Source organism: Rattus rattus, chromosome 1 (genome assembly GCF_011064425.1).
Source record: "Rattus rattus isolate New Zealand chromosome 1, Rrattus_CSIRO_v1, whole genome shotgun sequence".
Lineage (NCBI taxonomy): Eukaryota > Metazoa > Chordata > Mammalia > Rodentia > Muridae > Rattus > Rattus rattus.
Genome location: NC_046154.1, coordinates 41,414,633 through 41,473,796, shown reverse-complemented (window position 1 = coordinate 41,473,796; position 59,164 = coordinate 41,414,633). Strand labels below are relative to the sequence as shown.

Sequence of the window (59,164 nt, the reverse complement as noted above, 5' to 3'; positions counted from 1 at the left end):
AAGACAAAGGCAGAGAGATAGAGAGACAGAGCCTGAGAAACTGAGAGACAAAGACAGATACAGACAGCCACACAGAGAGAATATACCGTAGCTGGCAACTATGTGCCCAGCTAAGAATTCTATTTCATGTAGGAGTGGACAAAGGTTGTGGGAGGGATGCTGAGTCATCTCTGCTATAAACAGAGTGTGATGTAAATGTGGATTGTGATGGATCCTTTAAGACAGAAACAGTATCTGGGGCAGTGCTGATCACATGCTATCACAGCTTGTAGAACTTAGTAATCAAAACCACCCAACTTTCCACCAGGCTACAGGTTAGCCTGTAAAAGCAGCCTCTGGAATCTTCACTACTGTAAGTTAGGGAGTGACTCCGGCACTCATGGCCATAGTTGGTGTGATAAGTGAAGCTTTTCTTGGCTAAGTACCAATTACACAGTGAAGCAAGACGATCGTTCCCCAGGTGTGCATAGCAGTGGGAGACTTGGTATTATTACATTTGACGCCATACATTTCTTTATCTCTACATATATTATTGGTAAGATATGGCTTTTTTAATCCTGAGATGGTATAATTTCTGTTTGATGAAGGGAATTTTTGGCTCCACATGTCATCCCTCCTTGCACTAGGCTGACATGTTTATTAGCATCTTTGGCTAATAAACATAATTTCCCATAATTAAAATTTCCAAAAAAAAAAAAAAAAAAGAAGGACTGATGGACACCCGGTGAGAGGAGGCTGGTTCTCTGAAGTCTTCCTGTAATTGGACAGGATGACCGTGGTCAGTTTCTCAAATCCTAAATTCTGCCTCTTCGTTTACACTTCTAGGCAACCCACAAGTTCTCTTTACTCTCTTAAATGTCATCAAAGTCACTTCCACATTCATTTCCCCTGCAGTCCATGGCCACCCTCCATGCCAAGCACCTCTACTTTTTTTCCTGTTAATTCAGAGGAGAACATGAACATAATCCCCAACTACAAGTCAAGTTTCCTACATTTGGGGAAGTCTCAAGGGTCAGCAATGGATGAGCCTTGTCCTGGGAAAGACACCTTCATGATCATGGTCTCCTTTCTGCCAGCTAAGTACACAGCATCTACTCTTCTCTGTGACCTAGCATTCTGATCGTGTACATTTCTTCTAGTTTCTCCTTTTGCCCCCCTCTGTCCTGTCAATAATTTGTTCATTATCCATGCAACAGATGCAACACATGCACACGCACACGCACACGCACACCTTTCCCTGTAGTCCAGGCTTGTCTTGAACTTATGATTCTTTTGCCTAAGCCTCTCAAGTGCTGTGGTTATAGGAATGCATCACTATGCCCAGAAAAACTTTCCCAAAGTGCAGTTCACTCTAGTTTTATCTCTGGCTGAAAGCCCATTAAAAGGCTCCCTCTATATTTAAAAACCAATCTAATTTCTGATTAGGTTCCAACGAGTGATGAACTTAGTTCCCATTTAGGCTTCATAAGAGTAGTTAGCACCAGAAATGTAAGTACAATATTATTGTAATAGTCCAAATTTATACTTTCTTATTCAACATTTAAAACCAAGAAACCACAACAGATAGAGGCCTTATATCCAAAATATACAAAGAACTCAAAAAGTTAGACCGCAGGGAGACAAATAACCCTATTAAAAAATGGGGTTCAGAGCTAAACAAAGAATTCACAGCTGAGGAATGCCGAATGGCTGAGAAACACCTAAAGAAATGTTCAACATCTTTAGTCATCAGGGAAATGCAAATCAAAACAACCCTGAGATTTCACCTCACACCAGTGAGAATGGCTAAGATCAAAAACTCAGGTGACAGCAAATGCTGGCGAGGATGCGGAGAAAGAGGAACACTCCTCCATTGTTGGTGGGGTTGCAGACTGGTACAACCATTCTGGAAATCAGTCTGGAGGTTCCTCAGAAAATTGGACATTGAACTGCCTGAGGATCCAGCTATACCTCTCTTGGGCATATACCCAAAAGATGCCCCAACATATAAAAAAGACACGTGCTCCACTATGTTCATCGCAGCCTTATTTATAATAGCCAGAAGCTGGAAAGAACCCAGATGCCCTTCACAGAGGAATGGATACAGAAAATGTGGTACATCTACACAATGGAATATTACTCAGCTATCAAAAACAACGACTTTATGAAATTAGAGGCAAATGGTTGGAACTGGAAAATATCATCCTGAGTGAGCTAACCCAATCACAGAAAGACATACATGGTATGCACTCACTGATAAGTGGCTATTAGCCCAAATGCCTGAATTACCCTAGATGCCTAGAACAAATGAAACTCAAGACGGATGATCAAAATGTGAATGCTTCACTCCTTCTTTAAAAGGGGAACAAGAATACCCTTGGCAGGGAAGAGAGAGGCAAAGATTAAAACAGAGACTGAAGGAACACCCATTCAGAGCCTGCCCCACATGTGGCCCATACATATACAGCCACCCAATTAGACAAGATGGATGAAGCAAAGAAGTGCAGACTGACAGGAACACGATGTAGATCGATCCTGAGAGACACAGCCAGAATACAGCAAATACAGAGGCGAATGCCAGCAGCAAACCACTGAACTGAGAACAGGACCCCCGTTGAAGGAATCAGAGAAAGAACTGGAAGAGCTTGAAGGGGCTTGAGACCCCATATGTACAACAATGCCAAGCAACCAGAGCTTCCAGGGACTAAGCCACTACCTAAAGACTATACATGGACTGACCCTGGACTCTGACCTCATAGGTAGCAATGAATATCCTAGTAAGAGCACCAGTGGAAGGGGAAGCCCTGGGTCCTGCTAAGACTGAACCCCCAGTGAACTAGACTGTTGGGGGAGGGCGGCAATGGGGGAGGGTGAGGAGGGAACACCCATAAGGAAGGGGGGGAGGGAAGGGGATGTTTGCCCGGAAACCGGGAAAGGGAATAACACTCGAAATGTACATAAGAAATACTCAAGTTAATAAAAAAAAATAAAAAAAAATAAAAAAAAAACCATAAAGAAAAGTAAAATCTTGCTATGTGGGGGGAGGGTGGGAGGAACACCCATAAGGAAGGGAGGGGAGGGATGTTTGCCCGAAACCGGAAAGGGAATAACACTCGAAATGTATATAAAAATACTCAAGTTAATTAAAAAAAAAACTTGCTATGCAAGCCTGAGGACTTGAGTTCAATCACCAGAACCCATGTGGAAACAGTGAGGCATAGGTGGCACGTGCTTGCAATCCCAGAGCTAGGGAGGTAGAGACAGGCAGGTCATGGGGCTCAGTAGCTTTGGACATGTGTGCTTTGGGACAGTAAGAGATCCTGTCTAAAAAAGCATGGTGGATGAAACCTGGAAAATGATACCTGAAGCTTATCTCTGGCCTCTATACGCATGTGCACACAAGTGAATACACACCTGGATACACATGTGTACCTGAATACACACACACACACACACACACACACACACAGAGAGAGAGAGAGAGAGAGAGAGAGACAGAGAGACAGAGAGACAGAGAGACAGAGAGAGACAGAGAGATGAACAGAGAAAGGTCAATGGATACATTTAAAAATTATAACTGATTTAATTTTCCAATAGCAGAAAAACATTTAAAAAATCATGCAACACTCATATATCACAACCTTGTTATAAAGATTAAGGTGAATTTTTTATTAAGTGAGGAAAAGCAAGAACAATACAAATATGATCATGTGTCTAAGAACATGCACAAACATTATTTATGAAATATGCAGGACAGAGGAAGAATGTATACCAGTTCTGTTTTAAGGAACGCAGTAGACTCTGTCAGGGTAGTGGCCCGGGGAAGGTGGGATTTTATGTACACTCATAATACTGGAAACATTTTTCATTCAGCACAAATCCTGTTACTTGTATAATTCCAAAGATAATTAAAACAAAAAATGCATAGGCGTCACCCGTGATAGGTGTTAGCTTAGATTTTTCAGAGTCTATTTAATAAAAGTTCTTAATTTTTCAACCTCCCTTATATCCTACTGACCAAAGGTGGGGGGGTGGAGATGGTTAATAGGACAAGGGGGTGTGGACATGTTTGGAAATAATTCTTGGAGGTGATTCCAATCTTCATTGTCGGCAGTCCCGTTCACTAGCAAAACACCAGACGTGAATCGGCAGCGGTTTGATCCAGTAGAACCTGGAATGAGTCCACTGACGCGGCAAGAAGCAGCTGGAACACCACCACAAGCTCTTTGGCGAGTTTCTCTCTACAGAGTCACAACAAGCGAAGATCAGTGAAGAAAGCAAGGTGAACCAATGCCAGAGTGTTGTCCACAGTCTGCTGAGTTAAACTCTGTCCATCACGTACCCTCTCAAGCATCCCATCCAGCAAAACGTCACATGCATTTTCACCAGACAGCCTCCAGAAAAGCACCAGGTGCCTGCTTCAGCAAAACGACCTCTCATAAGACAGCTTCCAGAAAAGCATCACTTGGCATAACCGAGTCTCTGGTGAAACCAGAAATTCCCACTTCAGATAAGCTTAGAAAAGAATTTGACAATCTCTCCGTGTTATACACAGCCAGGGTCACATGTGTTACTGGAAAATGTCTTTGGGTAATGCGCGGCTGTAGAAATGCCCCAACCCAACTGGAAAATATCATCCTGAGTGAGCTAACCCAATCACAGAAAGACATACATGGTATGCACTCATTGATAAGTGGCTATTAGCCCAAATGCCTGAATTACCCTAGATGCCTAGAACAAATGAAACTCAAGACGGATGATCAAAATGTGAATGCTTCGCTCCTTCTTTAAAAGGGGAACAAGAATACCCTTGGCAGGGAAGAGAGAGGCAAAGATTAAAACAGAGACTGAAGGGACACCCATTCAGAGCCTGCCCCACATGTGGCCCATATATATACAGCCACCCAATTAGATAAGATGGATGAAGCAAAGAAGTGCAGAAGTGTAGATCGCTCCTGAGAGACACAGCCAGAATACAGCAAATACAGAGGCGAATGCCAGCAGCAAACCACTGAACTGAGAACGGGACCCCCGTGGAAGGAATCAGAGAATGAACTGGAAGAGCTTGAAGGGGCTTGAGACCCCATATGTACAACAATGCCAAGCAACCAGAGCTTCCAGGGACTAAGCCACTACCTAAAGACTATACATGGACTGAACCTGGACTCTGACCTCATAGGTAGCAATGAATATCCTAGTAAGAGCACCAGTGGAAGGGGAAGCCCTGGGTCCTGCTAAGACTGAACCCCAGTGAACTAGACAGTTGGGGGGGTGGCAATAGGGGGAGGGTGGGAGGGAACACCCATAAGGAAGGGGAGGGGAGGGGATGTTTGCCGAAACCAGGAAAAGGAATAACACTTTCGAAATGTATATAAGAAATATTCAAGTTAATAAAAAAAAAAAAAGAAAAGAAAAACAAAAAAAAGAAATGCCCCAACCCACAGTCCTCCAACTCTCCAATCAGTCTTAGAGTCTTCACCATCTGCCTGGACCATCGGCTGTAAATTTAACTTAACACACAGAAATCTAGTCACTCCCCCTGGTACCTAACATTCAGGGAGTTTCTTCAGGTGCAAATAGATTCCATGCTTGGGTCTGAGCACAGTGTGGCTGGAGAAGGCAGGAGGCCTGGTGAGGTCTGCAGCTACTTGGAAGCGGAGCAGAGTCAAGGCAATGGCCACCTTTAACTCCAGCATGGCAAACTGCTGCCCGATGCAATTCCTGTGGAGACGGAGGGGGGGAGAGAGGGGTAAGTCTCTAGCATAATAAGTCTGGAGTTGGGCTGGAGAGATGGCTCAGAGGTTAAGAGCACTGGTTGCTCTTCCAGAGGTCTTGAGTTCAATTCCTAGCAACCACATGGTGGCTCACAACCATCTGTAATGGGATCTGATGCCCTCTTCTGGTGTGTCTGAAGACAGCTACAGTGTACTCATATAAATAATAAATCTTTTTAAAAAAATAAGTCTGGAGTCCACAGCTGCTTAGCAGTTTCCTCTGATTGAAGCATTCTCTGCAGGAAGGAGGGAAGGGACTCATGAAACTCCAGAGGTGAACAGATTTCATGTAAGGACAAGGAGGTTCATGAGGGACCTTCCCAGAGTTATAGAAGCAGTAAAGAGCTGCTGGGAAGGAGACTGACCTGCTGTGCTAACTAGAGTCCCCTCAGACTTGTCCAAATGCCTGCAAGTTGTGCAGAGAGCTCCAGGGTGGCAGCTTTGGAGAACAGTCGCTTGTGCTGGCTTGGGCTTTTGGGTGGTGCAGTTTGTGGTGGTTTGAAAGAGAATGCCCCCAATAGGCTCTTATGTCTGCATATTTGGTCTACAGTTGATGGAACAGTATGGGAAGGATTGGGGGTGTGTCTTGTTGAAGGATGTGTGTGTCTCTCTGGGAGGTGGGCCTTGATGTTCCAAAAGCCTAGTCATTCCCAGTTAGCTAGCTCTTCTCTCTCTCTCTCTCTCTCTCTCTCTCTCTCTCTCTCTCTCTCTCTCTCTCTCCCTTCCTCCTCCCTCTCCCTCCCTTGACCTCCTCCTCCTCCTCCCCTCCTCCTCCTCCCCTCCCTCCCCTCCTCCCTCCCTCCCCTCCTCCCTCCCCCTCCTCCCCCCCTCCTCCTCCCTCTCCCTCTCTGCCTGGTGCTTGTGGATCAGATTTTAGCCCTCAGCTACTACTGCTCCAGTGCCACACCTGCATGCCTGCTGCCTGGCTTTCCTTCAGAATAGCCATGGATTCACCCTCTGACTCTGTAAGCCCCCACTAAACTCTTCTACAACTTGTCTTGGCCATGGTGTTTCACTAAATTAGACTCTCACCATTCTTTACTTTGGTCTGTGGGGGTAATCTTTCTGGGGTGAGTAGATGTGTTTGTGTTATTTCTTCCTAGGAAAAAAGGTCTCTTATACCATGCCACAGTAAAGCAGAGTTTTCACACCAAATATCATTGAAACTATTGGGATCTATGTTTATGACATTCCCTGCAAGAATGTAGACCTGGAGGATCTGATGTGATGTCCTCCCTGGAGAAATTGGCAGTTGGAGTCACCCACAACATATTTCTCCAGTAAGGGGAGGTGACATTGAGCCCAATGAGCAATATTTACACTGCGGGATTGCTTCCTGAGGCTTGACTCACACGGGCTGTGACAGAAAGAGGCATTGTTCTTTGTGAAGAGATGGGTTCTGGGGAGGAACTTATGGAGCGGAGGGCCTGATATGTGTAAATAGGTTTTTGATGCAAAATTTCCACAGCTTTAAGTTCACCTTACCTTGGACCACTGGAGAATGGTAGGAAGGCGCAGGGGTGTCTCTGTTCAGAATTCTCCTTAGTGAATCTCAAAGGGTCAAAGACCTGAAATGAGAGGACAACCCCGTCTTGCCAACAGCACACTTTTCAGGTGCTACTTACTGCTGAACAACGACGCACACCACAGAAGCAATTTAAAACACTCTACTGGCCACACGCCAAAAAGACTTTACGTTCTGTTTTCGTTCTTTTGTGTTTTCTCCCAGAGAGGGTTTCTCTGTGTGGCCCTGGCTGTCCTGGAACTTGCTCTTGTAGATCAGGCTGACTTCAAACTCACAGAGACATACCTACCTCTGTCTCCCAAATGCTGGGACTAAAGGTGTGCACCTGGCTTTTTCTTGCACAACATTAATTTTAATAATAGATTTTATTGAACAAAAGTCTATCATGTATTCTGCATAAATATTTAGGGAAAATCTCACTTTTGAAAGATGTACACATTTCTCCGTTTCAAAAATATTTCAGTTTGAGAGAAGACACTGTTGCTTTCAAACTCTACGTTGCAATTCCAATTAGCCAAGTTACTCAGTGGTCACATAAATAATGACTCTAGAGTCCTGGAGGGCTTATCTGGTGCTTGTTTGACTTGTCTGCTAGCCGGTCTAAGAGTCTAAGAGTTCACACACTCAGAAGCCAACTCAGATGAGACATAAAGGTCCAGCTTCCTATTCCACAGAGTAGATCTAAAGCCCCAATGGTCTACCTAGAAGAAAACACTAGTACTCGTGTTTTGAATTTGAAGAATATTAAATCGAGTCAGGCTTGCTACACATCTCCTTGCCTGTCCTTGTCCTCCTTTCTCTTCTGAGACTGTTGTGGGACCCAGGCAGCTGACCTATGTGGTTTCCAACTGGATTCTGATAATATAAGGCATTGGTGGGGATCTGTAGAGTAGTTGTAGAGAGTTTGGGGTGTTGAATGTTCATTTGCTCCTTCCCGCTGACCATCTTAGGTTGGCATTATCTACTGCATGGACTTATCTGGTGTTTCCTCCTCAGCTCCTAACTCTTTTGCCCCAGGTTCTGTAACCCTCCCTTCTGGAGATAAAGATAAATGATTATGAAAGCTATCCCTTCTCATTTGCTTTCCCTAAACTCTGCCCATATCTTCACAAATAGTTTCTTTATGAAGTGCTGGTGCTGAGTAAGTTGAATATGACATCAGTACCACCAGGTTCTCGATTGCTTCATACGATAAGAGAGAGGCTAAGCTGCTCAATTTACTCCCTTGACCAGCCAAAGTCCTGCTGTGTCAACCCCCCTGCAGGTGTTTGGAAGAGCTTGTCAGGTGAGGGAGTGAGACAGAGACAGTGACAGTTGGGAGCAGATTGTGGGACTAAAGTCTTTCAGATCGCAATAAAGATAAAGGACATGAGGTGAGGATGAGATCATTAGTGGGCGAGTTTTACACACTTCTGACTTTTATGTTTGTTTGCCTAGGGTTGTTTACTTTCACAGTACATGATTAGCTGTGGACACATGACTCACTCAAGCATCACTCTCTGAAACACGTCCCCTGAAGACACTCTTACCTTTGGGTCTTTCCAGACAGCAGGATTGTGGTGGAGACCCCAAATACTAAGGACCACAGTCATTCCTGAGGCAGAAGGGAAACAGAGCATAGGCTGCTGTAGTGTGTTCTCTGCCAAGACTTTTCTTCCAGGAAAAATGTGCTAGCTCCCGCTGAGCTGTGCACCAATTCTCCACCAGGGAAGGACAAGGGGGAAGGAAGATGGGCTTGGGTTTAAACCTCAGTTTTCAAAGCAGTTATTTATTTAATTCATGATTTTATCCTAGGAAGCTGTCAGTGTCCCTCCAAAGCACTAAACTGTGCTTAAGTTTTCTGCTTTGTTTGGAAATTACTTAAGTGTTTGTTAACAGTTAGCACTTCATAGAGACAGTTCTGTTATTCTACCTGTGGCTAATTTCTCTTGGCACTGGTTATTCATAAAAGGTGGAGATGGGGCAAACATTGATATGGTTGGTAGTTAAAAAAAAGACAAAGGAGAGGGAATTTGAGTATCATTTTCTTATCCACAATAATTCTGGTTTTGTCAACAAGATCACAGAGGTTGAAGGGTTGACCTCCGTTCTCCTGCTGACTTGTTGATACTAAAGCACAGTGAAAGAGTGTCCCATGAGATCCCACTGCCCCCATGTGCCCCACCTAGACATGTGCACTTCAAGTATAGGGTCTTTATGAGTTCTAGCTTTGCTTTGTATCTATTAACCTTCTGTGAATATATGGAATCCCCAGTGGTTTTTTTGAGACGTTAAAATACTGTAGAAATGCTTGTAAACTGTGGAATATTGACCACACATCTGTTAAGATCACATTCCAAGGGGGAAAATGCGACTTATTATTCCCTCATAAGGTTGATATGGTGATAAAGACTCCCCTCACATTAACATAATGATGCTCATGTCCTGTGGCTCTCACAAATATTATCATAGAGACAGTGTTCCATAATGGACGAAACCCTTGCCTGGGGTTCTCAAAGTGAGGCTGGAACCTAACAGCTCTCCAATTGGCTATGTGGCTTAAGAAGGTCACTGAAGCTCACGTATGATTGAGGAATTATCCTCTGAGCTTTCAGTAGCTGCCTAATTCTAACTAGAGGTTCCCCAAAGCTCCAAATCCTACGAATCATCATCACTGTGACCTTCATGATCTCATGCTTAGGAGGAGAACGTGAAGACCTGCAGGCAGCGAGTGTCCATCTGGGAGGGTAAGGGGTTTGCTGAGTTCCCTGGAGATGGATGGGACGGGAGGAATCAAGCGGAGTGTCTCCTTGATGCACATTGTAGTGTATGGCATCTCATCCAGCTGTTCCCTGTGAGGACAAAGGAGGGAGGAAGTGACTTAGACTTCAAATCCACTTTGTAGTGGTCTCTATTTGAGTTATTTTCCTGTAAGCATTACTATTGGGGTAAAGAGATTTTTCTCTAGTTTTATATAGCACAATGTTAAAGTATAACCTTTTCTGTTTCCATGTCAACTGAAGTTCCAAAGGTGACAGACACACAGATGTGACATGCCAACAAGATTTCTGAAAAGCAGTGTTACAACCCTTAGCTCTTCAAGTAAAGCAAGAATGTACAAGGAATAGCTAAAAGCTGAAGAAGAGATAAATGAAGTTTAAGAGAGAAAAAATTATTTAAAGAGAATTGCTGAAATGTTGAAGTACCTTGGAAAATGGAGTGGGGTGGTACTCATCTTAAACAAAGGAGACTTACTTTGGGTCACTTAGAGGATCTGACATGTGCTCCTTGGAGTTTGGGAGTGCAGAATGAATGACAAGTGACTCAGAGCAGATAGACTGGCAGAGGGGAGTAGCAGAAGCAAGGTAGGGATGCACAGGATGTCTGGTGGATGAGCGAACTGAACTGACTGGAGGAGGGAGAGTTGCAGACCAGCTGGAGAAAAGCACTATGTCCAGAGCTTCCCTGCCCCATGAGTCACCACTAGAAAGTTCCAGGAAGAGAGCCTTCAATACGCTTGCAGATGTAACAGTTGAGAGAAAGGAGGAACACAAATATTTGCCAAACCTTTGGCATGACCATGGTATTTCCAGCTGTTTTCCCTTTTATACTGGATTTGATCATTTCTGACAGGGTCAGTACCTCATGATAGGGAGAAGCTGTTCAAGATGACAAGTCAACAACAAACTCTTCTCATTCTACTGGCTTCCTGGACCAGGGTGGGATGGACAGAGAGGCTCCAAGCGGATAAACATGTGGATGATGATTTGATATGCCCTGGGCTAAACTGGCATGAGAGTGAGTGGCTTGTGGTTTAAGTAGACGGGCTCTATGAGACTCCTTAAGATTTTGCCTTCGGGATGAAAAGAAGTCTTCCCACAGAAGTCCAAAGTGAGAGCAGGAGAAGATGAAAAGGTTTGTTTGTATACTAACAAGTCAAATGAGATCAAGAAATGACTGCATGTGTTTGGTCATTTTGCCTAATCTCATTTCTAGTTCCTTTTCTGATGAATTACTTTAATATAAGGTGTTGACCTTGTAAAAATGTAAAATTTAAGTTTTGTATTCTTTCCCCACCAAGGCCAGGAAATAAAAGAGCAATTGTGTCTACTCTGGGACTTACATAATTAAGAAAAGCAATTTTTCTCATATCAACTCAAAAGAAAAGAAGAATTTTGGTTGTTGTTTTTTGGTTTGAGACAGTCTCACTATGTAATCCTCAATGGCCTGGAACTCTGAGTAGACCTGTCTGGCTCCAAATTTACATAAATCTTCCTGAGAAAAGAACTTTAAACCAACATAGAAGTTGCCTGACAAGGACCCAAAGAGAGAAATTGTTTAAGATTTTCTGAATGCCACATGTGAAGCTCATTAGTGAGAACAGTAGGTATGTTATAGAGTTTTTAAACAAATGTGTTCTGAGACTGGAGTTGGCTCATCAGTTAAGACTGCTTGCTGCTCTTACAAAGGACTTGCGTCCAGTTTCCAGCACCCATGCCGGATGACTCACAACCACTCCAGCTCCAGAGGATCTGACACCCTCTTCTGGATTCTATGGCACCTGCGCTCATGTGCATAAACCCCTACACAGACACACGCATTCACATAATTATAGAAGAATAAATCTTTGAATATGTGTTTTTTGTAGTATATTCCCTTTCTTTTCTTAAAAGAGAGATAGTTAATATCATCTGGACTTTTGTTCCCCCACCTGGCCAGGATTCAATGGCTGCTTTCAAATTTAGACCAATCAAGACTAAGAAAAGTCAATGCTGTTTCTTCCTCTTTCTTTTCTTTTTCTCTTTTGTTGTTTGAGACAGGGTCTCACTATGTAGCTCTGGCTGTCCTAGCACTCACTATGTGCCATAGTGTCTCATACTCACAAAGATCTGCCTACCCTGCTGGAGTTAAAGGTATGTAGTACTGTACCCAGCCTTATTCATCTCTTAAGTAATTACAACAGAATAGATCAAGCATTGAATTCATGCTGGAAACAGACATACCAGTCTTCCAAGTTTAGTGAATAAATAAAAACAGACTAGTCAGTGAGATGATGGGACAGGAGGCTCCCCAATTGGACTCCCCTCTCCCCAGCAACAATGATTTCACAGACAAAAGTTCCTTTGTGTGAGACAATGCTTGATCTACTATGAAGCTGTAGTAATAAAAAAGCAAATGGAATAGGTGGAAAGGCTGGAACTCTACACCTACACCTGTACCTGCACCTGCACCTGCACCTGCACCTGCACCTGCACCTGCACCTGCACCTGCACCTGGATCTACACCTACACATGCACCTGCACCTGCACCTGGATCTACATCTGCACCTGCACCTGCACCTGCACCCGCACCTGCACCTACACATAAACTTATGGACAATGAATCTTCAGCAAAGGTTCCAAGAACACACAATGAGGAAGATAGTTCAGTGACTATGTTGAGGAAGCTAGACATACACATCAAGAATAAAATGAGATTCTTATCCTATATACAAAACTCAACTCAGAATTGAATAAAGACTTAAAAATACTATCTGATTGTAAAACTACTAGAGAAACCAATGGCTGAGAGATGCTTGTTGACATGGGTCATTGCAAAGATATTTTGAGTTTTTCTCTTGAACAAAAATCAACAAAAACAAAAAAGAGGATGAGTTTACAATAAGTGAAAAATTTCTTATTATGACAAAGAAAATAACAGAATGATGACTTACAAAACAGGGAAATCATTTGCAAACAACACATATAATAAGGAATTAATACTCAAAATATATGAAGACCTCAATAACTCAAGAAAACATGTAAACTGATTAAAATACACGGAAAGGACCTATATAGAAAATCTGTCAAAAACTGACTTACAAACACTTGACGGGCGTGTGGAAAATTCATGTTAGAGAGAAGAGAGATAAATGTTCGTGAGGATTTGGAGGACATTCCATGCACACTGTCAGTGTTAATGTGGATCAATGCAGCCAAATGGAAAGCAGTGTGGAAGTGTCTAAAATAATTACAAAAAGAAGTGGCATGCGCTCCAGGAATTCCATTCATCCATATACATTTAGAGGCAATGAAGGTACTGTGTCAACTTCAGCTTTCTTCACAACGGTCCAAATAAGAAACAGCCTGAGGGAAATTATCTGAGGAGTGAATAAAGAACACGTGTGCACACACAACACAATGCTGTGTACCCGTGAAAAGAAAGCAAACACCTTGATGGCTGAAAAGGAGTCTTAGGAGGAGAGAGTAGGGTAGCTCAGTCAAGCATGTGACCGACAAGAGGCACAGAATTTCAGTTAGATATGGAGGGGCTACGTTGTTGTAGTTGTTGTTAATAATTTGTTGTATATTTAAAAATTAAATTTATAATTTAAATGTCCTCACCACAAAAATAACTGCAGAGTTAATGGAGATGCCTATTGGTTTAGTTATTTCAAAAATGCATAAATGGGTTCAAACAGCATATTGTAAACTATAAATTTATACATACAAACAAACATGCACACTTTTTATCAGTAAAAAGCCATTACTTAACATCGTATTTTATTCTGTAGAGATGGCTTTGTGTGTGTGTGTGTGTGTGTGTGTGTGTGTGTGTGTGTAGTACACACGCCATGGCACACATGGGAAGTTTGGAGGCAACTTTGTGGAGTCAGTTCTCTATCTCTGGATTCTGGGGATTGGATCCAGAACAGGATTCTATAGCCGAGTCATCTTGCTGGCCCTCTGCCCCTGCCTTTTTTTCTTAAATGTGTATGCTGGGGATCGAACTCAGGTCCTCATGCTTGTGCCCCAAGTGCTTTAATGACTGAGCATCTTCCCAGATGAAGGAGATTCTGCTCTCCTCAGATGAAGCTTTGAACTTACAGTAGGAAATAACTCTAGGTTTCTTACTTTTAAAGTGAAATCTCATCTACCTTTAGAACTTCAAGTTTTGTTTTCTGAGCCAATTTGTACCTGTGAGATGCGGCTCAGTGGTCTTTAGTGTGTTTATCATCTGTATGCACCTTTTGGCTAGTGTGGTTGGAATGACTTACCAGGGACACAGTGTTTCTTTCAGACAGCATGTCTGAGGGGCATGCCCATCATGTAAAGTTTATTGACAGCAAGATAAATTAAGTCTGGTGAAGCAGAGTTGAGACTTTCTCCTGATTTACTCTCCTAGACATGTCAGATGCTCAAGGGGCTCTCATCCTTGACCCGGGTAGGAATCTGTCTTCTAAATCTGGTGATCAGCAAATCTCTGCCATTGCCCTTACCACGAGTACTTTAATTTACAGGGTGACGGTCTCCCTCATGCCTTAGACTGCAGATCACCGAGGACAGGATCTGTACCAAATCTTAGTCATCATTTTAGTGTCTCAGTTTTTAAAGTGTCCTCAGTCTACCTTTTCTCTCTTCGACCTCAAGACAGGGTTTCTCTGTGTAACAGCTCTGGCTGTCCTAGAATTTGCTTTGTAGACCAGGCTGACCTCGAACTCACAGGGATACCCCTGCCTCTGCTTCCCAAGTGCTGGGACTAAAGCACACACCACCTTGCCTGGCAGTCTACATTTTCCCAAACTCAATAACTAAGTGTACTCTTTAATATCGTGTTCAAAGGCCAACGTCTGCCCTCTCCTGAAGTGTGACACTAGTGACCTGGTGGGTGATGGGCTAGAGTATTGATAGCCATCTGACTGCTGAGCCTACTTCTTCAGCTTTCTCAGCACAGGAGTCCATGTGGAGTCTTGTCTTTGAAGATAAATGCAAGCCTCAGGGCAGTTCCTCACTTCAAATGTGCCCAAGCTTGGGTGAAAGAAACAAATGCAACATTGTGTAGAAAAAACAGTGATGGATGTTTTCTGGATAGTGAACTTCTTTTGCAGAAGATAGGGTTAAATCAGGGCTCTCTTCAGAAAGAAGAGACAAGTGGCCTGCTTCCTCTGCTTTGGCATATACATACCTTGGGACACCGTGGTCACTAAGGCACCAGGGTAAGAAATAAGCAAAGTCCCGAGAAGAGAGCTAGGGTGACATAACATACTCAGGGCTGTGGATCTTACCAGGTGATGGAAGACCCATCTCCCAGGATGCTCCTGATCTCTGTCCGGCATCTGTCTTGATGCTCAGGGTTCAGAGCCAGGCAGTAAAGGAGCCAGGAGATGCTGGCTGCAGAGGCGTCGTGTCCTGCCCACATGAAGGTGTTCACCTCTGCCCGAAGGTCAGCATCCGAGAAGGCCTTTTCATCTCCAGCCTGTAACACCCAGCAAAGACTGCTGGATGAAACGTGCATCGCGGATATTTGGAGACACCATCAAAATGACAGCTTTACAGAATGATAGAGTTTCAAATACAGGCTTCGATTTTAGTTTACCAACTGCATACTACGAGTCCTACTTTGCTCAGAGCACAAAGGAGAACCAACGTTACATAAGAAAAGCATGGACACCCTCAGCTTTTCCTTTTAAAGTGCTTGTCCATGCTTCCATTTTTGTGTGAGTCTCTAAACTCCAGGTATCACATAACCTCCAAACAAAGGCAACTAGGTAAGTTAGCATTCACTGACTCCTAGCAGGTCTCTGTTTTCCTACCGAGAGCCAATTGTTCACAGCAGTCTACTGTTAAGATTTAGCTGAGGAAGTTTATTCTGTCCTCATGTCCTGATTCCACTAGCTCACCCACCCTCCCACACAGTTAGCAGCTCTTTGAGCAGGCCTAGACTTTTGGTGCATTTACCTGGGCAGAAAGAACAATATCCAGAAAATTTTGAGATGTTTGAGTGTCATCCTGATTTACTTGATCCTTGAGGGTTTTCTTTCTGTCCTGGATTATCTTTTCTGCATAGAGTAATAGGTCTTCATTACCAAAGGGGACAGCTAAGTCAACCAAAGTCAAACACATTATAAAGCAACAAGGCGCCCATACAAAGTGTCAATCTGTGTTCAGAGTCCAGAGCGGGTATATCTAAGTACATTAAACTAACAGAAGAGACAAAAGATTCGTTCCTATCAGTCAACAAGCGAGATGATTGCAAAGTTTGGTGCCAGTGGCCAATCATTATCCATCTCAGTCTTAAATCTTGTTTTCATGGAAATTATCCAATGAGATCGCCAGCAGAGAAAACACCCAACGTACAAAACTAAAGGGGCTAAAAGAAAATAAGCCAACAGACAGACAGAGACGGAACATGTGACAGACAGACGGAATATGTGCACTCATCTTCTACACAATTAGTTTTCTGTCTTAATTGGGGTCACCTTTCTATTTGAATTTACCATTTCATATAAACAGTAAGTGAATTTAGATGGAAGTAAGTAGGACAGTATGCTTTGATTTTCAAAAACGTTTTCTGTACATCATGGGTTTAGCTTCTCATCCATGTTCATGGAAGCAAAATGTGGATTCCCAACACTCAGCAAAATTCCAGGCTGACCTCAAACTCACAGGAACCACCTGCCTCAGCCTCCTGAGTGCAGGGATAAAGGGCGTGTACCACTTCACCATATCCAGCCTTTGTGTGTCTTTTGAATGCATACCCACATCCACTCTTTCCTTCATGCCTAAGCTGTGCAAGCATTTTAACTTGTAATTATTACTTAATTTACTGCACAAGAAAGTCACATGCCATGTACATTTTGCCATTTTAAATGCTCCCTTGCTAAATATGTATGAGTAATAATTGAATATAATAAAATTGTATAATACATGGATAAGGAGGGAGCAAACTTATCTTAAAGGACAGAAGTTGTAATTATTTGAGCGGTGACCACATTAAAGCTCCATTAAAAACAAGAGTTCTTTTCTTGCTTACCGTGAGACTTATCCTTCTACACATAAGACAGGCATGGTGGTGCATGAATTTGGGCAACCCATACCCAAGACACGCCTGTGTTTTTACCTGTGCATTGATGTATCACTTTGCCTAACTCCTGGAAGCAGTGGCCCTTAGGACTGAGTTTGAAAATTATGTCATGATGATGCCAGAAATTGTACAAGCGAGAAGATATGATTTCACCAAGTTCAAATGTTGCCTTCACATAAGACTCATAGGTGCTGGAAGAAAAATGTGGAACCGTGGGTTAATGATTGACTCAGATCACAGTGAACCTATTTACTGTCCCATCACTGACCCGTTTATCTGGCAGTTGGTCTCCTGGCCAAAAGCACACTTCATTATTATGTCCAGGGTCATCAAGTTAATGTGTTCAAAAACCTCGATGGTTGTTTCCTGCGTGGTCCACGTCTTCTCCCATTTATCCTGTCAGAGGAGGCCAAGATCAATATCCTCACCATCATCAAATGGCCTTTGCTTGACTGCTTTTCCCCTTATTGTCTCAGGGACAAAACCCTGACCTGACAGGAACTGAAGGCCAGGAGTAAATCACCCGTGTGTTTATTCTGGGCATGAGGAAAGGAAGCACATGCTAGGCCAGTGAGAAAGAGCATGACTCGTGTTTCACGTCTGGCAAATGGTCTGTCAGCGACTATCTCAGCTCTGCAACAAATGGTACAGAGTTCCACACACCATCTAAGACTGCAACACGTGGGGTTTCCTGGGGCTGCTTCTACCTTGAACCCCCAACCAGCTAGGTACCCCGTCACAGCTCTCAGCTGTCTTGCCACACTTCAGATAAACTCAGAACACTTTTCAAAATCAGCACCAACAGACATGCTGACATGGAAGGGGAGGGACACCCGAGGCCCCAGTTTTAGGTGAGGAGCTACAGGCAAGTAATGACTGATGGGACAGGGCAAGTAAGTCTCCCCCAGGAATAAGCCCCCTAAACAGTTATTCAATACCAAATGGTCAGCTCTGAAAACACATACATACAACAGTAAAGGTTGTATTTGTATATTTATATATACAATAATTATTAAAGAATAGGCAATAATTATTGACGAAAAAGATCATGGATTTGAGAGGGAACAGGGGATGATAACACAGAAGGAGTTGATGGGAGGAGAAGAAAGAGAAGATGCTATAGTTATATTTAACTAAAAAATTGCAAATAAAAACAATAAAAAATATGTCTGATTCAGACATTGAGAATACAAAGAGGCCTGAAAAGGGAGTTGCTGTGGGGAGCTGGCTCTCCCCACAGAGAGAGGCTTACTCAGACAGCCTGAGATGTGTTGTCTGACTGCTAAACTACCCACAGTGCCCATCCTCCAGTTATAAATGTATCATGACAAACACCTTTTGTATAAAAATGCATATGAAGAAACTGTATTTATTAGTTGTCTACTTTTAACATTAAGAAAACCGAAACCTTTATGTCAATAGAGCTTTTGATAAAACTCATCTCTAAACCAGAAAGGCATGCAACAGGGATGCCTCTTGAAGGCAGTGCCCTGCCCCTTTGGAAGGTGCCACTCACCTATAGATCTCTCACCACCTATGATAGGCACCTACCCTTTGCTCAGTCCTTCATGCCCATCAGCCAAGTCCATTTCAGCCTTAAACCTTTGCTCACATCTCTCTGCCTAGATGTTTCTTGTTCTGCAAGTCAGCTTATATTTGTGATAAACCTGATATTTGAAGCCAGTTAGCTGCACATGGCTTCCTTACCTGTCTCCCACAGTGCCTGCTACCTGAGTCTTACCACCACAGAGTGTTAGACTCTAAGGCAGAGGACCAGCTCTTGTATTTTAATCACCTGAGGAATTCAGGAAAGCCTTATATAGACATCATTACTCAGTGGGTACTTGCATTCTGATTAGTTTCTAGAAATCAGCTTTGATTTTTTTCTCAAGCCACTATATAAACGTCTAATCTAGTGTTTCACTTACCAGCATCACGTTCACAGAGTGGGCCATCATGTCCACACATGGTTTTAGGATGTCCTGATGGAACGCAGGAGTCAGGAGGCAGCGGTGTTGGAACCACCTGGGCCCATCTAAATTCAGGAGTCCTCTTCCTTGAGGAAGAAAATGCACACAATCTCATGCATTTTAGTAGGTGAGGAAAGATGCGGAACACAGACAGCCTGATGTCACTGATGCACGAGCAGACAGGGAGTAGTAGTGGGCATTGAGAAGCTGACAGATGAGGACGGTCTCTGATGCTCACAGCAGGGTTAACGCATTCAGTGCTGTGAGAAAGGCTTTGAGACCTGATGAACCTTAGTCTCACAGTGATGGGAGGTGGTTTTCTGTGGTGTGCATTCAATGAAGGCACACACACAAGGCACTTAACCTTAGCTGAAGGCTTTACGTTTGAATAACACTCTTTATATCTTCTTATTAACATTTTTTTGTACGATGTATTTTGATCATATATTTTTGGCTTCCCCAAACCTCTCCCAGATGCTACCTCTCTGTTTTTTGACTCCATGTTTTTTCTTCCTTTCTCTCAAAAAAGAAAAGATTGTAAAAAATGAAAAAATGAAAATGTTCAAACACACAAGAGAAAGTGAATAAGATTAAACCAAACTGAAACAAAGAGCACAATGAACCAGGGCGTCTGTTTTGTGTTGGCCAACTGCTCCTGGGAATGGACCCTGCCCCGAAATGTGGTTAGTTCACACAGTGACACTCCGTGGAGAACGCTCATTTTCCCTCTCCCAGCAGGTACTAATTACAAATCATTTTCAGGTTAGGGTGAGACTTTGTGGTCATTTCCCACTCTCAGTGCTGGGATTTTGTGAATGACATCCCTTTCTGAGTGCTTACAAAACGCCAGCTTTGTGACATCTGGTTTGGTGCTCTTAGAACGACGGCCATTACAAAAAGTACTGGGAATCTGGCAGTCACCAATCAGCAGCCACAACTCTGCCTCTCATGATCATTTCAGAGATGAGGAAAATGAGTCTTAGATTCAATTTCTTCCCTAAGATCATGCTCAAGTAGTCTATTGGCGTGAACAGCAGTGTGTGAATCTAAGGGCTCTGAGTCCAAAGCCTATATACTCTTTCATTTAATTCCTTCCTGGTCTAAAATAAACATCAACGACAGGAAGAAAGCAGCTTAATTTATCTGCTCCAAGGATAACGCCAAATGTCCATCAGAGAAAAATTTACTGAGAGGCATATAAAAATAAGAGAACTTTGAAAAGAAAGGAAATTTATAAGGAAACATGAGAGAAGAGAATTAAATTCTCCCTTAGTGAAGCTAAGACTGAGGAATTCACACAACTGTTGCATTGAAAATGGGACTCTGAGGAGAGAAACAGACAAGGGTGCTTTCTGTGATGTTGCTGGGTTGACCTTGACACTGGGTTGATGTTTAACTCTTTCCTAGATGACAGTCCTCACAGATCTTACTCTTTAGAAAAGTTGTGTGTTTGTTCATTTGTCGTCCAGTGTCGGTTTTTGTTGTTGTTGTTAAATTGAAATAGGGCCTCTCACTTGCTTGGAATTTATGAATAGGTTGTGCCAGTTGTCCAGCCCAGAGACCTGCCTATTCCTGTGTTCTTTTTTTTTTTTTTTAATGTAGGCAATGGGGATTAAATCAGTGTCTCTAGATTACATTTTTAAATTTTAAAAATAATATTTTTAGGTGGGAATACAAAACTCTGGTTTGAATCACGGCATTTTCATATTTATGTCATTACACTCAGTGCTCACTTGATTCTCTTTCTGCCTCTACCCCAACTCCCCCTCTGTCCCCTGCCTCCCTCTAAATTGTTCTCTTCTCCCATATGGTCCCCCACTCTGATTCAAGTCACATGTATCTGATGTCCCTCTCTTGATGCTTTTGAGCTCAGATTTGAGTCTCTTTGGTGTGCTGTGCTATGGAGTGAGAATGGGAGTCACATACATACCAAGAAAGGGGGTCATGAGCTGGTGCAGGTACTGGGTCTTTGGGTCTGCAGAATCAAGCATAGGAAACCAAAGGCAGCATTAGAAATCATGCTCATGACTCGTTCAAGCTGGGGAAGGCTTTCTTCATTTGCCTGCACTCAGTGTGGACAGTGTGGACAGGAGGGAATCCCAGCTCACTTTCTATAGCCTTGGAGGCTGGGAAAACCCAAGTCTTGGTTCACTCCCAGAGAGAACAAGTCCTAGGACAAGAACAAGTCCCTAGAACAAGTCCCTGGCTGCTATTCCCTCCAACCATGCTGGCTCACTGGGGGATGAACAAGTTTCCAGAATGAGTGTTGGGATATGTGTGCTTGTTGGAAAACATCAGACAGCGAGACACAAAGGCCTCTTGATGTTCTTGTGACTAATGTAAATAAATAGCAGAGCTCAAAATGTCGATTTTAGCTTGGTACTATGGAATAATCCATAATAGAATCTGTAAATGGAGGGAGTGTCCTCTCCTCTGCAAAGGAAGAGAACAGTTTGGACCATAACCAAGAGTCTGGGCTGGTAAGTGAACGCTCCATCTTCGGTTCAGACCCACAGAGGTAGTAGGTTCCTAACATCCTCTGGAGACTTAAGCTCATAACACTGTGTGAAACGGTGTCATTGACTCTAAAGTTCCAAAGGAAGCCTCTGGCCATGCTACTAGGGCAGCTGGGATTTATAGGGCCCTGAAGCCAAAACTAGACAAGGAACTGGGAAGTGCACGCGAGTCCTCTGGCCAGGGCAGATCTGCTCCTTGTCCACACTGCTCAGGCTGTCTTCCAGGCTTGGGCTCACCTTTGCTTCAGACTGGGCCTGTGGGTCACGTGCAACTCCTAGCAGGATCAGGACTCAGATTTCCATCTCATTCCTTACCTGTTCTGCTCAGAAAAATCTTTGCGTAGTCTGGGTCATAGATGTAGAAAAATGCTTGGAAGGGTCCTACCCAGCAGGGGAAGGCACAAGGGTACTTTTTGACAATCTCGTCAAGCTTCTCCATATTATCCTCCTGAAGAAGCTATTGTAAAAAAAAGGATGGGAGATTAGAGAGTCAGTGAGACACAGGGTGAGTTCAGGGCCCACACTGGGCTGCACAGCAGAGAGACCTGACTCCTTTATGCAGGGAGGGGAAAGTCTTTCTCTGAGACCTCTAAGCTTGAGGATTATGTCCTAAGCAAGGCTAGGGTATTTGTTTTTTCAGTATGAATGCATGTTCCACCATCAGACCCAATCCCTGCTGTATGACACATCCTGTGAGCTTTTCCCAGAAGGGGGTGAGGTGATGAAATTCTCACTCCCTTCTCCCCTGCCGAGGACATCACAGGCCTAGGGGAGAGGTAGAGCTGCATGGCTGGACAGTTTGTTTTCTTATATTGGAAGCTACTAGAAGTTTTCTGTTGGTAAACTGAGCATGGCCACTGTCTAGCTCACTGTTCCTTTTCCCTTTTCTGTTCTCTAACTGCCGATTAGTGGATTAGTGATTCTTTCTCAAGACATTAACAACAAATACTTCTCTCTACAAACCTGCCAACTCCTTCTACAAAAACATCTAGTTCTTTCCTGCAATAGCAAACACTCGTTTATACAGGTTTCTGGAGTTTGAAACAAACATATAGACAAACCTCTCAGCTTCCAGATTTTCTTTTCTTTTCTTTTGTGGAGATAAGAGCTCATAATGTGGCCCAGGCTGGCCTTGAAATCACACCAAATCCTGCCTCAGGCACCTGAGTGCATGGTTATAGAAGTGAGCTATCATGCAAAGTATAAATAATACTGCCAGAGTGGGAACCTTTGCTTCTCTCTCTTTTCTTTCTCATATAAATATCTCATAGATCTGTGTGATATGTGTACATGTGCATATACACATTTGAATGTGTGTGAGCACACCAGTGTATGAGGTATACATACATATGTTTGCATATGCATGAGGAGGCCTGAGGTTAATATGGGGACTCAATCATTCCTTTTTAATCTTCAGTTTTTAAAGATTTATTTGAATGCATACTAGTTTTGTCTGCCTGGTGCCTTCAGAATCCAGAGGAGGGTACTGCATCCCCTGAAACAAACTACAGATGATTGTGAGCCACCATTTGGGTGCTGGGAATTGAATCTGGGTTTTGAGGTCCTCTACAAGTGCTCTAAATTGTAGAGCTATCTCCCACCCCCTTCATTCTTATTCTTGGGGAGTCTCTAAACAAAACCTACCTGGTATTTATATAGGTTCTGGGCATCTGAATTCTGGTCCTCTTGCTTTAAGGACTTTACCCTCTGAGCCATCTCTCTCACCCATATCTTTCAGGGACAAGCTTGCTAATGGCTTACGTACTCCCTCAAAATTACTGAAAATAAGATTTCCTTATATCTACTTATGTTGTATGCATGTATGGTTGGGATTCCTATCTACATTTGAGTACAGTCATGAGTATCTCCACCTTGGAGGAAATCTAAGGCTGTTGAAATTCTTCCTTGTGTGATTTCACACCACTTACTGTACTATTATTCTTATCCTCAGAAGAGGTAGAAAATAACCTTCCAAATCTGTGTGTTATCAGTCAACTACTCTCATCCATGAGCTGGTCTCTGGACCTAAACCTAGGTCTACTAAACGGTCAAGATCCTAAGACCTAGGTCCTGAAATGATGCTGATGTTCCCACCATCAAGCCATCATGATATTTTCTAACAGTGTAAATATTTATCAACTCACAAACAGAGAGCATTTATGGATGGCTGATAACATACCAGATAATGAAGATTCAGAAGCAACTTAAGGTAGGAATTGACTTTGCCTCATAGTTTCAGGGGATATAGTTCATCATTGCAAGGAAGGCATGGCATTATGTCTCACTGTTTGACACAAGAGTTTGTGGATTGTTCAGATCATGGAGTTCCAGGGAACAGAGACAACAGGACTAGGAGCAGGCTTGAGCTATATGCCTCAAAGGTCCTCCTCCAGTAACTATGTCTATCCAGCCAACCTCTCCAAACTGCCACTATCTGGGTATTAGGTGTTTAGACACGTGAGCCTATGGAGACATTTCAGATCTAGACCACAATGTGAAGGTCTTGTTGACTCTGGAATGGTCATGATGGAACACCATAATTCACTAAGTAGCTGACACATGTCAAGTCCTGTGTGAGCAGAACAACAAATGCTATTAGTACTCATGGAATGCAGCCCACTGGTTAGCACAATCATGATAGGTATGCTTCTGAGAGGCAAAGCCCCGAGGACTACAAGTTCAGAGAGGCACACTTTTAATAGTTAAGCTAAGGAGTTTTTAAGGTCAGGAACAAGGACACTGGCAACCGTGCCTCTCTTGCTAAAGCTGGGCTGTTAGTCAAGGTAATTATTGATTTTTTTTTGTACTCATTTGCCCTCAGCTTCCTGATATGCTTTAATAAAATAAATTGTTAATGAGTAGAAGTGCACCCCGAGGATTTAAAGTAGAAATGACTCATTGTTTTTTCATAAAAGTTTAGATTAATGAGTTTTTTAAAAATTATAAGATTCTTTTTAAGATAAACAATAAAATAATTGTTCATTTCTTTGTAACCTCAAATTGCAGCCTTCCAGTAAGAAAAACTGGCTGAGAAAATTACCTTGCTTGCTTACATTTTGTTAATCTGTAACAGGTTGCTTAGTAGTGAATGTATGTGGGTTCTTGGAAATAGCTTTTTTTTAAAAAACCTGTACTATGTAATGTTTTTCATATAAAGGTATTGGAGAAACATTTAAAAAAAATCATCATTCACTAAAAGAAAAATAGAATGTAATCACATTGTAATTTCTATACAGATGGAAAGATTTTGCTGGGATATATAAACTGTGAGAGAATAAAAAGTTATTGGAGTTTGCTTGTTGAAGTTTGCTTCATTGCTTCATCCATCTAGTGTGTGTGTGTGTGTGTGTGTGTGTGTGTGTGTGTGTGTGTGTGTGTGTGTGTGATACTTTCCTCTCTTTTCTCCTTCTTTTTTTTAATGGACCTTTTCTGGCCCCAAGGAGTTTTTTCATCAGTCCCCGCTACCTCCAAAAGAATTCTTTGTTGGCTCCCTCGGGAGCGTACTTGCCCCAGTCAACAACTCTCTGCCCTGGATGTCAAAGCTGGTCTTTGACAAATATGTTTTCAGTTTTTTTCACATATTAAACCAGTTTATCTCTTGAACAAGTCAATAACATGTTACATTGTATGTAATAAACTAAGGTTTCCAACCAAAAGACAAACATTACCAGGGTGCACAAAAAAAAATCTATGTAGTGGCAAAAGACAAGTTTTAAAAGGCCCCACATGCCTGGGAAGGTCTAGCATGTTCATATTACCAAAAAAAGCTAGTGTAGCTTCACTAATGTGAGATAAGGTAGACTTTAAGGCAAGGATTCTCACATAATAAAAGGAATATTTTGCAATAACAAGATTAGTCTACTAAGAAGACAGAGTAACTAAACATTTGTGTGCACACTAGATAATAGCTTGAGAACTGACAAAGCAGAAACAGATGATAGTATAAAATCCAACAACATTCACAGTCGAAGCAGCAAATCTGACCATAGTGCTAGGCAAGTCTCCGCAGGTCAGTCTGCAAGGAGACAGAGATAAGAGCACTTAGAACATTCACAGCAATTCAACTTGTGGAGCTAAGTTACTTTTTTGCCTTTTGTGAGAATCGCCTCTTCAACACTTCATTAGCAGTAGTTGGTAGAACAGATCTGTGGGATAATTTTCAGGTTTTTCTTCCAGCTTTCAACTGAGAACTTCTTAATTAAATTCTGGAAAGTGTGGAGTTGGAAACAAACTCTGAAGAGATAGAGAGTAAACAGGAGTTGGCGGAGAAGGCGAGGAACAGTGAGTTAGGTGTAAGGAAGAGACAGGTTAGAGGGAGGGCTGGTGGGATCTCAGGTCTCTCTTTCTTCAAGCAGCATAGATGTCAGCTGTGCAAAGGGACTTAATGAGACGAGTTTGCTCTCTACACAAACCAAGCCAGAGAAACTTTGAGGTTTGAAGAAACCAGGCACTGTAAAAGTTAAGAGTAAAACACTGAACTACAATAGGGACCTAGGTAAAGGCTGTCTAACACATCAGATATCCTAGCTCTGCACCTCCTTTCTCCCAGAATGCCAAGTCACCAGGCATCCTCTTATGTAGTAGAAAGGACAATTCTTCTCTACATAACCGTAAAAAGATACCTAGATACTGATAGTTCTGCTCCTCTCACAGTGGTTTTTACATATTATTCTTTAGGAAAATTCTCTCTGAGTGCAGAAGACTTCCAGACCTCTTCAGTGTCTCATAGGATAAGAAAATACAGCCTCAAACCACATGACATTCGAGGACAGCCCCATATCATGCAAAACACAAAGCCAAACGCACTGTAGTAGTCACCAACAAGACGGCCCCTAAGATCCTGCCTCTGTGCTGTCCTCTCTTACAGTGCACCGGGATATGTTGGTGCGACTAATTACTCTCAGTGGAAGTGGTGGCAGATAAGTTCTAACTAGGTTAGAGCCAGTACAGGGAAGCAAGGCTGCCAAGGCCTGTCAGGAACCATGTGCGTGAACCTGGAGGTGGATTCCGTCCATCCAGCCCTTTAGATGGGTGCAGGCTTTGCCATCTCCATACAACTTGTTAGAGACCCAGAGTCAGCATCGCCCAGCAATTGGAAGCCACTACTGAATCCCCAGCCCTTATATAAACTGCATGAAATAAAAACTGTTGTCTCAAGCTGCTAAATTTGAGAAAAACTTGTTAGGCAGCAAAGGATAACAATATACGAAGAGAAAGGAACCAAAAGTATGCAGGGGTCAGAAAAAATTTATTAGAAGCTCCGATACATCAGGGGAAATAGGACATAGAATACGAATGTGCTCTGTGCTCTTATACCCTGACTCTGGACTTGATTTGATGAATGGCTCTGGTCAATCAATGTGAGTGGAGCAAATATGGCTGAGAGTTTTACAAACTGCTCAATTGCTATCCTGGGAGCTTGACACGAGGTAAGCAGGGTCATGCTATCCAGCTATCAAGATAAAACAGCAGGCAGAAGAGACCAAGGCATTTAGAATAACAGTCAACCTTTATCTAACCTGATGTGAACTGTGGCACATTAGTCAGTCTAACCAAAGTCACCTAGAAAAATTCTGATCTCACTCAGTTCAAATTGCCAATCCAAAGAATACTGAGCTTAAGAAATGGCTTTTGGGGAGGCTACCTCCCATGGCCAGGCAGGAGCCCAGGTGGCAATAGAGACACCAACCCACTTACAAAACTTTTGATCCAAAACTTATCCTGTCTACAAGAAATGCAGGGATTGGAGATGGAACAGAGTGTGAGGGAATGACCAAACCAATAACCGGCCCAACTAGAGACCCGTCCCATGGGCGAGCACCAATCTAACACTATTAATGATACTCTGCTTTTCTTGCAGACAGAGTTTAACATGACTGGCTTCTGAGAGGCTCCATCCACCAACTGATTCACACAGATGCAGATACCCACAGCCAAACAGTGGATGGAGGTTGGGGAGGACTCTTATGGAAGAATAGGAGGAAGCATTGCAGCCCCCAAGGGGATAGGAACTGCATAGGAAGACCAACAGAATCAACTAACTTGGATCTCAGAGTCTGAACCACCAATCAAAGAACATACCTAGGCTGGACCTAGGCCTCCCTGAACATATACATCAGATGTGCAGCTTGGTCTTCATATGGGACCTGGAGTGGGGGGTTATCCTAAAAGCTGTTGCCTGTATGTCAAGTATGTTCTTCTTGTTGGGCTGCCTTGTCTGGTCCCAGTGGAAGAGGAGGCACCTAGCCTCACAGAGACTTCAAGAGCCAGGGGGTAGGGGGGCAATGCCCAGTGGGGTCCCATCCACTTAGAGGAGAAGGGGAAAGGGGATAGGGGAAGGATTGTGAGAGGGAGTGACCAGGAGAGAGGCAGTGAACTGGATGTAAAGTGAATAAGTAAAAAGCAAATAAAAATATAATAATAATAACAATAACAATAATAACTAATAATAATAGAAGAAATGGTTATTGTTGCTGGGTGGTAGTGGTGCATACCTTTACCTCAGCACTTGGGAGACAGAGGCAGGTGGATCTCTGATTCAAGGCCAGCCTGGTTTACAGATTGAGCTCTGTGAGCCAGGGCTATACAGAGAAACCTTGAGTGTGTGCGGTGGGGGAGGGGGGAAATGGCTATTGTCAAAGTGTGGTATGTTTATGTAATATAAGGTGATCAGTGGAAGAACAAATGGAGAATAAGACAGAACTTATGGAAACTAAAATTGTGACAGTCAGATTAATAACAGATTGTTCAGATTACTCAGTAGTTTAAAGCATTTGCTGTTAAAGCAGAGGACCTGGATTTGGTTCCCAGAACCCACACGGCAGTTCACAACCATCCATAACAAACTCCAAAGAGTCTGATGTCCTCTTTTGATCTCTGTGGGTACCAGGCAAATACATGGTGTATATACACACATTCAGGCAAAACACTCATACAAAATGAAATAAATAAATCTAAAAAAATTCAATGATCCATCTTCTGAATATGCCCAAAATAAATAATTACTATTTCATTAAGACATCTGACTTGTATATTCACTGCAGCATGTATTTCTAATTTATAATGGTTGACTTAGGAGTCAGCCTAAGTGTATACTGTTGGATCAATGAAGAGAGAAAATGTGGTCACTAAGAGTGGTGGCTCATCACAGTGATCCCGGCACTTAGGAGGCAGAGGCAGAAGTGTTGGGAGCTATTTCCTTAAAACCCTTCATTATTGATGTTAATAGTATAGTTAGAGTTAAATATGACTGGGTTCAAGGAAAATCCCCAGCCAGTTGCAGAAGACTAATAAAAATCTGGTGGTCAGGATGGCTAATGAGATGACAAAGTTGTGACCTTGCTGAGAAATACATCTGATGTCAGGATGCCCAATGATATGACCTGTAACCTTTCTGAGAAACCAACTTCCTGCTGACTAATGATATGACGAACCTGTAACCTTTCTGAAAAACCAACATCCTGTTGACATCAGCTGACCACAAGAGCTGTGTCCTTGGCCTGTGTAAATGTTTCTCACTCCCCTGCCTCTCTGTTACCCCTGTTATGGTATAAATTCAGCTTTGGGGATAAAAAATGAAATTGTTGCCTTGATCAGACTCTTGTCTTGGCATCCTTCTTCATGTCTCTTGTCCCCCATTCTCTTCCAGGTACCCTCTGCACCCTCGTTGACTGTCCTGCAGGATGGGCCAACAACAACTGGACAGGGCAACTGGAGCCCAAAGTGTGGCTGTTTGGGGGGTCTTCTGGGGAGAACGTCATACCCCATGAACAGACAGGCCTGTCTCCCTTCTTCCTCCGAGTCTTTGCTTCCCCTTTGGAGCCCTTTGCTCCCCCTCACCCCCTGGCTACCATGGACCATCCAACCTTGGTTCAGCCACTTGGTGTGTTTTTCCTTGGACGACGCAGATCTCAGTGGTGAGTGATGGGACAAGCATTCTACAGTCACCTTTTGTGACAGAACTCAAAGTAGTCATTCAAGACATGAGGAATAGGGTTAAGAAAAAAGATTTAAGAGATTCTTAAACTTTGTAGGAAATATTTGTCCATAGTTCCCCCAGGAGGGAACAATTGATACAAAAAGATAGTGCAGAGTTAGTGGTTGTTTTAAAGACGATTATAAGACTTTTGGCCCTGAAAAAATTCTAGTCACTGCCTTCAGTTACTGGTCTCTTATTAATGATATCCTTAAGACTATCCCCACAGCAGCCAGTTCCTGCCCCTGTGGTCAAAATGCACTGGGTTAGGGGGAAAGGGAGCCCCTAAAGTAGTTCCAGAAAGAGTCTACAGCAGACTGAGAGGAACTTTGTTTTGCCAGTCAGAATTCGGAACAGGCTTTGGCTGTGTTTACCCTGGGATGATATCAGGAGAAAGTCCACTCCAACTGGAGGCTGTGGCCAAGGTCAGGATCAATGTTTTCTTTTCCAGGGACCTCTAACCCAGTGAGACAGCTTGGTGAAGGGACTGCTACTGAAGTCCTGGAATTGAGAGGCACAGAGAGGGCTGTAGTTCTATTGAAGGTCAGTAGTACTCCTGTTAGCAACCTCTTTATTGGATATAAGATGCAGGAAGCCCAGCTCAACTGTGACGCCTGCTTCAGGAATGACAGTGGAAAGAGTCCTTATAGCTCCTGGCGAGCCAGTTATCTCTGACTGTAGCTTACTCTCTGGTACCCAAGGTTTCATCGGATCACACCCCCCTGGGCGAGCCTCCCTTCAACACTAGAGGCTCAAATGCTATTTTCTTCTGATCTCTTGGCTCAAGGTCACCAGGCATGTCTGACTGCCTGGAAAAAAAATCCCCCCCCCCCCTAAATCTGGCTTTTCTTCCACGCTCACCAAGGTGCTCCAGGGAGCGGACGAGCCGTACAATTCTTTTGTCAGCCGTTTGGCATCTAGCACCCAGGTCCTAACCATCTCTCCACCCTTTTGTTATTAGATCTTACTGGAAGCCTAGCGTCCTTCAGAGGTTGGGTCTCTTGAGAGGCAGAGCCACTGAGCTGACACTGAAGGGAGGTACTCCTTAAGGGAGAATCTAAGTCCAGAGAGACAGCCGGTAACAGACTCCAGCTGCCCCTCTGCTCGCCTTTCTGTTTCACAGGCACAAAGCTTGCACTCATTTTTTTGTACTGCCCTTTTCATCCCAAGAAAGCTTCCTTATTTAGCTGTGTGACTGAATGCTACTCATCACCTGATCTGGTTGTTCCACCATCTCTCACCCATCCACCCCCTAGCTTTCTTGCCTGGCCCCTTTCCCCTGTTCTTAAGAATTTTTCACCTAATACACTGCGTTGTTTGACTTATAATACCTCCCGTCCTACTAATATGCATGCCCCAGATTCCCATTATGAAGGTTCTAATTCTAAAACAAGGGGATGGTGCGTCCCCCTAAATATTAAATTTACCTCCACGGGTCGAAACCAGGATTGGCTACGTGGCTACACTTGGGGTCTTAGAATGTTTCAATCAGGTGCCGATACAGGGATTATATTTACCAGAAAGTTATTAAAAGAGCCTTTGCATTCCTATTCCCTAGCTTCTGGGCACTCATCCCAAGAAGGAGCCCACGGAAGCGCTGAACACAGAGCAGGGTGCACGTGACTTCATCTACAGCCTGCACTCCACCGAGAGGAGCTGCTCACTCAAAGAACTGCACTGCTTCGAGCCCATTGCCATTGCACAAGAACAATTGGAAGCTCTACCACCCACTCCAGGACAGCTGAGATATGGATTCTTCCACAGTGCGATACCTTTCGTAGGGTTTGGCTTTTTGGATAATGCAATTATGATTGTTGCAGGAACCTAAATTGAATTGTCTATTGGAATTATTTTGGGAATTTCAACAATGGCAGTCAACATGTTACCTTTTCCTTCTATGTATCAACATATTATTTAATTTTCACCCATTGTTACTGTACCGTACTGACTTGGGGTTTGCTTATTTCTTACATGACATGCACGGGATACCTATGTATACCTTTATTTTTTCTCCTGATGGTTATAATTCAATGCTGAGGTTTCTTCAAATTATTTAAGATGTTTAATATCAGTTAAAATTGTAATTCCTTGCCTGGTGGCATCCCTTCTGTGATATTTCACAGTAAACATTTACAATCATATAAATTCATTCAATCTTTAAACTTCCACATCTATCCACAATGGAGCAGTGTTTTAAGTATATCTGACTATTTTAATTTTGACCCACACTGTCTTTAAGAGTCAGAAGTTAATCAAAAAGAACAATTGTCTGGCCCTTCTTTTACGTTAAGCATACATGCTAGCAAGTGTACTTATTTCTGATTGGCTTTTTACCTTTAATTTCCCAACGTTGGGCAATCACAGTGAATTCTGGTTTGTGAGAGAAAGGCAGTGCTTGGATACTTCTTATGTCTTAGAATATGGTTAAAGAAAGCATGAAATAGGTCAGAGACGGCTTAGAAAAGAGAAAACGAGAAAGAGAAAAAGCTGAGAGCTGATATCAAAATTGGTTCTCCACCTCCCCTTGGTTGTCCACCCTGCTTCCCTCCCTGTTGGGCCCCATAGTAGGCCTTCTTTTGCTTATATCTTTTGGCTCTTAGGCATTTAATCGTTTAACCAGCTTTATTAAACAACAGGTAGATAATATAGCAGCAAAACCTATTCAGGTATATTATCATAGGCTGGCTATGGAGGGTGCCTTTGGTGAGGGCCAAGCTCACCTACACATCTCCTCCTAGCCCAGGCAAGGACATTTTTGTCCTTGAGCCAAATGAGGCCAACATTCTTTTCTGCCTGCTGTCCTGATGCCTTTGCTGAAACATCAACGAATCGTCACCCCTGCGTGCTGAGTTGGACAGTCAATGACGGGTAAGAGAGGGATATATTCACAATAAAGGGCCTAAGACAGGAGGGCCGCCATTAGCTGCTGCCTTATCCCATGACGGACCCTGGTCATGAGATTCTCTTGGCCATGTGACAAATATCACTCCAACCTAAGACAGACACAGTTCCTGAGGGGCTCATTCCAGGACAGCGAGGCCATTGGTCACCTTTTCATTTGACTATAAGGAAGGTGGAGATGTTGGGAGCAAAGCCCTTAAAACCCTCCATTATTGATGTTAATATAGTTAGAGTTAAGTGTGACTGGGTTCATGGAAAATCCCCAGCCAGCTGCAGAAGAGTAATACAAACCTGGTGGTCAGGATGAATAATGATCTGACGAACCTGCAACCTTTCTGAAAAACCAACATCCTGCTGACATCAGCTGATCAAGAGCTGTGTCCTTGGCCTGTGCAAATGTTTGCCACTTCCCTCCTCTCTCTGTTACCCCTGTTATGGTATAAGTTCAGCCTTGAGAAAAAATAAAATTGTCTCCTTGATCAGACTTTTGTCTTGGCGTCCTTCTTCGCATCTCTTGTCCCCCATTCTCTTCCAGGTACCCTCTGCACCCTCATTGACTGTCCTGCAGGATGGGACAACTGACTCCGGGACACAGAAGGATCACTGTAAGTTTGAAGACAGTCTGGGCTATATAGTGAGTTCCAGGACCGCCTGGGCTATAGTGGCTGACTGTCCACATCAAACCTTACATCCAAACTCCCAAACAATCAAAATATATTGACAAGGAAAAGAGAGAGAAAAAAGGGAGAGAGAGAGAGAGAGAGAGAGAGAGAGAGAGAGAGAGAGAGAGAGAGAGAGAGAGAGAGAGAGAAAGAAAGGAAAGTGTGGTTTATTGTGCATCTTCATGTACTTGAAGGGACCCTGAGTCAGCACATGGCACATGGGAACGTACATGGCAGAGATATAGTCTAGGAAGCTGAGGAACAACCCCCCACCCCCCACCAATGCAAGTTTTCCAGCTCACCCATTCCTGGAGAGTTTGTGCAGACCCCTCACAGCTAGCAGTTCTTTCTGTCCCCGCCCCTCGGGGAATCCTAGGAGGAGGGACATCATCCCTCCCAACCCAGGAGTTTCATTTTCTCTTAGTGCTCAAGTCTGTACCTTACTTGGGCCCGTCAGGAAAAAACTCTCTTTGTGAACCTAGAACTTAACACACACACACACACACACACACACACACACACACACACACACACACACACACACACACACACACAGAGCTGTTACTCCCAGTGGGTTGATAGAATTTATCGGTCTGGGTAGGGAGTGGATTTGGAGACATGGAACAAGTGATCGATTTCCATGCACTCAGCAAACCTTCAATCAGTATCCACAAAGCAATGGAGTGCGGCCACTCCCTCCTTTACAGGAAGCTTTAAAAAGACTTTTTTTTTTTTTTTTTTTTTTTTTCTGGTCTGAATGAATCAAGGGGGCCAACTACTGCGTTCGCTTTTGCATATTTTCTACAACTTAAAGGATGAATTAGAACAACAAACTGAGTTTTAAACAATGCACGTAAGAGACATAACAAGGTGACTGGAGACTGTGTAGGCCTAGAGTTTTACGATGATGATATTCAGGCTTCCCAGATCCCCCCCAGCAACCCTTCCCTAGGGGATGCGAGAGTCCTAGTACTGCAGAGGAGCTGAGAGCCACCCCACCCTCCCCCAATCCCGGGCTGGGAGTCCTACGGAAGCAGCGGCTGTGCTACGGGCTTCGTTTGCAGCATCCTGCGGCGCCCCTCCCTCCATCTACCTTCTGGTGTCCCAGGAGCCAGTGGGCGGTAGGACCCGGGAAGGGGCGCAGGTCGCGCAGCAGCCTCTGTCTTCTCAGGTAGAGCTTCACGGCCTGCATCAGCACCAGCGCCAGGCAGAACACCAAAGCCAGGTGTAAGGGCCGCGCCCAGCGATTCTCCAGCCAGGAGGCCTCCATCACTCTGAGCTCGTTATCCTGCGGGCAGTGGGTGGGTGGGTGAAGGATATGGTGGTTGGTGGTGGGAAGCCGATAGCTTTCTCTAGCCTGGAGCTGGTGTGAATCGCCCAACCCCCTCCCCAGTGAGCCCTGGTGTAGCTGAGGGGGAGGAGGGGCAGCTCCTGCCTGGGAAGAAGATGATGATCCTTCGGGATTTCCAATGCGCGCGATCCATTCACGCTTGAATTCAGGCAGACTTCTTGTACCTTCCCGGGGTGTCTTATTTTAAGTCTGACAGTTTCCAATCTCGGAAGATCTGAATTTAGACTTTGAAATAATGCTCAGGCTGAGGTAATTATTATTTTTTTGCTTGTCATGGGAAAAAAAAAGAAAGAAAGAAAAAAACCGCTGTGCGAAATGACCTGCTTTCCCATTCTGGAAATCTATGAGCAGCCACAGGAACTAGGTGTGGGAGCCGAGGAGGGTATGGCAATTATCAATGTGCAGTATGGCCTGCCAAACTGTGCTTGCGAATGTTTTGCCCTTGTTCCTCATCCCGATTTCTAGTGTGCACCAAGGTCCACCATTGCCCCTTTCAACCTATGTGAGAGCACCAAACCCAGAGATGGGAAGAGGCACACAGTGGCGCACCGATACAGAGTATTTCTATTATTCAGATACAATCAGCCCATTTATTTATGCTAAGACAGATGTATGCTAGCATTGGAGTTACAGCCCTGAGCAATAGATTGCATTGCAGTTACAAACTCCCTATTTTCCTCCTTGTCAACGTCCCCACTCCTGACTTCCGCACCCCCATCCCAGCTTCTGAAGACAGACTTTATTTGGCAAGGAAGCTGCCACCACAGACTCCGGGGGGAAGTGGCTTCGATTAGACCTCATATTGTTATTTTATACTTTCTGTTGTGTTATATTAGGAAGAGTTTCAGAAGCATCCTCCTGCCTCTGCCTGTCTCCATCCCTGGCTTTCTCGAACCTTCTGTTGAACAGTTTCTGCTGGTAACTTTTAGCACCTTCTCTTTTCAGGTTCCCCTTATGTGGGGCTCCCTGACGCAGTCATGAGAGATGTGTGTTGTCTCTCATAGGGAAGGCATGATAAAGGTGCTGGAGACTATGAAGCTCCCTGCTCTATCCTCTGGGTCCTGACTGCACTCAGCCTCAGCTCTTGCCTGCTCTGGACTCTGGTTCCCTTGGGCTGACTGATAAATAACAGGGTGAGGGTTTGAGATGCTCCTGTGACTACTGAGCAATGGTGTAAGCCAGGACAGGAATGCTGAGGGGAGAATCGTCTCTCTCTCTCTCTCTCTCTCTCTCTCTCTCTCTCTCTCTCTCTCTCTCTCTCTCTCTCTCACTGTCTCTGTCTCTCTGTCTCTCTCTCTCTGTCTCTCTGTCTGTCTGTCTCTCTCTCTGTCTCTCTCTTTCTGTCTCTCTTTGTCTCTCTCTCTCTCTGTCTCTCTCTCTGTCTCTGTCTCTGTCTCTCTCTCTCTCTCTCTCTCTCTCTCTCTCTCTCGGCAATGATTGCCTCAGTCTTTATTGATCTTGTATGTTTTCCTGTTTCAAACAATCCAGCTTTACACATTTTGGTTACAATGATCCTGAAGCTGATCAGGAAATGAATTTCTTCAACTTACAAAGTAAATACAGAAATGTTCTTAAAATTGTCACTCTTTTACAACACTATTGGGAAAAAGCATTTTTGCTAACCTGGTCTAAATCTGAGACTTCTCATGTTTTTGTAGAGTGAGAATAAGCAGATGTTCTGTGCAAATAATCTGAAGTTTAATAATTATTGTTGTTCATGTGTGTTTGCATGCACGGAGGATGACTTCCTAGGAACTGGTTCTCTCCTTCAAGTCTCTTTGTTGTCTCTGGTGCTCTGTTTCAGATGAGTCTCTTGTGCTCACTCCACTACCATTTTGCCACAAACGTGCTAAGATTAGATGTCTGTGGCCAAGGGTTGGGTAACAAGCCTTTCTATCTGCTGAGCCATCTTGCTGGCACTAAATTATTCTTTTTTATTAAAAAATTATGCTTAGCAATTATTTGTGGATTTCATATCATCTACCCCAATCACACTCACTTTCAAGTCCTCCCCAGTTCCCTCTCCCACTTTGTTAATCTTCTCTGTATCGTTCCAATTTTAGTATATGTGCTGCGGAAGCAAGCACCCCCTCTCCCACTTTGTGACCTCCTCCATGCCCCCCTCCCCAAAAAGAGGAAAGGACAAAAATGATAGTACAACTTGTATTGCCTATATACTCACGGGAGCTTTGTCAAATGTCCAGTGTCCAGCCGCATAAGGATACTGAATCTTTCCCCACCCATGCCCTGCCAGAAGCCATCAATGTGGAGTTATGTTTTAGCATCCGTATCATTCTCCTTAAGAACTCTATTTGATAGTTTCCTGTCTTGGTTGTTACTTCTTATGGCAAGGGGTGGGGTATGGTGAGGATAAGGGTTGTCACTGAAGGCTCTTAGGTCCCTTTTACTCACCTGTGAGTCTGCAGTCATTGATTCTACTCCAAAAGCAGCTTCCTCATCCTTTACAGACAGCAGTAGCATGGATCATGGATTTGCACATGGTTTCAGGTGCTAGCACGGGCCATGGACATGCACATGGTCTCCAGCCTCAAGTGAGCACATGCCATGGGTCTTAGCATGGTCTCAGGTGGCAGTAAAGACAATGGACATCAACATGGCCCTCTGTTGTAGCATGGGCCACAGACACCACGAGAGCCCCCAGCAGCAGCAGAGGCCAAGGATGTCAACATGACCTCCGGGTGAAGGACACTAATATGGTTACCAGCTGGAGCCTGGCCCATGACTTCACCATGGCTTCAGGCAGCAGCATAGACCATGGATATCTGCTTGGCTTTTGGTGGTAACACACAGCCTTCATTGCAATGAGTTGTTGGTCTGGGTCAAGGCTTAAGGTTTCTGTTGCAGCATAAATATGAGACCACTGCCAGGACTCTTTATAGAGGCAATGTCCTGTGTATTGTATGGATGCATCACCTGTCAACTAAAACACATTTGCCCTACAGGAAAGGGTAGACTAGAAAGTGGGACATCTGGTAGGCAGAAAGAATTCTGGGATAGAGCAAGGCATGGGAAGAGAATGTGAGGAGGGCAGACATATGGTACCTGAGTGAGGTAACCAGGCACATGGTAGAATATAGATTAGTATAAATGGGTTATCTTAAATTCCTAGCTAGTCAGGGAATGAACCTAGCTATAAGTCCTAGCCATTTATAAATATATTTTGAGACTGAATCATTATTCTGGGAGCTTGGGGCTGAGAGGAAAATACCTCTTCACAACTCTTCTTGATATCCTGCTGTTGCCCAGTGTCAGGGTGATCTCCCAGCTAGGCAGGCATCTGAGGGCAGGTTCTGAGCAAGTTACAGGCTGCTGCACATTTCCCCACCTTCAAAGTTGGCCTCCCCAGGGCTCCCTTGGCAGTACCTTTGTGTTGTATCATGAAGAAGCACCACTGTGCACCCTCCCTCCGTCTCCCAGCAGGGCAGCAGCACAGGCTGCAGCTACAGCAGCTCCAACCTGGGCCCCAGTCAAGGGACTAGGACTGGCCCTATTCAGTGATGGCACTTGTTTCTGCAGGACCTCTCCTCCACATGCTTCAGCAGCTTGTAGAGATGGACCAGGACGGCAGCAGAGGTGGTCAACCTGCAGGGCTTCTCCTGGCTTTTTTCTTTCTTTCTTTCTTTTTGAACAAAATAATATGTAAGATAAAATGAAAACCATCATGTCAAAGTAGGACAAGCCATGCTAATAGAAAAATAAAGAGATCCCCCCAAAAAGACTCACGCTGAACATTCAGGAGCCCCATAAAAGTACTAAACTGGAAGCTATATTATATATACAAAGGACTCAGTTTAGACCCATGTAGGCCCTGTGGCTGCTGCTCCAGTCTCTGTGAGTTCATAGGGGCTGACTCATTTGTTTTAGAGCACTTTGTTCTCCTGGTGTCCTCCATCCCCTCTCTCTCCTCAGCTCCTCTGCCTCCTGTTCTTCTGGGTTTCCTGAGCTCTGGGAGGAGGGATTGGTGGAGACATCTTATTTAGAGCTATGCATATGTGTGCATGTCCACATTTGTTTTCCCCTTTAGACTATTCAACTCACTTTGATTATATTACAACAGTTTGAGGGTTGAATGTCCTCAAACTACAGTGCAGTCACACTCTTACCTGTCATCCTGGTATCATCTTCATAGATCAAGACAAGTGCATGATTCCCCCAGAACAACCTTACAAAGGTGGTTGGGAATTTCTCTACCCATAAAAGTGTTTGCTGGAGGTCCTAGTCCTTTGGGAACAGACACAAAAGGAGACGTACTGAATAAGACCACCATGCAGCTATAGCTTCGTATGGAATGAGCAAGGGAGGGCAACGTTGACTTTTTCAGCAGAAGACAGGGTTCAGGCCAGCTTGACGACCCATTTGCCTTATCACCCAGACCCTTGCTGTGTCTGGGGATTGTCTTCATTTGATGCTATAGCCTTGGGCAGACTCTCCAGAGGAGATAATTGGAGTAAGAATGTCATCCTTTGATAAGATCTTCACATATTCTATTTTTTTTTTAACCTTGACTACAATGGAAGTTTGTCTATGCTTTTGACATGTGTCTGTGCCATTATTAACTTACAGGCCTACTGTGTAGTGTATACTCTGACTTTTTCTTTTTTTTATTGGATTTAACTTTTTTTTTTTTTTACAGTTTTCTTATTGGATTTTTTAAATTTACATTTCAAATGTTATCCCTTTTTCCACACCCAAGCACCCACCCCTTCCTGTCTCCCCATCCTGACATTCCCCTACAATGGGGCGGGAGGAGGTCCAGCCTTGGCAAAACTAAAGGCTTCTACTCTGATTGGTGCCCAACAAGGCCATCCTCTGTTACATATGCAGGTCGAGTCATGGGTATTTCCACGTGTACTCTTTGGATGGTAGTTTAGTCCCTGGGAGATCTGGTTGGATGGTATTGTTCTTATGGGGTTGCAAACCCCCTCAGCTCCTTCAATTCTTTCTCTAACTCCTCCAATAGAGGCCTCATTCTCAGGTCAATGGTTGGCTGCAAATGTTCGCCTCTGTATTTGTCATGCTATGGCAGAGCCTCTCAGGAGACAGCTATATCAGGCTACTGTCAGCATGCACTTCTTGGCATCAGCAATATTGTCTAGGTTTGGTGCTGCATGTATATGGGCTGGATGCCCAGGTGGGTCAGGCTCTGAATGCCATTCCTTTAGTCTCTGCTCCATATCCCCTCCCATGAGTATTTTTGTTCCCCCTTTTAAGAAGGACTAAAGCATCTGCACTTTGGTCATCCTTCTTCTTGAGCTTCATGTGGTCTGTGGATTGTATCTTGGGTAATTCAAGCTTTGGGGCTAATATCCACTTATCAGTGAGTGCATACCATGTGTGGATATTTTTTTTTGTGATTGGGTTACATCACTCAGGATGATATTTTCTAGTTCCATCCATTTGCCTATAATTTTCATGAAGTCATTGTTTTTAATAGCTGAGTAGTACTCCATTGTGTAGATGTATCACATTTTCTGTATCCATCCCTCTGTTGAAGGACATTTGGGTTCTTTCTAGCTGCTAGCTGTCATAAATAAGGCTGCTATGAACACAGTGGAGCATGTGTCCTTGTGAAGGGTTGCAGCATCTTTTGGGCATATACCCAGGAGTGGTATAGCTGGGTCCTCAGGTAATGTAATGTCCAATTTTCTGAGGAAAATCCAGACTAACTTCAGAGAGGTTGTACCAGTTTGCAATCCCACCAACAATAGAGGAATGTTCCTCTTTCAACACACCCTCACCTGCATCTGCTGTCACCTGAGTTTTTGATCTTAGCCATATCTGACTGGTGTGAGGTAGAATTTCAGGGTTGTTTTGATTTGCATTGTCCTGATGACATTTCTTTACATGCTTCTCAGCCATTCGATATTTCTAAGCTGAGAATTCTTTGTTTAGCTCTGTACCTCAATTTTTAATAGGGTTATTTGGCTCTCTGCAGTGTAACTTCTAGAGTATATATTGAATATTAGCCTTCTATCAGATGTAGGATCGGTAAAGATCTTTTCTCAATCTGTTTGCTGCCATTTTGTCCTAATGACAGTGTCCTTTGCCTTAAAGAAGCTTTGAAATTTTATGAGGTCCCATTTGTCAGTTTTTGATCTTGGAGCATAAGCCATTGGTGTTCTGTTCAGGAAATTTTCCCTGGTGCCCATGTGTTTGAGGCTCTTCCCTACTTTTTCTTCTATTAGCTTGAGTCTATCTGGTTTGATGTGGAGGTCCTTGATCCACTTGGACTTGAGCTTTGTACAGGATAAGAATGGATCAATTTGCATTCTTTTACATGCTGACCTCCAGTTGAACCAGCACCATTTGTTGAAAATGCTATCTTATTTCACTGGGTGGTTTTAGCTCCTTTGTCAAAGATCAAGTGACCATAGTTGTGTGGGTTCGTTTCTGGGTCTTCAGTTCTATTCCATTCATCTACCTGCCTGTCTCTGTACCAATACCATGCAGTTTTTATCACTATTGCTCTGTAATACTGCTTGAGGTCAAGGATGGTGATGCCCCCAGAATTTCTTTTATTGTTGAGTATAGTTTTCACAATGCTGGGTTTTATATTATTCCAAATGATTTTGAAAATTGCTCTTTCTAAGTCTATGAAGAATTGAGTTGGAATTTTGTTGGGAATTGCATTGAATCTGGAGATTGCTTTTGGCAAGATGACCATTTATACAATATTAATCCTGCCACTCCATGAGCATGGGAGATCTTTCCATCTTCTGAGATCTTCTTTAATTTCGTTCTTCAGAGACTTGAAGTTCTTGTCATATAGCTCTTTCACGTGCTTGGTTAGAGGTCACTCCGAGGTATTTCATATTATTTGGGATTATTGTAAAGGGTGACATTTCCCTAATTTCTTTTTCAGCCTGTTTATTCTTTGAGTAGATGAAGGCTACTGATTCGTTTGAGTTAATTTTTTTTTTTTTACAGAAGAGAACATAGAGTTTAATAGAAAATTATCAATCCAGTCAGAGTTACTATGATGTGAAATGTGTGTGTGTGTACATGTATGTATGCATATGTACACAGAAATGCAAGTTTCTTTAAAGAAAGATTACCTTTGAAAAGTATTTTAAGGGTGTTATGTACTATATATAAGTTTCTAAGGTGATTTTCTACTGGTTCTTTTTCTTTTTCTTTTTTTTTTTCATCTTTATTAACTTGGGTATTTCTTATTTACATTTCGATTGTAATTCCCTTTCCCGGTTTCTGGGCCAACATCCCCCTAACCCCTCCCACTCCCCTTTTCTATGGGTGTTCCCCTTCCCATCCCCCCATTACCACCCTCCCCCTAACAATCACGTTCACTGGGGTTCAGTCTTGGCAGGACCAAGGGCTTCCCCTTCCACTGGTGCTCTTACTAGGCTATTCATTGCTACCTATGAGGTTGGAGCCCAGGGTCAGTCCATGTATAGTCTTTGGGTAGTGGCTTAGTCCCTGGAAGCTCTGGTTGGTTGGCATTGTTGTTCATATGGGGTCTTGAGCCCCTTAAAGCTCTTTCAATCCTTTCTAAGATTCTTTCAACGGGGGTCCCGTTCTCAGTTCAGTGGATTGCTGCTGGCATTTGCCTATGTATTCGCAGTATTCTGGGTATGTCTCTCAGGAGAGATCTAAATCCGGTTCCTGTCAGCCTGCATTTCTTTGCTTCATCCATCTTATCTGCTTTGGTGGCTGTATATGTATGGGCCACATGTGGGGCATGCTCTGAATGGGTGTTCCTTCTGCCTCTGTTCTAAACTTTGCTCCCTATTCCCTCCCGAGGGTTCCCCTTTTAAAGAAGGAGTGAAGCATTCACATTTTGGTCATCCTTCTTGAGTTTCATGTGTTCTGTGCATCTAGGGCAATTCGAGCATTTAGTGCATACCATGTGTGTTTTTCTGTGATTGGCTTACTTCACTCAGGATGATATTTTCCAGTTCCATCCATTTGCCTATGAATTTCATAAAGTCATTGTTTTTGATAGCTGAGCAATATTCCATTGTGTAGATGGACAACATTTTCTGTATCCATTCCTCTGTTGAAGGGCATCTGGATTCTTTCCAGCTTCTGGCTATTATAAATAAGGCTGCTATGAACATAATGGAGCATGTGTCTTAGTTATATGTTGGGGCATCCTTTGGGTATATGCCCAAGAGAGGTATAGCTGGGTCCTCAGGTGTCCAATTTTCTGAGGAACCTCCAGACTGATTTCCAGAATGGTTGTACCAGTCTGCAATCCCACCAACAATGGAGGAGTGTTCCTCTTTCTCCACATCCTCGCCAGCATTTGCTGTCACCTGAGTTTTTGATCTTAGCCATTCTCACTGGTATGAGGTGAAATCTCAGGGTTGTTTTGATTTGCATTTCCCTTATGACTAAAGATGTTGAACATTTCTTTAGGTGTTTCTCAGCCATTCGGCATTTCTCAGCTGAGAATTCTTTGTTTAGCTCTGAACCCCATTTTTAATAGGGTTATTTGTCTCCCTGTGGTCTAACTTCTTGAGTTCTTTGTATATTTTGGATATGAGCCCTCTATCTGTTGTAGGATTGGTAAAGATCTTTTCCCCATCTGTAGGTTGCCGTTTTGTCCTAACCACAGTGTCCTTTGCCTTAAGAAGCTTTGCAGTTTTATGAGATCTCATTTGTAGATTCTTGATGTTAGAGCATGAGTCATGGGTGTTTTGTTTAGGAAATTTTCTCCAGTGCCCATGTGTTTGAGATGTATCTGGTTTGATGTGGAGGTCCTTGATCCACATGGACTTGAGCTTTGTACAGGGTGAAAAGAACATACTGATCTGCATTCTTCTACATGCTGACCTCCAGTTGAACCAGCACCATTTGCTGAAAATGCTATCTTTTTTCCATTGGATGGTTTTGGCTCCTTTGTCAAAAATAAAGTGACCATAGGTGTGTGGGTTCATTTCTGGGTCTTCAATTCTATTCCACTGGTCTATCTGTCTCTGTACCAATACCATGAAGTTATTTTTTTTAATCACTATTGCTCTGTAATACTGCTTGAGTTCAGGGATAGTGATTCCCCCGGAAGTTTTTTTATTGTTGAGGGTAGTTTTAGCTATCTTGGGTTTTTTGTTATTCCAGATGAATTTGCAAATTGTTCTGTCTAACTCTCTGAAGAATTAAATTGGTATTTTGATGGGGATTGCATTGAATATATAGATCGCTTTCGGTAAAATGGCCATTTTTACTATATTAATCCTGCCCAATCCATGAGCATGGGAGATCTTTCCATCTTCTGAGGTCTTCTTCAATTTCTTTCTTCAGAGGCTTGCAGTTCTTATCATGCAAATCTTTCACTTGCTTGGTTAAAGTCACACCGAGGTATTTTATACTACATTTGGGACTATTGTTAAGGGTGCCGTTTCCCTAATTTCTTTCTCAGCTTGTTTCTCTTTTGTGTAGAGGAAGGTTACTGATTTATTTGAGTTAATTTTATACCCAGCCACTTTGCTGAAGGTGTTTATCAGCTTTAGTAGTTCTCTGGTGGAACTTTTGGGATCACTTAAATATACTATCATATCATCTGCAAATAGTGATATTTTGACTTCTTCTTTTCTGATCTGTATCCCCTTGACCTCCTTTTGTTGTCTGATTGCTCTGGCTAGAACTTCAAGAACTATATTGAATAAGTATGGAGAGAGTGGGCAGCCTTGTCTAGTCCTTGATTTTAGTGGGATTGCTTCAAGTTTCTCTCCATTTAGTTTAATATTAGCTACTGTTGTGCTGTATATGGCTTTTTACTATGTTTAGGTATGGGCCTTGAATTCCTATTCTTTCCAGGACTTGTGGAATATCTTGGTTTCTCCATCTATGTTAATTGAGAGTTTTGCTGGATACCTGGGCTGGCATTTGTGTTCTCTTAGGGTCTGTATGACATCTGTTCAGGATCTTCTGGCTTTCATAGTCTCTGGTGAGAAGTCTGGTGTAATTCTGTAGGTCTGCCTTTATATGTTACTTGACCTTTCTCCTTTACTGCTTTTAATATTCTTTCTTTGTTTTGTGCATTTGGTGTTTTGACTATTATGTGATGGGAGGAGTTTCTTTTCTGGGCCAAACTATTTGTGGATGTAGGCTTATGGGCATCTCTTTCTTTAGGTTAGGGAAGTTTTCTTCTATGATTTTGCTGAAGATATTTACTGGTCCTTTGAACTGGGAGTCTTCACTCTCTTCTAAACCTATTATCCTTAGGTTTGATCTTCTTATTGAGTCCTGGATTTCCTGTATGTTTTGGGCCATTAGCTTTTTCTGTTTTACATTATCTTTGACCATTGTGTAGATGATTTCTGTGGAATCTTCTGCTCCTGAGATTCTCTCTTCTATCTCTTGTATTCTATTGGTGATGCTTGTATCTATGGCTCCTTGTCTCTTCCTTTGGTTTTCTATATCCAGGGTTGACTCCTTTTGTGCTTTCTTTATTGCTTCTATTTCCATTTTTAATTCCTTCAACTGTTTGACTGTGTTTTCCTGGAATTCTTTCAGGGATTTTTGTGATTCCTCTCTATAGGCTTCTACTTGTTTATTTATGTTTTCCTGCGTTTCTCTAAGGGAGTTCTTCATGTCTTTCTTGAAGTCCTCCAGCATCATGATCAAATATGATTTTAAATCTAGATCTTGCTTTTCTGGTGTGTTTGGATATTCAGTGTCTGCTTTGGTGGGAGAATTGGGCTCTGATGATGCCATGTAGTCTTGGTTTCTGCTGCTTGGGTTCCTGTGCTTGCCTCTCGCCATCAGATTATCTCTGGTGTTACTTTGTTCTGCTATTTCTGACAGTGACTAGACTGTCCTATAGGCCTGTGTGTCAGGGGTGCTGTAGACCTGTTTTCCTGTTTTCTTTCAGCCAGTTATGGGAACAGAGTGTTTTGCTTTCGGGCGTGTAGTCTTTCCTGTCTACAGGTTGGCAACCAGGAGGGCCTGTGCCACCTTTTCCTGGGGCCCCTGTACACAGGGTCCAAATGGCGTTAGATGATTTCCTCTGGAATCAGAAATGTGGGCAGTGTAGTCTCTTCTGGCTTCCCAGGCATGTCTGCCCCTCTGAAGATTTAGCACTGCCTCCCACGGGATTTGGGTGCCGGGAGCTGTTGACTGGGTCCCTTCAGGTCCAGGCGGTGTCTCAAGATGTGGTTTTAAATCCAAAATCTTGCTTTTCTGTTGTGTTGGGATATCCAGTATTTGCTTTGGTAGGAGAACTGGGCTCTATTGATGGCAATTAGTCTTGGTTTCTGTTGCTTAGTTCTTGTACTTGTCTCTGTTGTCAGCTGGTCTTGTTGTCTCTGACAGTTGCTTGACCATGCTGTAGTCATGTGTGTCAGCACTCCTAGAAACTGACTTTCTCCAAGCAGGATCAGGATACAGAGAGCTGTGCCACAGGGTCAGTTTGGGGTGCAGTTGGAAACTGGATGGATGCTGTACTATTCTGCTCCTTAGTTAGTATGTACAGATGGCTCCAGGTGAGTTCTACTTGGACCAGGAATGTGATGAGAAGTGGTGGTCTCCCCTGTGCTCTCAGGATTGTCCAAAGTTTGAGAGTCCAGGTCTCTTACCTCGGGATCTGGGCAAAGAGAGCTGTGGGGTCTGGTCAGCTCTGGCCACAGACAGAAACCAGAAGGATCCTGTACCAGACTTTTCCTGGGTTTCTGTGTCCTGAGGGCTCCAGGTAGGTCCCCCAGAGCAGAATTTGTGATCTTACCTCTACTCTCAAGAGTGTCAGACCTCCTGGATACTGTCTTTCTGCTCTGGGCACAGGGAGAGATCAGAAGGATCCTGTCCCTTACTCTATTCTTTCTTTTCTTAAGTCTTCCTGAGTGCGTCTCCATCCAGACATTTAGCAAAGAGCATTGTACATCAGAGATGGTGATGCAAGTGGATGGATGGATGATGATGCCCGTCTCTGTCTCTCAGGAAGCTCCTTGTGATCATTGTTCACAATTCTGTATGTAGAGGCCAGGTTCTGTGCTAGACCCTGTTGTAAAAGGAATACTGTTCTTGGTTGCTAGGAGCTCCTGGGTGTACACAGTAAAGAACAGAGTTAAATCGATCCTGGTTAAGAGGGTAGTACTCACATTACTACATGTTTATAGGATTGTCCCTCCAAGTCATCAGTTCTAGAAATTACCTTAGACTCCAGAAAATAGATCTACTTTCATCCTGTACCTGATATCATCCCTCCACAAGAAAGGCAGGCCCTATATTTTTATGCCTTGCCTTATTCAAGACATGCATATTGACAAATGACAAGTCCCCCGCCAAGAAATTGTGCACTTATCTCGGAGGAGGTAAACTGAATAGTCCGCAGATCACATGGTCATCATATAACAGCTTGTGTCTTCTTACCTTTAGGGCATTCGCAAAAAACCAGTGGGAGGGTGGGGATGGGAAATGCTGGAGAGACTTGATGATCCAGTGTCTGTGCAGGTAGTATTGGGCTGCTTTGAACAGCAGCAGCAACAGTAGGCCAAGCCAAGACACCATTTGGAGGAGTCCAGAGATGCCAAACCCACTTGTGATATGACTGAGCTCAAAGATACTCATAATAAAAAGTCCTGTAGATCACTGACTGTTGCTGATTTCCTTGAACACACACATTTAAGTATGGCATAATCTGTCCTACCTGCTGTGGGAGGGGAAACAAAGAGGCCAAACATTGGCTTCATGGTCCAGAGATGATTGATAACTAGAAAGATCTACTTCGTCAGATACTGAATTCAAACTTGTTAGATTTGATCTCCAGGATCGTCAGACCACATTTTCCTACAGTGTCGTGGTTATGAGCAGGTACCTTGCAGCACATGTCTGTGCATCTGTGAGCTCTGTCTGTGGGTTTCTGGGCTCCAGAAAAGAAATGCTCAACTTCTAGTGATGAGACATCTCTCTTCATCCATGTTACCTTGGTCTTCATAGCTGGGATTTCTGCTAAGGTGTATATGCTGCCCAATAAGTACTCTTCAAAGTGACTGTGTCTCCATGTCCCTGTATCCTCTAAGCCACACAGTAGCCAGGTTCATTCCTTACTACCCCACAGTTCAAGACTCGATTTTCTTCCTCACAACAGGCTTCATTGTTTATTTATTTATTGGTTATATGTATAAGCAGAAGTGTTTGTATGGGTGGGCAGGCTCATGTGAGTGTTGGCACCCATGGAGGTCAATGATGTTAGATCCTGTGGAGCTAGAATTATGGGTCCTGTGTAATAGCAGTAAGACTCAATTACCAAGCCATTTTATTATCTCCTCAAATGGACATTTTTAAAAAACATTTCTGGGTGTTTTCACGTCCTCACATTTCCCATTGGACTCACCACATTCTCTGAGTGAAAATAAATCCTGTGTCTGTCTTACTTCTCCCTGTCTTGTCTGAGACCTTGTATATAATACAGGGTTACTAGGGTGTCTCTGAAGATGATGGGACCTTCCTTAGGAGATATGGTTCAAGAAACATGAAGACCACCAAACCACCTGAAGCCAGTGATGTTTGCATTCTTGTCTCTTGAATTTGAGGAATAAAATTTATAGGCCACAGAGGATGAACTTTAGAGCTTTTGTAAAATATTTTTATTATTATTTTTAATTTTTCTAATGAGTTTAAAGGAGAGGAAGGGGGAGAGAGGGACAGAGAGAAAGAGAGAGAGAGAGAGAGAGAGAGAGAGAGAGAGAAAGACAGAGAGAGACTAAGAGACAGAGATAGAGGAGAGAGAAAGAGAAAAATAGCTTCCATATAGAGTAAGGAGGGTTAACATTAAGCTGTAATCTCAGGGATTTTGTTTTTACATAGAATTTATGGAAAAAAACAATGAGGTGGGGAAGAAGCTGAGGCCAATCAAGTGTCTCAGTTCCTGTTTCATAATCACTAACAACCTCAGGCAGATAATAAAAGGAGATGATAAACGAAAAAGAGCAAAAGCTCTCTGAAATTCCTAGCCTCTAGCAAGGGATTCACATTCTAATTTTACCAATGCCTAATAGGTGTAGTTGTTTGTTACCATGACTTGAAGGGTGAAAATGAATAAGTTGGTGTGTCCAGCGGAATTTAGTCATTGAGAGACTGAGTTTTCATTGGACACACACAGACAAACACACACACACACACACACACACACACACACACACACACACACACACACTCGCGCACACTCGCGCACACATGCACACACATGCGCACACGCAGAAGCACACACACGCACACACACATATATGTATATGTATGTAACATTTTCCCTGGTACTGGTGTCGACCACTTTCTGTCATGATCCACGGCTTCTGGAGAAGGAGTTAGTCCACTCAGAAGGCTCAAGGTCCAGATCAGCCTCACTATACAAGGAGTTAGTAATTTACCCTCTCCTTGCCTCAGTGACTTTTTAACTGGGTGAGATATTTAAATGCACATTTAAAAAATCCATCATGAACGTAGTCACTAATTAATTCCAGAATTATTTCTTGAGTTCAAAGTTGGTAAATTCTGAGAAAGATGCATGTTAGGGCCATCCGGGAAGAATGAACTGTCCAGCCAGGATGAGTAAGGCAAAAACAGAATAAACAAGGTTTCAAAGGTTACTGGTTCTCCTACCAGCCAGTGCTCAAGATGGGTCCCAACAGTTTATGAAGATTATATCTAAGAAGATAAGAGGTGGCAATAGTTTTGTCCCTGGAGTCCTTACCTTCACTTTAAAAGAAGAGAGATTATTTTACTCCAGAGAATTTCCAACTTTCAGACTTCAGACAGGAAGACATAAAAGACATTTGAGAGAGAATTCTTCAGAAGGCAGCTCTTCCACTGCTAACCTGAGCCTCCCGCCATCTCAGTGTTACCTCCAACATTCCCCTTCTTCACCGTCTACTGCAGCTGTGATAATGTTAATCATCACAGAGCCCCCGTTTTCTTTCTTCTCTGAGTCCTGAGTTCTGGCAAAATCAAGAACAGAAGGGACATGCAGCTATCTCTTCTCTGCCGCTAACCTCTCCCCTTGCTCTGTGGCAGTTTCGTACTGATGAATGAGTAATCAGGCATGGTACACACATAATGAAATCTTATCCAATTGTGAAGAAAAATGAAATGTGCAGAGAAATGTGTAGAACTTAAAAATAGATGTCCTGAGGAGTGAACAAGGCCTAGAAGAACAAATGTCACTGGACTTTTATATGTAGATTGTAGCGGCACCTCTTTTTTTTTTTTTTAAGATTTATTCATTTATTATATATAAGTACACTGTAGCTGTCTTCAGACACACCAGAAGAGGGCATCAGATCTCATTACAGATGGTTGTGAGCCACCATGTGGTTGCTGGGAATTGAACTCAGGACCTCTGGAAGAGCAGTTGGTGCTCTTAACCACTGAGCCATCTCTCCAGCCCCATAGCAGCACCTCTTTAGGTCTCACTTGCTCAGTGAAGAGTATTTTTTGGAAGTCAGGAAAGTAGGAAGGAAGAGTTGGGGGACTCATTCAGGAAGTAGGGATAACCAAACAGAGGTAAAATAAAAGTAACCAGGGAGAATACTGTGGGTTGTAAGGCTTAAGCAGGCAGAAGAGGTAGGAGGTATGGGAGAATGAGAGTGAGGGAAGGGTAAGAGGATGACAGGGATGAGGGAGAATGAACAAGTGGCCAGGTCAGGCTCAGCTTCAGGAGGGCCCTGAGAAAGGCTGGAGTGGGAATGGCGCTGATTCAATAATGACTCGGAGTCAATAGTCAATGCAAACTGTCAGTTCAGGTACTCTCTCTGTTCCCCGAAGCTTCTCATCATTCTTCCTTGTTATCCTTCCTTCTTTCTTCCTTATACTTCTTTTGCCTTCTCCTCTTTAATCATCCTTTTTACTTCTCTCCTCTTATGCTTTACCCCTCTCCCAATCAGAGAGCCTGAACCCAGTCTTTTGTTGACTAAAGTTACCCCCATCAGAGCTTTAAGCATCATTAATAATATTTTCAGAAATTTTAAAATTTACATAAATTCTATGAATCCCGGATCAATAGTTCCAAACCCTGCTTCCTTAAAACAGAAGCTAAACACAGCGAAAGCACATTTCTCAGAAGAGACCTTGAACTTTAAACTTTTAATATTGTTGAGACTGCTATAGACTATGGAAACTTTGGAAGTTGGACTAAATGTGTTTTTTTATTACTCCATAGGTAGGTATGGCCCCCACAGACTCAGGTGTTTGAACAAACCTATGGGGGTCAGGGAGTGGAATGTGATTTGTATATGCTTAGCCCAGGAAGTGGCACTATTAGGAGGTGTGGCCTTGTTGGAGTAGGTGTGTCACTGTGGATGTGGGCTTTAAGACCCTCATCCTAGCTGCCTGGAAGTCAGCCTTCCACTATCAGCCTTCAGGTGAAGATGTAGAACTCTCAGCTCTGTCTGCATCATGCCTGGCTGGATGCTCCTCTGTTCCCACCTTGATGATAATGGACTGAACCTCTGAACCTGTAAGCCAGCCCCAAATAAATGTTGTTCTTTATAAGAAAAAAAAATAAATTCTATCTTACGTCCTTTGCAAGTAATACTGCAACAAATATTAATTCTCAAGTCTTCACTTTAGTACCAGCTTTTAGCTCCTTTGGGCAATTACATGAGAGTCAACTTACTGCCAAATGTTCTACAGATTTTAGAGGAACTACTGTCTTGGATTCCAAGTGGCATATCAATTTAGCCTTACCTATAACACAAAAGAGCTCCAACGTAGCCACATTTTGCCTAACATTTTTTATTTCCCCTAAATACATTATGACAGTCACTCAAAGGGTTATTATCAACTGCACTTGGAATTCTCATTTTCTGATGCCTAAATCCAGTGAAGAATAAGTTCTTGCATATCCACTGTTCATATCCACACTTTTTATGATGAAGTTTCTGTTAAAGTCTTATGCCTGATGTTGCATAGGTTATACAGTTTTGTTATTGAGCATAGGACTATACTATATGTTCTCGTATTCCATCATGAGCATATCCTCTGCTCTGATGTGGGCTACTTAATTCTCCAGTCTAGTTTTAGTTTCTCTGTGTATATACATAGGGCCCAGGTCACCCTACGTTATAGGTAACACTGTTTTCTCTCTATCATCTTCTCCATTTCTTGGGTCAATGTCGGGTTACTACCTGTCCCATCCATCTTGGGCTTGAATACTGACACTTGCTTTTGTGTGCTTCAGCTCCTTTTTGCACTCCCACGTCTAGGTGATAATGAAGGTGAGATGCCTTGGCTGTTCTGAGTGTGGTTGCTCTGAGCGCCATCATATGACGCCAAAGTAACTGCCAATATCCTGTGCATTCTCAACCCATGTTTCTGCCTTATTCTGCGGGCCAAATACAGATTGAGCAATCTGACCATCTCTATCCCTTCTCAGAACATAGGTGAACTAATCTATCTACCTGAAAAGCCAAGGAACTGGGAGAAACACCCTGCCTAAAAGTAGTAAAAGTGGGGTGAAGTCTCGGAGACACAGAAAATGACATCAATCCCAAGCATAAGGCCTCAGAGAGTTCTGTCTATGGCAGCCACATTTCTGACCTATATGAAATTTTGAAAAACAAGAAATTTGTGTCTACAAGTAACAAGGGAAGGAAGGTCAAAGTCAACTGAGGTGTTAGAAGCAGAGGCAACATCCCAGGGAACTTATCACAAATGCATGGGTTATGTGTAGGCAACACTCCCCAGGGTCATGAGCCCTAACATTCAGGCAGTAATGATCTATGGGCAGGATTGATGAGTTTCTTTCTCTTTCAGAGTTGTCAGAGAGGGAGGGAGGAGGCAGGGGGTTAACAAGAAGACCTGTGTGGGAGGATCTGCTTTGGATCTCCCAGGAGCAAGGCCTATTTGCCCTTCTGAGCATCTGCATTCACCAAGCCTTCAAATACTAGTGTGAGGCAAGCTGCCCCATGGCATGGCTAAGCTACACTATCTTCTATTATGAAGAACAAGATTATTGATGCTCATGTGACTGACCAAACTTGACACCATTCTTGCTCATCCCCAAAGAGGCTCTGACTTGTTGCACTTCTGAAGAATTACAGGTGAGTGATATTAATCCCTTAATAGCCTGGGGTTCGGATTATTTTTCCATAAGAAGTGTGTTTCTTTGAGCTCTCAGACAAAAGCCCATTGTCTAAGCTTAGTTACAGAAGAACATAAAATTGTGTGAGTATAGTTATCAAATGTCACATGGGTGAGCCCTCCTGGGACATGTAGAATCCATATGTCACCTTCGTTCCTAGCCTCCTAATGACTATTTTCCCACTAGTCTCTCTCTCTCTCTCTCTCTCTCTCTCTCTCTCTCTCTGTCTCTCTCTCTTTTTCTTCCCTCCCTCTCCTTCAAATAGTATAGGAACAACACACCATGTTATGAACTTTATTGCAGGGAAAAGACAAGATGGCAAGACTCTTAAAACATAAGCTGGTAGGCAGAGCATTTGAAGGTGAGATTTATATGGATAGATGAGGTGACAATCAGAGAAGGACTGTGTTAGTTTGCTGGAACAATGGCTCTTTGCAGAACCAAGAACATGACCAGTATTACCACTTAAGGCACAAAGTAAGCATACATATTGACAAGATGGAGAGATGACCTAGAGACAGAATAAGAGGTGCTTAAAGACAATGTTGGATTTTAACACTCAGATGGGCTCTTGCAACCTAGGAATGCAGCTATAGGTGATGGCAAAGGTAAAAAGTGTCACAGAAATAACCAAGGGCAATGGTACTGCAATGACCTGAGCTTTATTCTAATGAAATCATGAAAAACACCTGATATATAGAATCATAGGGCACATACTTCTATTGTAATTAACTATGACATTGGTATAAAGCTCAATTTAAGCATAGAAAAACAGTAGAATAGAAGGAAATATGCAGAAAAGAAGGCAGGGTGTAATTTAGGGAGATCATTAAGGTCAAGGTCAAACATGAAGTCAGGAAGGGGCCAGGTAGAAAGAAAAGCAGGTAGAAATTCTAGAAGTTGAGATAGAAAGACTGACAGACAAGGAGACCGGAAGCACAGCAGAAGGTGGGTGGAGGTGAACAAGGTGAGAAGAAAGAATGAGATGTGAGCAGATGGGGTGGGACAAGAGTGAGTGACAGAAAGACAAATGGCAGACAGCATGCTCTTGGAGCTGTCTTGTGCTGTGAAGATTATTGGAGCTTTTTGAGACGCAGGTAGATCCCATTCTTGGACTTCAACACAAGTCTTGGTATGGGGATTGGGATCCTGGTGGGATCTGGCAGCAGCTCAAAGCGGAGCAGGGTCAGGGCCACGGCCACCTTCAGTTCATTCATGGCAAACTGTTTCCCAATGCAGTTCCTAGGTCAGAAAGGTGCAATAAAATAACTGTCCTCAGGTTCTATTGTGAGCTGTGTAGGCATTGTCCTCTGTGCCTAACAGAATTGGGCATCTAGAGCCATCTTTTACAGGTCTCAGCCTGACCCTTTTCCTTACAAGTCAGTCGCACATGTATACATACCTCTCCCTTGGACCTTAATTCTTGCTGTCCTTTTCTTTTATTGTATTTTTTACTTTGGGTTATAATTACAACCCTTCTCCCTTTCCTATCTTCTTTCCAAACTCTTCCATATAACCACCTAATCACTGCCACTCTTCCTGTTTCTCCTCACATAGTCCCTCTTCTTATCCCCCACTTCTTAGAGAGGTTTGAGCCCCTGCCCCCCAGTATCTCCTGACTCTGGCGCATCAAGTCTCTGTAGAATTAGGCATACCCTCTCCCATTGAGGCCAGACAAGGCAGTCTAGTTAGGGGAACATATGTCACAGACAGGCTACAGCTTTAGGGATAGCCCCTGCTCCAGTTGTTGTGGGACCCACATGAAGACTGAGCTGCATATCTGCCTCATATGTGTGTAAGGGTGGCTCATTCCAGCCTGTGTAGGCTCCTCAGTAGGTGGTTCAGTTTTTGAGAACCCCCAAGGGTCCAGGTTAGTTGACTCTGTTGATCTTCCTGTGGAGTTCCTATGCCATTTGGAGCCCTCAATCAAGCTCCATCCAATGTTTGATTGTGAGTCTCTGCATCTGTTTCAGTGAGCTGCTGGGTGGAGCCTCTCAGAGGACAGATATGCTAGGCTCCTGTCATTAACGTCCTTTCTTGCTGTCTTTATCTTTCACAAATCCCCCTCTATTCTGAGACTGGCTCTAATCCTGCTTTGAGAGGTAAGGCATCAGCCAGTTAAGACCAGTCAGCCCTCTTAGTAGCATTCTGCCCTCTCCCCCAACAGTCTAGTTCACTAGGGGTTCAGTCTTAGCAGGACCCAGGCTTCCTCTTCCACTGGTGCTCTTACTTAGGATATTCATTGCAACCTACTTAGGTCAGAGTCCAGGGTCAGTCCATGTATGTCTTGGGGTAGTGGCTTTTAGTCCCTGGAAACCTTGGTTGGTTGGCCTCAACTCCTCCCACTCAGTGGTCAGACTCAGTTTCTCCTCAGTCCACAGGACCTATAGGCCCTTTTAATTCTATTTCAGTTTTTAGCCCCTGTATGTCACCACCCTCAGTTTTCTGCCTGGACTTCACTGGTTCCCCTCAATTCTCTCTCTCTTAATATTGACCCTTCTATTCTACCAAACTAATAAGATGGTGTCTACATGGCTCAGCTGCAGTCACACTTCCTGTAAGTTATCACCTCCCCACCTCCTACCTTTCTGGCCCCTACTTATCTCAGCAAATGTTGAGGCTGAGGAGAAACACTCTCTCTCTGTCTTTCTCTGTGTGTCTCTTTGTCTCTCTCTCTCTCTGTCCCTCTCTCTATCTCTCTCCCACCCTGTCCCTCTCTCTGTATCTCTGTCTGTCTCTGTCCCCTTACCAACCCCCCCATACGTACTCAAGCTCAGAAAAATGAGCAGCTATTCCTCATCCTCTGTCAAGTTGTGCCATTGGTGCACTTCATTGGAGGCCACAGCTCAGTCCAGGGCTTAGGACAATGTCAGGAATATTGATCATTCTACTAACTTCTCAGTAAAGGACAGTATCAAAGAAGAAAGAAATGATGTCTGTTTCCCACGGGTGTGGCTGACTCTGTAGACCAGCTTTCTGTTCTTGCTGCTGAACTAGAGGCAGGACCCTACGTCTCTTCACTTTTGTCACAGCATAGGAATTAGCCCAAGAAAATTAACCTTAATAAATACTTTTGTGTTTGGATTTTGCTAATTTTAAAAAATAAAAATTCATTAGAGTACACAAAGGGTAAACTCTTATGGTAATTGAACTACCTGATTCTCTTCTATTTGTCAATGACCTCATCACGATTTCTAACTGAGCCCTAAGAGGAAGTGTTCACCCCTAGGTAAACTTATCCTAGATAAACAATATGCTTACAGCCTGCTCTATGATAATTGATTTGGCATGGTAGAAGTCACAGAACTGTGGACAGAGAATGCATTCCTTCTCTTCATTACTTCCTTGGCACTTTGCATTCTACAAGATGATTGGACCTTCAGCCTTTACTCATTTCAGCAGCTCTCTGCACTTGTAACTCTAGCTCAACAGCTCTTTTCGGGCATGTATGTTGAGTGTACACATTAGTACATGTTACACGAGGTCATGTCTCATGTACTCTTCCCAATTTCCAAAGCTGGTAAGTGGACCACAGCCCTACAGTGTAAACTTCTCTCCAAATTTTGCTCTTCGACAAACCAGACATATTAATATGCAGTAGAAATTTTGTTGGGCTAGAAAATAAACTATATAGAAGCAGACTCATTGGGGTCCACCCTACCACAGTGGGCTCTCAACTTTTCCATACATGGCTTCAACACAATCCTAAAAACACAAAAAAGTGTTTTTAGAGTCATTGTTGCTACTGATCGATAAATTAAAGACAAGTGGCAGGATATGTTGAGAGTGATGGAGACATACATTGATCCTTTAACATATGTAAAAGATGAGGGAAACAAATGCCTGAGAGCCAGTTTGCATGAGAAAGCCTAAGTATGAAGATGCATATTCAGAAATGGTGAAAATTTCAACATACACTGAAGTTGGAAACACACACTGATGCAAAGTGTAGTATCCCCCAGGTGCACCCTTAAATACCAACTCTTTTGGGGGACACAGAAAATGACCCCCACCTGCAAGCACCTGAAGATGTCACATAGGAACCCAGGGAATCACAGATACTGTATATGTACCCAGGAGATCACTACCCTTGTCTCCATTCCTTACACAGATGTAAACACCTCACCCCCTGCTCCTCCTCCTGAGAAGGCAGGAATGAGTGGCTGTGTCGGGAAGACTCTGGTGCAAATCGATAAGGGTCAAACACCTGTAATGTAAATACCAGATTCAGGGTAGGCGGGAATCAAACTCCTGCTTCTGACTCATGAAGGAACCAAATGATCAGGAGTGAGAGTTGGGGGATGGGGAGTGTTGGTCCTGAGATATCTTCCCGTGACCTTCTCCCATCTCCCATTTTACCTCTGGATTTGGCCACACAGTTGGGTTGTGATGAAGGCCATAAAAGGAGAGCATGACTGTGATACCTGTGAGTGAGTGGTACAAAGAAAGACTTGTTATGCGGATGGGTAGGGCACTAGCTCCCTTATTCAGCAGAGAATATGCACACACACACACATGGTCTGCATGCTGGAATCATCATTTTGATCACAGAGAAGTAGGATGGGCTGAAGTAGGTAAAGCACCGAGTGTGAGTAACTTGTCTAAAACCATGAGCCTGGGTGTGAGGAAAAGAAAGCATTTGAGAATCACTATTATATTAAGTTAATAATAACTCTCTTTTATCAAATGACTTTCCAGAGTCTTTGCCACACTCAAAATTCACAGGCAGCTTCCAAAAGCAACTATTGTATACCCATTTTTAAGATAAGAGTCTGGAGCCTCAGCAAACTGATTACCTATTCTTGTTCACACAGCTTCACTGTGGCACAAGGGGAAATCATGCCCAATGATAATAGATTATGTGGTTATTTTTCTACCATGATACGGAACTAAGATGATCAGGTGAGCTCTCCCATCAGCTTGAGGGATCCTCAGACAGTGGAATATGATTCATCCATGACATGGGAGTCCCTGAAATTTCTCATTTGCCTTCACTCCCAGAAAGAAACACATCTTCCAAACACTTGCCTAGTTCTTTTTCGCATTGAGTAATAATTTAGCAACTAATGCCTAAAGGCTCAAGTTCAATATAGAGGTTGGCATTTATTTCCTGAGATTTTTCTGAAGTCTAACTGTATGTAAAGCACTTTACACACTGCCTTCTAACTTAAAGTAAAATTCCTTCCAACACTACTGATAAGACATGGGAAATCCATTAGAGATTTCACTAGTTCAAAACTGCTGAAGAACCTTCTTCTTTTTCCCTGCTGAGATGGTCTGGGGACTCCATACCTTTGGGTAAAGAGCGTCCATCCGGGAAGGTGACAGGTGTACTGAGCATTCTGCTCACAGCTGTTACAGGTGGGTAGATCCTCAGAGCCTCCTTGATGCACATGGTGGTATAGGGCATCTTGTCCAGGTCGTCCCTGAAACGAGGCCCATCTGAAAGTCACACAGAGCTAGGACAACCAGGAGCTTCCCATTAACAGAAGACAGAAATCTCATCCATATTGAGCTCCCACTCACCAGGTGATAGAAGCTCCATCTCCTAGGAGACTCTGGATCTCCTTCTGCATCTCTGCTGGTGTTCAGGATTTGTGGCCAAAGTAGAAGATCCAAGAGATACCGCTTAGCTGTGGTGTCATGGCCCTCGAACATGAAGGTATCCACTTCAGCACGCAGGTCCTTATCAGATAAGCTGCTTCCATTTTCTATCTGGATAAGGCCACAGATGAGAGAGTAATGTTTTCTTTTTATTCTGTGATTCTAGACCAAGTCTCAAGTCTCTCATGTGGTTTCCTACACTCACTCTGGCAAACAGAAGGATGTCCAGGAAATCCAATCGTCTTTTCTGCTTAACCTTTTCCAACTCTTCCTTGTCCTGAAGTTGAGCCTTCCTTGATTTGATCACTTGGTCTGTCCAAGCATAGTAGATACCAGGCAGAGATGAAAGCACCATTCCTAAGAGGCCCATGTGCCCTCTTTCCCGACCTCTACTCCCCTAGAGGCCAGGATGCATATGACTCAGGGTTGGTTAAGGTGTGAGAAGCCAGCGCACCTGACAGAGACCTCGGGATAACAACTGGAGAAGATCTTTTTGGATCCTGCTGGGATGATTTTACTTAATAGCACCAATGTGATGCCTCAAGTAATCACTACATATCACCCAATATCCTACACCTTAGCTTCCTTGTGTTAAGAAAGTACCCAGATGAATTCATCTTTCATCCTCTAGAGGGCCAAAGGACCTGTCTCAGCCTCAGAGATTTTGGTGGGCCTATTTAGGCTGACCCTGGTAAAAGAGGGCAGAGAAAAGAACCAAACAGAACCTGTGTGCTCATGGGCAAGTTTCCAGGCATTGTGGGCCTTGCGGCCATTAGAGGACAGACTATAGATGATGTCATTCTGGTGAAACATGTTCTGTACACGGAAAAAAAAGAGATTGTTCAGGTCCTCAACTGCCTTGGTGTAGGACTTGTATTTTCTGTGAACACAAAAGAACAGAACAGTGGTAAGGAGAGAAGACACAAAGACAGAGTAATAATTCCCTTAATTTGGACAGAGATAATACTAGGATGAATGTTGTTTCTGTCTTCTAACCCCTGTAACCACCAGGTCTTTAGAAGATGGCATGGCC

At 43.3% G+C, this 59,164-nt stretch overlaps 2 protein-coding genes across 2 annotated transcripts in view; both read right to left on the bottom strand.

Annotated features, from left to right (window-relative positions):
- Positions 1–5,409: 5,409 nt before the first annotated feature.
- LOC116898785 (cytochrome P450 4X1) lies at positions 5,410–34,512 on the bottom strand. The gene is made up of 12 exons (XM_032900128.1): positions 34,218–34,512; positions 21,902–22,043; positions 21,001–21,045; positions 19,029–19,156; positions 17,369–17,496; positions 17,137–17,291; positions 15,975–16,075; positions 15,302–15,492; positions 9,976–10,109; positions 8,808–8,872; positions 7,239–7,321; positions 5,410–5,700 (listed from the first exon to the last, which is right to left on the bottom strand). Exons 1-12 carry the CDS (start codon positions 34,392–34,394, stop codon positions 5,526–5,528), a joined length of 1,524 nt encoding a protein of 507 aa, XP_032756019.1. The 5' UTR covers positions 34,395–34,512; the 3' UTR covers positions 5,410–5,525.
- Positions 34,513–53,600: 19,088 nt separating this feature from the next.
- Positions 53,601–59,164, bottom strand: part of LOC116898775 (cytochrome P450 4A12-like) — an 18,699-nt gene continuing 13,135 nt past the window's right edge. The window contains 10 exon segments of the mRNA XM_032900115.1: positions 53,601–53,769; positions 56,649–56,734; positions 56,887–56,951; positions 57,820–57,953; positions 58,054–58,099; positions 58,102–58,133; positions 58,135–58,157; positions 58,159–58,242; positions 58,337–58,443; positions 58,857–59,011. Coding sequence (XP_032756006.1) covers positions 53,601–53,769; positions 56,649–56,734; positions 56,887–56,951; positions 57,820–57,953; positions 58,054–58,099; positions 58,102–58,133; positions 58,135–58,157; positions 58,159–58,242; positions 58,337–58,443; positions 58,857–59,011 — 901 coding nt within the window.

Bases quoted from the DNA above. Each gene is read 5' to 3' on its own strand.
- LOC116898785 (XM_032900128.1), bottom strand. From the start codon at position 34,394: ATGGAGGCCTCCTGGCTGGAGAATCGCTGGGCGCGGCCCTTACACCTG. The intron at 16,076-17,136 runs GTAAAAACACAG...TACTCTATGCAG, and splicing joins AGTGATACATCAATGCACAG to AAAAGATAATCCAGGACAGA. The intron at 5,701-7,238 runs GTAAGGTGAACT...CCGTCTCCACAG, and splicing joins CCATTCTCCAGTGGTCCAAG to GAATTGCATCGGGCAGCAGT.